The 72,089-nt window shown below is 40.3% G+C and overlaps 2 protein-coding genes and 1 pseudogene across 5 annotated transcripts; 1 reads left to right on the forward strand and 2 right to left on the reverse strand.

The window, feature by feature from the left end:
* Positions 1-7,745: 7,745 nt before the first annotated feature.
* LOC127764104 (galactoside 2-alpha-L-fucosyltransferase-like) lies at positions 7,746-12,482 on the forward strand (annotated as a pseudogene).
* Positions 12,483-16,709: 4,227 nt separating this feature from the next.
* LOC127761124 (probable tocopherol cyclase, chloroplastic) lies at positions 16,710-46,324 on the reverse strand. Of its 4 annotated transcripts, none has more exons than XM_052285351.1 (14): positions 46,072-46,322; positions 45,656-45,900; positions 44,385-44,464; positions 43,637-43,713; positions 42,051-42,220; positions 41,507-41,604; positions 40,633-40,737; positions 39,675-39,791; positions 39,221-39,370; positions 36,469-36,615; positions 36,270-36,389; positions 35,041-35,272; positions 20,729-20,845; positions 16,710-17,004 (listed from the first exon to the last, which is right to left on the reverse strand). In XM_052285351.1, exons 1-14 carry the CDS (start codon positions 46,266-46,268, stop codon positions 16,940-16,942), a joined length of 1,920 nt encoding a protein of 639 aa, XP_052141311.1. In that variant the 5' UTR covers positions 46,269-46,322; the 3' UTR covers positions 16,710-16,939. The 4 variants fall into 4 exon arrangements, with proteins under 4 accessions (XP_052141311.1, XP_052141308.1, XP_052141310.1 ...); XM_052285348.1 differs by lacking the exon at positions 35,041-35,272 and adding an exon at positions 21,123-21,354 and having other exon boundaries at positions 46,072-46,321; XM_052285350.1 differs by lacking the exons at positions 16,710-17,004; positions 20,729-20,845 and adding exons at positions 33,640-33,899; positions 34,589-34,705 and having other exon boundaries at positions 46,072-46,323.
* A 15,205-nt stretch (positions 46,325-61,529) lies between these two features.
* LOC127763421 (transcription factor bHLH133-like) lies at positions 61,530-69,122 on the reverse strand. The gene is made up of 9 exons (XM_052288119.1): positions 68,510-69,122; positions 67,975-68,329; positions 67,589-67,666; positions 67,309-67,374; positions 66,376-66,441; positions 65,107-65,202; positions 62,693-62,737; positions 62,348-62,392; positions 61,530-62,184 (listed from the first exon to the last, which is right to left on the reverse strand). Exons 1-9 carry the CDS (start codon positions 68,830-68,832, stop codon positions 62,032-62,034), a joined length of 1,227 nt encoding a protein of 408 aa, XP_052144079.1. The 5' UTR covers positions 68,833-69,122; the 3' UTR covers positions 61,530-62,031.
* Positions 69,123-72,089: the final 2,967 nt, after the last annotated feature.

Here is a 72,089-nt window from a genome sequence, read left to right on the forward strand (position 1 = left end):
TAATCCCATACCAACTGGATTAGAGCTATTACCTGTCAAGGGGCCTGAACCAGTATAATCCTTGTCTTTTGTTTGCTTGATGTCGTACTATGTAGATCATCGTTCCAACGGACCCCAACACCCTCTATATCCGGTCTGCGGGTATCCCCCGTCGACAGTGTTATTCAAGGCTGCATCAGTATATTCGTCCTCTTGGATTGCTCTGGTTCGGTTGATATTTTTTCCTACCAATTTATCATATGTCTTTATTAATCTAGTCTTAGCATATCGATTTAGCTCTATCGGTTGCTTCTCGCTTTAGGGTTTCTACCGGTATCGGCTAAATTGTATTGCTGGATTAGATTAGCTTAGACATCTACCACCCTGAAGATCAGTTCAGGGCTTGATCATCTAGATATTATATTTCTTTTTATACTTAGTGCTGCATCAGTTAAGTTTGATCTACTAAGTCGTACTTAGAATCATAATCTCTAGCCTGCTTCTTGACTGTCAGTAAGGGTTTCATCGGGGTTTCAGCTGATAAGTTATCTGGACGTTGCATTGGCTTACAAGGATTGCATACATATTGGATTTAGCCGATCGCAACAAAGATTTTACTCTCTTGTGGATTTAATGACATCGGACCTCCAACCGATGTATGCTTTAACCTTCGGGTCGACGCTTATTTATCATATCATTATTAGCCGATTGGTTTCTACTTGATTATATTGATATTTTATTATATCGTCATCAGCCGATTGTCTTTATATCATTATCAACATTGGACATATAGCAGATTGCTCAAAACCCTATCGCTATCGGTTGGTATCGGCATCGGCTGGAATTGCTCCATCAGCTTGTTAGCCGATCGGCTCATTGATCTGCTATTTGTATATCTTGTCAGTTGCAGGGTCAAACTAACTGGCACGCCCGCATCTCATCAATTTTTGGACCTGCACTAGAGCTAAGCAAATCTCCTAAGCTAGTGTGTGTTTTTCGCGTCAACATAAACGTATTTGAAAAATCAACAACGCCATATATTAAAAACCGAAAAGGTATTGTATACTTATTCACACGGAAAAATGGAAAGGACATATGGAAGCAGGAAGCTATAATAGTACTTAGTGTGCCAGAAATTTCAAAGTTGATTTTTTTGGAAGGAAAATTTCAACATTGTTCCGAAAGGAAGTATAATTGTTGATGCTGATCGGATCGTTATTACACGGGAAAATTGGAACCATGCCATTATAATTTTGCAAAATTTGAGATATCATGTGAGTCCTACATGTCATTGACTCATGTGGGTCTTACATGTCATTGAGATACCGATGGCATATCTCAAACTTTGTAAAAGTACAATGGCATGGTTCCAATTTACCTGGTTGGTGAAAACTGTTGGTGAAAAAGATAGTACACCTTGACTGAAACGAGAAAAAACACATTTTCATGTAATATAGTATTTACCATACAAGAAACAAATATGCAAGTTGTTTTAATAAATTTTCCCTTAGAGAATTACTTCTACCAGCTTCTGAGAGAAAATCTTGCGAGTTCAGTACACAAATCCCACAAATTGAGAAAATCTTGCGAGTTCAATACATCCCACAAACTGTCTATGAGTTGAACACATATAGGACAAATTAAACATGATATAATTGGAGAGATCAAATCTCTCCTCTATGCACTGAGTTTGTCGTAGTTTGATAATTTTCCTTTGATATTATCCATTTCTTAATATAACCGTTAAGTTTATTAATTGTTTTACAATATACAATTGGAATGAACTCTTTTTTAAAAAAATACCTAAAATTGGTATGCAGGTTTGATAATTGATTTAAAATATGAAAATTTTTTTATGTTGCCTCATTACACAACATGGCATATTATATCTAAGTTCCAATTTCTTTTTGGTAATTTTATTTTTTTTCAATAAAACTTATTTATATGTGGTATACGAGAGAGAAATTTTTCGTGCAAAAGATAACACCACAGAAATATTTTGTGTAGGACACGAAAGATGATTTACATTTAAACAAACAATAGCAAGAGTATTCTATATAAATTTCACAAAACTACATGTATTTTACACAATTTATCACAAAACTATAGATTTAAGAGCTTGTTTCACAAAACTACATATTTAGTGTCTACTTTTATCACAAAACTACATGTACTTTGTATAATCTATCACAAAACTACATATTTAAGAACTTGTTTCATAAAACTATAGATTTAGTGTATTCATTTATCCCATAACTACACATTTAGTGTCTTCTTTTATCCCAAAACTACATGTTTAGTGTCTTCATTATCACAAAACTACATTTCATTATCACAAAACTACAGGTTTTAACAATGCTAAAACATGTAGTTTTATGATAATGAAGACACTAAACTTATAGTTTTGTGATAAATGAAGATATTAAATATGTAGTTTTGTGAAACAAGTTCTTAAATCTGTAGTTTTGTGATGTATTGTGCAAAGTACCTTTAGTTTTGTGATAAACGTAGATACTAAATCTGTAGTTTTGTGAAATAAGTTCTTAAATCTGTAGTTTTGTGATAGAATGTGCAAAATATATGTAGTTTTATGAAATTTACTCTATATATAATGGATAACTTACAATAAAAAAAAAGTATTACATCCTGAGTGGTACGTGTTTCCCGCGTGCCTTAATTATGGAGACTTGATCTACCTGCCACGTGGCGTTATTTACTTATTTTCCCAAAAGTGTCAATTATTTAGCGGTAGCCTAGCAACAGGGAGCATCGGTGCTCCCGAATGCACGAACACGACATTCGGGAGTTTTCAACTTTCCCGTAGGAGAGTTCCCGAGTGCTACTTCCCGAGAGATGGCCTTCGGGAAGCTGTGTCCCGAGCTTTTTGATTATTTCCCGAGGGGTTTTGGCACTTGGGAGCTTCACAGATTCTGGTAGAAGAAGAAAAGAAGAAGAAGAAGAAGAAACGTTAATGCGTTTGGTTGATGGTCATGTATGGGTAGGATATGTTCATCCATATTTTGTTGGATATGATGATCCATTTTTTTTGTTTGTATAGATAGTATAACTAAATTTCTTGTTTGGTTGAACTGTTGAAGGGATATAGCATGGATGAGATAAGCCAAAAGTTAGTGGTTCCTATTTGTCATATTTATATTTTTATCAAAATATAATCATTTGAGATCTTTTTTAAAGATTTAATTATAACAAATATAATGGTATAATCAAATCATAAATTAGATAAATGGTTTAGGAGAAAAAAATCATTTGGAGCTTGCTAACAGAAAATCAAACCAACCATAGCTGATCAGAATATGACACATCACCCAGACCAAAACTGAATGGCTTCATCCAATCAAATTGGCCGGATGCACTCATCCAACTTATTGAGGGAATATTCCCTTTTCTGGACCGTCCCATTCATTCTGCCCTCCAACTAAACACCATAAAAAATCGGACGGCTATCACCCATCAAGACTCATCCACTCAATTACCAAACACACCTTAAAAGGATAAAAGAAACAGGGAGGACTACTATGTGCCTTATTATTATTTTTTTCACAAAATTAAGCTTCGACATTCTGTTCTGACTTGATGAAATAAAATTCCTAGTGATTTTAATGCAAATCTCTTGTGTTTTCTACGGGAGAAGAAAATGGCAATGGGTCAAATGTCGTTGAATAAAAAAAGATGCTGGGATAGGGAAAAAAAAAGGAGAAGAGAAACAACAAAACACATTGAAAAATTATAGAAATATTGAAGAAAAACAGGGGAGCTAGGGGCTATTGTATCGAAATAGAGTGATTAATTAAGAATTATATTCACTAACGAACTCCATGTGTTCACTTTTTTTTTTCAAAACCAGAACTGTCTAACCTACAGCTATCAAATATAACTATGGATCTCCCTAAAAAAATAACTATGGATCAATAGCCGCCAGCCGCCAAAACAGTTAAATAGACATTTTTCCGTAGATGGTCAAGTCAATCCGTTCGGCCAACCGCACATACAAGACCTGCAATGTGGCTGTCTTTTCTGAGCACCAACAATTAATTTTGAATTTTCGATGTAGGAGTATATTGTGCTACCTACATCCTTCAATATTTAATATCAGTTAATGCAATATAAAAAAAATACTCTATACCATCACTGAAGTTTATCCGAGTTCAATAATTTATCACTAACATTGTCTCTTTCTACAATATACCTTCAACAATATGTCACTGGATTGCGCTTTATTTTTAAAAATCCCAAAATACCCATATAGACATACAAACTTAACAATTCATTTATCTAATTAAAAATTTCAAAAAAATGAAAATTGTTTTATGGTATCCTTACACAACATGAAAGTTTGTATATAAGTTTCAAGTTTTCTTTTATTTTTTTTGAAAATATAGCCTATCTGTTATATGCAATATAAAATCTTTTTTATTGTTTTTTTAATGTAAACCATCTTTCATACGCTACGTAAGATATTTTTGTGCTATTTAGGTTTTTGGTGGCGGTGGCAGGTGGACCCACATATCAGCGACCTGCACCTCATCTCATCGCTATATCGACTGCAACTTGTGACATGTGCGATGGCGGTGGCCGTCGTCATCGCCATTGCCATCTACTTTCAGCCGCCACGGTAGACCCCTCCCCTTCCTTCAGCGGCGGCGACGCTAGGGGATGCATCAAGGTGTGGCAGTGCGGCTTGTGGCACATACAGATTGAAGAAGGAATGAGTGGGCTGACAACTGGGCCCCAATGTTTTTTATTTACATCCTATCACTTATATGTGGGACCTATTTCTATTTTCAATTGTTTTGATGACTGGGCTGCTACGTCAGTACACCAGCTTGGAGCAAGTCAAACTGTCACGTTAGAAAAAAAAGTTTTCAAAACCACCGAAGGAGTCAATTTGAATTGGTTGTTGAAGTTGGGGGAGGTGTTATACCCGATTTTACAGTTGAGGGATATGATTCGACTAAGGGCAAGAGATGAGGGAGGAAAAATAGACATATTCCAAGATTTGGGATATTCGATTAAGATTCGTCTTTTTTTTTTCACGTGCAAACCCACTTCTCTCCTCTCCCTTTTTCCATCCATTTGGGCCACCCTTATGTACTTCTCCTCCTCGTGATGAGGACACATCTAGCTCGGATATGACCATCACTATCTTACGTATTCATCAACCAAAGGTGTATATGTTCTATATTAAATTTACTTGTTATATATTTGAACAAACATTGCTACACAATGAGTTTCATTTGTTTTTGTTTGTAGAGAAACTTGCTTGGGTGAAAAAAAGAGACCGAACATGTATAAGGAATGCATGGATGGTCAAAGAAGTTGATTGGGGACCAAACCAAGACCTTCTCCAAGTCTACTTCTTTCTCAGCACGTCATTTTTAGTACATAGAAGACAAGAAATAAAGTTCTACACGTTTTGGATTCGGATTCGGATTCGGGCATCCGGATAACATCAACTTCAAATGGACCTAGGCTCTGATCTAGAAGAAATCTTGGGGCCTATGAGTACTTGATGGAAAGCTTATGTAGTTAATTTTCATATGGTTTTGGTCCAACGTCAAAATTCCCACCGAGCTATCATGATTTTGCAAAACAAGCCACATATCTCATCCAGTCCGAATCTAATTTGGGTCTTGGGCCTTATAATTGTGTCGTGTACTAAGCTCAAGGGAGTGTGCTCCCTAGGGCAACCCTAGGACGTCCCTAATCATATTTATTCAGTAGCCGTCATCGTTTAGAGTCGGGTTTTACTTAGATTATTTCTGCCATTGCAGTTTCGCTGCTAGATTGGTTTGTGGAACCCTAAATTCGAGTGCTTAATCATTCATATGCAATTGTGTTGTAATCTATCTTGTTTTTGTTTGTATTCTTCGATTTACATGTAGGGATTAGACTTCTCGGTAAGGTCAACCGGTCAGTGCATAATTGATAAACTAGAGGAGACGTGGTGCTACGATTGCACGGTTCGGATCGTGTTGATCGGAAGCCGGATCGTTTGTGTCAAGTTTTTACCAAATCCAGAGTTATCAATACCTATCAGAAGATCAGGACTATCCTCGTCACCTCGGCCCAACATATGCGTTCGACCCTTCAACGGTTTGCCTCCTCCCTTTCTCTGACTGGCACGTCGGGCCCACTGGCCCAGCTTTATCGTCTTCCTCCGGACCTGACCAGATTCCTTTCTCGCACAGTGCCGAAATCGATCCCATCTCAAATCCAGCTTCTCCACCGTTTCTCCTTTCAAATTGGATGCGAAATCAGAATCCCCTGGATCTCCTCTTCGTTTCCCCTCATCCAATTTTTGTCAAGCCCAACGAAATCGAAATCGATCCGGTGGATTTTGGTTCCCTTGTGATATCGCCGGGTAGGAATCGGAACCGGGCCGTGCGGGAACTGCGTTGCGTCACGGTCGTGTGAATCAAACTCACAGATGATGCAGACGGACGACTTGTGGGCTTGATCACTCTCGACCTGTTGCGTGGTGTATGCGTGCCGCGGAAACTGACCGCGCGAGGAAGACGGGGGAAGACACTCGCACGACACGGACGTACGCAAACGACGGACGAATCGAGATGTGTCGATCAAAAAGTTACGAATTTTTTAAGCAGTTAAGATTGATTGTTTAGCATATTTTAAGATTTGAAAAAAAATTATGGTGTCCCTTATTAAGGCCCTGTTTAATTCAGCTTAGAATTATTATAATCTGGATTATTAGAAGTAAGCTGAAACAAATAAGTAGATTATTATGCTAGATTATTATAATATATAAGCTAGATTAGTATAATCCAATAATATCCTCTAGAGGAGCTTTTTCCAGATTATTGAGTGGCTAAAGACCCACTACCCTTAGATGCCTCTAATAATCTAGAGAAATAAACAACTCGCAACTTATTCCATAGTCAGCTTATTATAATCCAGCTTAGAGTAATCTGATTTAATAATTTAGATTACAATAATATTAAGATGAAACAAACATGACCTAAATGGTGTATAGGTAAGAATGTGAAGGTGGTTGAGGGTAGAATAGGAAAAATTTTGAATGGGAAGTGGTTAATACTCTGTTGCGACAATTATTTTGAAACAAATTTAAATCCTAGAAATACAAAGTATTATGGGACAAAGGTAGTATATGAATATTAGGGTTAATTGGATCCATGCCACTCGAAATGTGGCAAATCAAAAAAATGCCACACCTATACTAGAATCCGGGTGCATGCCACTACTATTTCATCAAATTGGAACCGTGTCACAATATACGCCCCGCGCGGGCTTTGCCCCCGTTTTAGGGTACCGTATTTTCGTATGGACGTTTCTGCCCTCGTGTTCACGTGGGGATTGAATGGTGACCGAGGTGGTCGAGCCAAACCAGAGCTGGTGTAAGCACGTGAACACAAGGGCAGAAACGTCCATACGAAAATACGGTACCCTAAACGGTGGCAAAGCCCGCGCGGGACGTACATTGTGGCACGGTTCTAATTTGACGAAATAGTAGTGGCATGCACCTGGAATCTGGAATAGGTGTGGTATTTTTTTATTTGCCACATTTCGAGTGGCATGGATCCAATTAACCTATAATATTACCTGGAATACTTTGAACTGCTAGGAATATAGCACGGTCAATCTGCTACTTCTAGGAAGCTTCAGTAATTAAGATCGAACGTATACATCAAATAACCAAGCTGATCACACCTTAGCTAATACTCCTAAGCTCCTAGCTTTCTCTCAATACACCTATGCTATATATTTGATCGACGAAGAGGTAGCTCTTGCTGCCTAGCTCGCATGGACGCGGAGGACGGCGACGGCGGGCCGTCGTTCTCGCCGGCGTCGACGACGGAGGTCGCCGTGAAGGCGGCTCCGTGGTGGCGGCGGCGGCCTTTGTTGAGCGGCTGCGGGACGGGGAGGAAGGCCGTGAGGGCGGCGAGCGTGGCGGCGGCCGTGCTGATCGCCGCCGTCGTGCTCTCCTACTACGCCCGGGGCGACTACGACGAGATGCCGTCCTCCTTATTCACCACTACTACTGCCACCGGAGGTAATTATATACTATTAGCTAATTAATTCAAGTACGGTCGTCGCTAATAGCTAGATTCATTTTTAATTAACTCTAGCTATATCTTGCTCGATCTCTTTCTTCTAAGCTTTATTAGGGCTCCTGAAAGCTTAATTTCCAACATGTGCTTAATTATCTTAGAAAGTTTCCTTCTAAGTGTGTAAATATATGCTCATAACTCGTTACAAAAATTCTTTACTTTTGTTTTTCCCGGCCGATTTTTATTAAGATTTAAAAGCAAGGGGGGAAAGAATTAATCCACAAGTTCAAGTGCAGAACTGCTGATATATATACACATTCATACATACTTATCTTGTACAAATTAAAGTAATTAACTAGGACTATATATATCTAGCTAATAATTAACTATCTACTCAAAACGTACGCATACGTATACTGTGCATTTATTACCTCATCGATCAGACCAACATATATGCATGCAAATTTTCTTGAGCTAGCTAAGTCATCATGCACTGTTAGCAATCGTTGGTGTACATGACACTATTGCACATCCATAACTGACCATACAATGGATAGGAGACATACTGGCCGTACGAACCTGATAGAGTACGTATGGACCAGTAAAAAAATTCAGCCGTAGTAGTCATAACTCGTACTATATTCTCTTCGTTTAAGATTACTTATTGTAGTAAATCTCACACAAACAAAAGGAGTGGTAACTTAGATGCCAACTAGTAATTATAGGACCACAAAATCGTTAGCTCAGAAAAGCTATGCAAAACGTCTGGTAATAGTTAATGCCGTTAGCTAGCCGGCCGGAAGGGGTTGACTTGACCACAGCAAAACGACTTGCCATTATATTAACCGAATATGGATTTTCATCTCTTAAAGGAGATAAAAATATATCACTTCACATACATAAAATGAAAAATTCAACTTATATAATTTGTAAAAAAAAAGAACAAATTGCTAGTTATTATACACATTCGCAATTATATTTGTTATTTTTGTTACAATATGTAGGAGTTAAATTTTAACTTGCATGTTTATTGAATGAAATATTTTATGTTAATCTATCTTATCATTTTTTCTTTAAATTTTTTAATCACTATTCAGATAACATGCAAGCAACGAGGATATCCCCTCGAGAGATAAAAACACTTTCCCCATTAACCCACAACCAGCACACATATTTGGGTGGAATCACTGGCCATCGATCATTGACCGATTAGTATACGGATTTGATAGCTGGTGCACGTGAGACAGTTAATTAAGTTGGTTACTAGAGATGAATACTCATTTCTTGATCAATTACGGTAGTAGTTTGTCTGTTTTAGTTTTCCCTTTTTCAAGGTGTAATCCTTTAGATGATTAAAGTTAATTAATATCGTTTGACATGATTGTTTATCCAATTATAAGGAACTCCAGGCGTACATTTATGTATTATTTGACTAGCAAAGTATCCGTGTGTTACGATGAGCAGAAAATACGAGTAAGTTACCATTAAGAAACAACATTGTCTAAAATTTAAATACACACTACTAAAAAAATCATTTCTTTCATGCGGTTGAGTCACATGTTTGCACCAAAAAATCTGCGAAAATAGCGGTTTTAACATGCGGTGGCGAATCTGTATGCAAAAATCCGATTTACGCATGCGGTGCTTATATCGACCGCATGCAAACATAAAAAATAATAAAAAAGGAAATTAAATTCCAAAAAAAAACAAACCCTAGACCGTAGCTCCGGTGCCCCCCACTCTTTCACCGGCGCTAGCTGTCAGAGGCCGAGCCCGCCGTCGCCCACGCCAGATCCGCCGCCGCCTGGTGCTGTGCCTCCCGTTGTCGCCAGATCCGCTGCGCCGTTGCCGGATCCGCGCGGGAGCGAGGCGGTGGAGCCACCCAGCGGTGGAGGAGGTGGAACCCAGGGTCATCGAGCCGGCTGTTGCTCGCCACCGTGGTAGATCTGTCGTGCCGCAGCTAGATCCGCGCGCGTGGGAGGCGGAGCGGCGGCCGGAACCACGTGGGAAGGAGGCAGTGAAGGAGGAGGTGGAGTCGTCCGACGGTGGAGGAGGTGGCCGCGCCTCCCACTCGCCCGGTCCCGGCTGTCTCTTCGTCGACAGCGGCGCCACCCGAGGTCGCCGAGCCGGCTACTGGCGGTGGAGGAAGTGGGCTCCCAGGTACACCAAAGTTGCTCTATGGCAGTTGTACGATCTCCACTTGATGATAAAAAGGTAAGACTAGGGTTATTATCCTTTGAAAACCCGAACCTAAGTAAACCTTAGATCCCCATCACAGAACACAAGGTTCCTCATATTTGGACCTATTGGGCACCGCCCATTGACATATATATTTAACATTTATGTTATTGTGACTTTGTTTATTAAAGTTATTTTAGACATGACTTATATTTTTTTTTACGTATTTACACTAATTTTGTGAATAAAACGAATGAACTAAAGTTTTGTTCAAAGATCAATAACATCATATATTTAAAATTAGGGGGACTATATATAAATTTTGTGAAATTCCTATGTGCATCTGAGGAGACCCTAAGGTTTCTTTTGACTTTCGGAACCGGAAGCAGCTCCTCTGCCACAATGGCCGGTGCCATTGGACAATCGAGACAAACGTTTGGAACCTTTGAATTTTTCAGGTTCCAGTATCGAATTGATTATTGCGAAAATCGTATGGAAATCTTGAGAAATTCATGTGTTCCACAGTACAGAAAACTTGTGCATGGAGAAATTGGCCAAAAACATGTGGTATTACAATCTAAAAAAATGAAATAATTCATTCAACCAACGTTCAGCTTCTTCTGCTGATTATTCAGGTTTAGAGGACGCGCCTCCGTCGAACTCGAACCTCACCGGCGACCAGCTCCTCGGCGGCCTCCTCTCCGCCGCGTTCAGCTGGCAATCATGCCGGAGTCGGTACGAGTTCGCCGGCTACCACAAGAGGAAGCCGGCGCACAAGCCTTCGCCCTACCTCGTCGCCAAGCTCCGCAGCCACGAGGCGCTCCAGGTGCGGTGCGGCCCCGGCACGGCACGGCGCCGTACGACAAGGCGCTCCGGCAGCTCAAGTCCGGCGATGGCGCCGCCGCCGCTGATGGCGACGACGATGACTGCCGCTATGTCGTATCCATCGGCTACGACCGCGGGCTAGGTAACCGCGTCATCGCCATCGTCTCCGCCTTCCTCTACGCCGTCCTCACCGAGCGCGCGCTCCTCGTCGCGCCGTACAACGGCGACGTCGCCGCCCTCTTCTGCGAGCTCTTCCCGGGGACGACGTGGCTGCTCCCCGGCGGCCGGCGGTTCCCGCTCCGGCGCCTCCGGGAACTCGACGGTAAATCCAGGGAGAGCCTCGGAACCTTGCTGAAGAGCAACGCCGTCTCCGTCGACGCCGGCGGGAATGGCACGTCGTCGTGGTCGGGCCGGCCGCCGCCGTACGTGTACCTCCACCTCGACGGCAGCGCCGACTACCACGACAAGCTGTTCTACTGCGACGAGCAGCAGCGCCTCCTCCGCGGCGTGCCGTGGCTGCTGATGAAGACGGACAGCTACCTCGTCCCGGGGCTCTTCCTCGTGCCGTCGCTCCGTGGCGAGCTCGAGCGGATGTTCCCGGAGAAGGACGCCGTGTTCCACCACCTCAGCCGCTACCTCCTCCACCCGGCCAACGCCGTCTGGCACGCCATCACGGCCTACCACCGCGACCACCTCGCCGGCGCCGGCCACCTCGTCGGCATACAGATCCGCGTGTACCACGAGGAGACGCCGCCGGTGTCGCAGGTGGTGCTCGACCAGGTCCTCTCCTGCGCACGCAGGGAGAAGCTCATCCCGTTCCCAACCGCAGGGACGACGACGAACACGTCGTCGTCGGACCAGGCCGTGCTCGTGACGTCGCTGAACTCGTGGTACTCGGACAGGATCCGCGACGAGCTCGGCGGCGGCGGCGGCGTGCACCAGCCGAGCCACGAGGGGTGGCAGCGGATGGGCGAACGGCGCACGACATGAGGGCGCTGAGCGAGATGTACCTGCTCAGCACCTGCGACGCGCTGCTCACCACCGGCTTCTCCACCTTCGGCTACGTCGCGCAGGGGCTCGCCGGGGAGCGGCCGTGGCTCATGCCGAGGCGGCCTGTGTGGGACAAGGAGCCCGCGACGGAGGTGCCGGAGCCGCCGTGCGCGCGGGCGGCGTCGCCGGAGCCGTGCTTCCACTCGCCGTCGTACTACGACTGCGCGGCGAGGAGGAACTACGAGGACATAGGCAAGGCGGTGCCGTACATCCGGCGCTGCGAGGATGTGAGCTGGGGCATCCAGCTCGTCAATGGAAGCAGCCACTGGTAGTTTACTCAACTGTTGGTCGGTGTCCTTTGTCAAATAACGAATTGGTTAATTGATTTGGAGTAAAATACATATTGCCAGTCCTTAAAAGTTATGGGGTGGTATCACTTAGAGCCATAAACTTAAAAATACACGTTTAGATCTATAAACTTGGCTTAATGTACCACCGTCAGTCTAATCGGCTCTTGACCGCGTCTAACCGCTAACGTGCCGCGCTACGTAGGTATCATTTTTGAGCACGGCTGCCTCCACATCACCGTGTTTTGAAATATTACATATTCCCCATCCATGCCATTGTAGCTGGCCAAATCCCCAAAATCACCAAATTGGCTAGGGTTAGGACGGTAGCCGGCGAGGCCCATGGCGGGAGGCAGCCAAAGTGTGGTGGCGAGGGCACGGTGGGAGGCAACCAAGTGCAGGTCGCAGTCCCATGGCTTCTTTTAGCTAGGCCTCCTCCTGTAGTCGTCGAAAGAGGGTACCGTTAATCTTGTGCCCTTATACGAGAAGAAAATTGTCGGGAAGCACATATCGAGGACCATCGCTAACCTGAACCGTATTATCTACGCTTGTCCTGAGCATGAGATGAGTTATGAGTAATAATTGATTGTGTTTGGTGTGGTGTTGAGTTCGGTCTGAGCTGACATTGGTTCTTAATGGTGTAGAAAGATGGATCTAGGTATAACTTTTGGTAATGGGAAGAAGGATATATGAATTATTTGAAGAATAATAACTTGATTGATAGAGATGAGGCTGTAGATGTGAAGGTGCAGGTTTGAAGATTGCAGCAAAATTGGATAAAGCTGTAGCTATGAGGAAAGATGATGAAGTAAAGCAGATGGTGATTGCTCTAGTGGCCATTGGAAGAAATAGTAGTGGTACTGAAGAGCATGCTAGTACTGGGTTGGTTGGTTAGGTGTTTATGTTTTAGTTTGTACGTTGGCTGTTTTAGCATCTTCGGTCCGGTTCTTTTCTCCAACAATTTTGTTGGATAAATTTTTAGATTCTCGTGGCACGCTTTTCAAACTGCTAAACGGTGTGTTTCGTGTGAAAACTTTCTATATAAAAGTTGTTCTAAAATATCGGATTAATCTATTTTTTAAGTTTGTAATAATTAAAACTCAATTAATCATATATTATTACCACCTCGTTTTACGTGAAACACTTAATATTCATCTTCATCTTCACGAGATTCAAACACCATCGAAGTGATGATAAAAATGGAACAACGATGTAATTAAACCCTCCTTTCAATATTTTTTATTTTTAAATTATGAATTTTAGTTATTTCTAAATTGTACTTTTATATCGACTGATCTAGACTCTTCTTTAAATATTTCTATTTTAATTCGAATTTCAATCAATTCTAGTTGTATTTCTATATGGACTCAAACTCATCTTTCAATATTCATTTTCTGTTATTCCGAATTTGAGTTATTTCTAAATTGTATTTATATGTAGACTCTAAACTCCACTTTTAATTTTATTATTTTTATTCTGAATTTCAATTAATTCTTTATTCCTATATGGACTCTAGACTATCTGTACAAACTCTAAAATTTTTTTAACTAGAAAAAATGCCCATGCGTTGTAACGGGTGAAGTCTATTTTAATCTTATTATTATTATATGGTTTAGTTAAGATGAAATTCACTGTGGGAGTTCGCCAGGATATATATATATATAGTAAATTTGTTTGGTGTATATATATATAAAATCATAAGCTGCAGTTAGGAGTCCGATCGTCTCAAGTTAGCATGCGAGTTTTCATAAACAGATTTCTTATGTGATTCCTTTTGTATTATCAAAAGTGAACGATCTTAAAAACCGACTCAATTACGGATATGTATTTTCAAAAGCAAACGAATTTAAAAATCGACTCATACACGGATGACGTACCAAAATACCGGCAAAAACATCTTCAATTTTTATAATAGTAGAGAAGAGATATAGATTAAACCAAAACATAAAATTAAAACCAACTCAAACACGGATGACGAACCGCGAAAACATCTTCAATTATTATAACCGACTCAAACAAGGATGACGGATCGTGGAAACATCTTCAATTTTTATAATAGTATAGATATTCTAATTCCAAATTTTAATTATAAATTATACTTTTATATGGACTCTGACCTGTGCTTTCATTTTCCTTATTTTTTATTTGAGAATTTCAATTAGTTTTAAATTATATGCTAGTATGGACTCTAGTCTTCTCTTCCAATATACCTTACTTTTAATTTTGAATTTCAGCTATTTTTAAATTATATTTCTACGTGGACTCTATTTTTTTCTTCGACTAATATGACAATTTTTAGGCTGGGTGAGAGAAACGTGGAGGGTTTTTTCTATTACTTTAATAAGTTTATATATTTAGTGTGATTATAAAAAATATAAGTCATGTTTAAAGTACCATTTTTTTTTGCGGGGATGTTTAAAGTACCATTAACACTAACACAAACCAAGTCATAAGAAAACAAATGATATTTATAAAAACATAATAACACAATTGGTGACAATCAATTGCGTTAAATATTTATAACACGAGGGGAATGAGAGGAATATGCAATAGTACATAAAACCTCATCACCGTTGGAAAAGGCATCATTGCCAGTTAAACTGGCAGTACGCAGGCGGCAGTGTTGCTACTGGGTAGCCGGTTAATTTTCATTTCAGAAAAAAGAAATTGTCACATTTGGATGACATTTCACCATAATAAAATCAGATTTTTTTTCCCTGCCCCATATCTCCATTGTGAAGAAATATTTTCACAGAAACAAACCGGTCATTAGTGAGGAGAATTTATCACTATTTATGAATATAACAATTGTTCTTATATGTAGCAATTTCCTCCGCGGACCGTGGGGCCAGAACCCACCCCTAGGGGGCAGGGGCAGGTGAAGTTTTCGTCCCGCGGGGCTTCGAGGCCAAGGCCATGGTCTTGGGTGGGTGCGGGGATGAGAGAAGCACTACTAGAAAAACGATTTTTCATAGCGTTATCCTATAATTTTCGCTGGCGGCCATACATAAGAACCGTCAGCAAAAATATAACGAGGGGAGGGGGGTTACAAACCGCCAGCGAAAACCGATTTTCGCTGGCGGCCATGCTAAGAGGTCCGCCATAAAAAATAACTCTATTTTTTGAGGCGGCCTCTTAAGTGTCCGCTATCAAAAATCGCGTTTTCGTTGGCGGTAGGTAAAGGGGACCACTGGGAAAAAAAGTTTTGAGGCAAATATATAAACCTACCGCACCTAGCCACCTACCACCGCCACCTTAGTCTCCTCCTCTCCTCCCCCGCGTTCTCTCCTTCTCCCTCTCCGTCCTCCACCGCCGTCACCACCGCCGCCGCGGGCTGCCGTCACCTCTTCTCCGCGAGCTTGGGGCTGGATCCGTCCGCCGCGTCGACGGGGAAGGCCGGATCCGCTGCCGTGACGACGGGGGTGGCCGGATCCGCCGCTATGATGATGGGGGTGGCCAGATCCGCAGCCATGTCGACGGGGGAGGCCGGAGCCGTCGCCACGACAACGGGGGTGGCCGGATCCGACGCCGCGACAACTGGGGAGGCTGGATCTGTTGCCCCGACGACTGGGGAGGCCGGATCTGCCGACGAGACCTTGGCAGCAGCGCGGGGAAGGGGGCGGCGGTGGCAGCGGCTCTCATCGTCAGCAGTGCGGGGGAGGGGGAGGCGGGGAGTGGATCCGGCCCCTCCTCCCTCCCCACCGGCAGTGGTGAAGTGGTGACGAAGAGAGACCGGCGGCAGCACGGATCTGACGAGCTCGACTAGGATTTTTTTTTTGGTATGTTTCCAGATTATCCAGATGATGCAAATGTTTAGTGCATGTTGTGATGTTTGATCTGTTTACATGATGTTTGATCTGTGCTAATGATGATTTTGTATTTTGTGTTTGAATTTGGAAATGAGCAGCCATATGCATATGAATTGGATTTGAATTTTGAAAATGAATTAATAGGCTTTTCTCCAAATCTTCGCTAGCGGCTGGGCAGCTGCATGCATATTTTTTTGGCCCAAAATAGATTTTCGCTGGCGGCCGATTTAACACAGCCGCCAGCCAAAATGAATTTTTGCTCGCGGCTGGTGTAAGACAACCGCGAGCAAAGATCCATTTTTGCTAGCGGCTGGCTTAAGACGACTGCCAGCGAAAATGAATTATCGCTTTGCTTTGTGGTGGCTCCAAATTTTGCCAGCGAAAACCTAAAATGGCCGCAACGAAAAATGGTTTTAATAGTAGCGAGGGAATCACTTATTTTATATATATTTATATATATATATATATATATATATATATATATATATATATATATATATATATATATATATATGTATATGTATATGTATATATAAAACCAGAAATAACCACATTTAGTACTCACCACATTAAACACAGTTATACAAGGTTCATATATATATAATTATAATGACGCATATGGAGGTAATTTAAACAAGTAACAATATTGGCGACTTCTACAAGTCCAGTCGCTGTTGCTGATGATGCATCCAGGAAGGTGGTGGTCTTGCGTATATATGTAGCAAGTTTCCTGTAATAACACGAGCAGTACGTAACAGCAAGTTCAACGTCTCCATTCCTCCAAGGTTGGTGTTTCCACTCCGATATTCTTCATATCTATCATGTTTGCTGTTTAACATAAAGTAGTGCTCAATTACTAAGTAATTAATCAGAGAGTACATAATCAACACATGTACACAAGGTCCAGTTTCAGTTATATTTACACTTAAAATGAATCCTATCCGTTAAGGCCTTGTTTGGATGGGCCTCAATGATGGCCCATTATGAAAAGAAAAAAGAAGTCCATTTACTCCCCCAAACTAATCCATTGGATCACTTAACCCCTTAAACTTTTTTTTTCACATTTTGCACTTTAAACTATTGAAAAAGGTTCACTTTACTCTAATATTTCTCTCTTTTATGTTACATTTTATACAAGTTGTATTCTAAGCTGAAAATTTTAGAGCCATAGATGAATTCATATCTAAATTCAAAAATATTTTTAATTTTTTTTCATAAATATTTGCTTGAACTTTATAATATTGATGTTTCGATTGGTTTTAGATGTGTTCCAGCCTACGTAAACAGTGAGAAAAAATCTAAAAAAAAATGTTGAGATGTAAATTATAATGCATATATCATCATATCAAACTTTCAGTGAAAATATGAGTTATATAAAGAGAATGAAAAGGAGAAATAGTGTTGGGCGTAAACTGAACCATTTTCAATAATTCGGAGGTGTAAAATAAGCAAAATAGTTTAGCATTCCGGTGAAATAGTTCGGGGGAGTAAATGAACTTTTTCCTTTTTAAAAAACAATTTATGTATACTTGCAATTTAGAAGCCATGCATGCCAAAATATGACACACACATATGTACACACATGTCATGAAGTCAATTAACAAGTTCTTGCAAATGTGTGTTGAATTCCTTCCTTTTGAAATATGTCTTTATTTGTGTTAAGTAGGGTTTTCCATGTTTTGTGGGACTTCAATTTCTCCTCATGTAACACCTTGAAATGAGGTTAACAATTTCCAATTGTAGGCAACTCATTTGTCGCCAAAAACTTTGAGTGGGCACAACTATCTAGCTTGCATGGTTTGCGCCCAAAGGATGTTGCGCTAAGACTCTACACTATCTCCAGAAAAAATGGAACATTGAAGAAGGCCATTGAACAGGACACGTGATACAAGATGTCAACCCCCTATAGAACACAATGCAAGAAGTACATTTCCTTAACGACGAATAGGATGGAATCACTTGAAAGCTCATAAGACATGGAGAACACATGGCAGTATCCACTTACAAAGTGTAGTTCTTTGGCTCCATCAACACGAATTACGAGATGATTATCTCGATGCCCTAAGCGCCGAAGAAATGCAAGATCTTTCCTTGGCAATAGGTGGTCTTTACCGACAGATGAGCTATTGTAGCTTTCAGGTCATGGTGTAGTGAATGTGGATGTCTAATATACTAGCAACCTATGGCTGACCAAACAGTACCTACTACTCACTCTATCGGCACACCCAAAGACACCCTCCAACTTCCTAGCAAAATATAGATATACAGAGGGAATATGGGACATGCTATCAACATGGATCTTGCTCGAGCAAATCAAACCGACAATATGGAGCATAGCTTCAATAGTTCATGAGTGGTGGACGATGCTGACTGCAAGCAAGGGGCGACCGAAAAAAGGAGTTTGCACCATCATGCTACTAATGGCTTGAAATATTTGAAAGGAGAAACCAAAAAATGTCCCAACACAGAGAACTTTCTGCGATAGCCCTAGTGGCGAAAGTTGAGGAGGCCAAAATTTAGACTCTACCAGAAGCAAAACGACTTTTAGAGCTTATCCCTTAGCTTTACTTTTTTTTTTCTTTGAACTATTCTCACAATACCTTTTACTCTTACATTCAATGAAATTGGCATACTCTAATTGCCGTGTGACATCCTGGCCTAATTAGGATTTGGCCTATGTGGCACATGAGAGCTGTGTGCGCATGTTTAGTACCACCTTACTACTTTAGCAATGTTGTAACAAACTTATAAGACTTTGTTCCTCCAACCATATCACTTCTGGGTTAACCATTTTACATGAAGCGAGTACGAAAGTGTAAATGAGATGGTCTATGTAAGTAGGCCAGCCTGTCGGTTGGGCTGGGCTGCGTTTTCTGGAGGACAGACTGTTATAAATGATATCTGAGCCGACCCTCGCGGTTGCGCGTACGGGTCAGTTTGTGGGCATATGGCACATGTGGGTTTTGTGTGAGGCATATGGTGCTAGCACTGGACGTGCGGGCGTGGGTAGCATTTGTCTAAGGCTAGCCAATAAAAAAAATTTATTTTCTTGTGAAAAATCTCGTCGGTGTCGGGTCGCAAAAGAAAGGAGTTATCGATGAGATACACATTTTTCCCGTGTGTAATTTCCAAGCTTCCACAAATGGTCATCCGTAACGGGCGCTAAAACACCCCATCAAAGGTGACAACCGTCACTTTTGTCAGGTGAAAGTTGAAGCCCGTCATTGATGACACATTTGTGATGGGCTTTTAGAAGTGTGGCGTTTTAGGAAAACCTTATCGATGATGGGTGGAAGTTGGGCCCGATAAAGAAATCTATCATCAGTGATGGCTACTCGCCTGTCATAGAGAGGTTTTTCACATTATTGATCACTTAACAGTGACCACACACACTTTGCCGCAATGATGAGAGTTCCAATCCATTATGGATGATTCATTCTATTGTCGTGAGATGTTTTGGTTTTGAAAGTTATTGTCATGCCCCAATTTCCGTTTGGGATTAAAAATTGGGTGCATGGTTTTGCTGGTCACACCCATGGCAAATAAGGACCGGTTCACGGAAACATTGGAATACTTACCACGCTTACCACAAGCAAGAATGGGTAACTGCTGGACTTGTATAACTTTCCCCTTTCCGACATTCCCAGGCAAGGATGGGTGTGGTGGAGTTTGGATGGGCCCTGCGATGGCCTATGTGGCTTCCGGATTCACCTAGATACGAGGGGGTTGCCCACCTTTATTTTAAAGGTGGGGGCAAAACCTGCGGTGTGGTGCGCATGGTCAGGGGGAGTTATGCGAAGCGTTTTGTCACAATCATTCGACATGTTTACGTGTTTGGCCGGACACGGTGACATGCCGATGGATTGTGTATTGTGTGTACAGTTGTACACCTCTGGCTAGCGTAAAACTATTCGAATAGCCGTGTTTGTGGTTATGGTCGATCAACCTGATTCACCGTGATTAGTCCCACATTATTGATAACTTGACATAATGAACTGGTGTAGTTCAGGTGGTTTGGTTGGGCCTATTCAACATGGTGTAGCGTTGGACATTTAATCTTGCCTTAATTAATCAACTGTTTTACTGTTTTACTGTTTTAGACTAGTTATAAAATGTTTACAACCGCCTCTATGTAAATTGCCGCAAACCCTTCTTTGTCTCCCCATGCACGCCTGCATCATTGGTGTGTGCTTGCTAAGTACGACGGTTGTACTCAGTCTCGCTATTATTTCAACTTTTGTAGAAGCGTAGTGCTCCTGAGTTGAAGACGGAGTTAGAGGATAAAGGCTTATATCCTAGTTGAGTTTTACCTATGGAGTGGAGCTGAAGCCTCGCTAGGATTGCCTTTTTTTCATTGCTGCTACTTTCTTTTCGGTGTAAGGATCACTAAGTGTCTTTTGTAAGTATTTACATTTTATTTACGTTTGGATCTTTATATTAATTTGTCATTTTATGTACCCTGATTTGATTAGAAACAAAATAATCTATAAATTTGGCTAAATTTTTGGACGTGACAGATACATAGAAGGTGAAGTGTGAAAAGTGTACTTACATAAATGGATCTCCGGCTTAGCAGCAGCTGTTGCATCAATAATGACAGCAACTTTGTCGTAGTCCAGTGCTACAGCATCAAAGACTGTCTGTCGAATGCAATTTGGTGTTTGAACCCCTGAAATTCAAAAGCAAATTAATAAATATATAAGCTGTAACGTTAGTGATGTGCAATGTGGTACTGAAGTACTGAACTCTCAAGCACAAAAGAAATGCAAGGTATGATATATGATTTGTTCAAGATATGGTTTTCCCATGGATACATATGTGTGTATATATATTTTAATAATAGAATTTATTTCTGGCCTTTGCTACAGCCAATTATTATAGGTTGCAGGACAAATGACCGCAAATTACAAAATCATAGCTTGATTAAATATATATTTTGTGCTTACCAACAATAACCAAGTTCTTTATTCCAGAGGTCTTGAGGACAGAATCAAGGTGCGTTGCAAAGAAAGCACTGAACCTAGTCTTCACCAACTTGTAATCCCCATCTTTGATAGTAAGCCCATCAGCGAGCTCAGCACCTTTGGAACCTTCCACCCCTAGGCCCTTGCCACTAGAATAGAAGTGCCTGCGAAAAAGTTCAACGTCTCTCCCAGAAGGGTCATGCTCTCTGACCACCTGCATATATGCAGTTCATCTTCATCAATCAGTTCATCAGTCCAACATTCATGGCATGGCAGCATCTCAAAATGAGAACTTTAGAGCCCCTAATTTATAGAGCATATACAAGGAAAAGGAAACAGAGGTTATTTCACACCTTGTACTTTTGCTGAAGGCAAAAATCAACTATAATTCTTTAAACTTCTAAACCAGACAAACTTTACATGACATTTGATCTACATCCCTTCATCTAAATCGGACAATTTTGGTCTATGTGATATTTAATTGGCAATCTAATCAACTAAAAAAAAGGTGGTGAGCTCCACATGTGTCATTCTCCCTGCTATTTGTCATATTCCAATATGCCTTCTGTAAATGTTTTTTTTGTTATACATCTTTCCCTACCTTTTGGCACGGTGCTTCTCCTCTTTTGCTTTATTTATTCTCTCTCCAATTTTGAATCTTATCCCCAGGTTGTGTGTGCATGAGTTCAGCCTTTTTTTTATGGAATTAATAAGAAGTGCATTGTCATCTCCCTTTCATTGTTGATTGCAACCTTTTTTTTTTCTTTTTGTGATGACACAAGTGCAACATGTTGTTCTCCTGTCCCTTTCGTTTAACTGTTCTTCATGTGGTTTGGTTTTGTCTGTCATCTGGTACATGTTTCCTAGCTCAGTGGTCACTGCTAAACATGTTCATTTTTGTCTGTTTTCTCCCTTAGTTTCTTGTAACTTGTAGATCAGAAGATCCAAAAGGGAGGCAATCAAGCAGATAGATGTATGGTGGCAGCCTATGGCCTCTCTGTGACTTGAACTGGTGGCTGAAAAGTGAACAAACTGAGGAATTAACCACCATCTGAAGCTGAACTGTTGATAAGTGTTGCAAACCCAAATAATGGTTGTTCTGATTCGAGCAAGTTCAGAAGCGACTTTGCAGAGGACGGTTTTAGAGATGCATTGGAGAAAGGAAAAAAATAATATGGCGCCCCTCATTAGTTGAGTAGTGTGTTGGGAATGGTTGGATAGGTGGAGGTAATAAGGTGGGGACAAATTTAGGTCACCTTATAATCAAAGGATTTGTGAAAAATTTCACAGGATTCAAATCCTATAGGAAATTTTTCTATTTGATATATACAAAGGAGTTGAGCTTAAATCTTATGAAATTTCTATGGAATGGCTAATTGTATGTAAATTTTAGAGGAAACTTTAGAAAAGCTCCAACCACTTGAAAAATTTTCTTTGAGTCTATCTTTCTTATCTGAATCCTGTGTTTTTCTTCCTGCCTAACCAAATGACAATTCCTATGTATTTTCGGTATTTTGTAATCCTCTGATTTACACTTCTATTCTTATCAAAACCTAATGTTTTTTCTATTCCTCCATTTTTTAAATTATGCATTTCGAAATGCCCAAAATGTGGAGTTGTTTTTGGAGGGAAAAGTAGGACTACTCAATCCCTTATATTTGGCATAAAATTCGATTAATATTCCAATCATTATATTATGCTATGCGAAGGAGATAGTAATTCTGAAATGAACGAGATGACCTTTTGGTAGTTGGCACAAGAACATATAATCTAGTTCTATCCTGCTATACAAACGTTTCACACTAGTTATAGAAAATAGGTTTTTGCAAGCAGTCAAAATAGATTTTTCTAGGCAGCCATCCACCCCACATGCAAGTAAAGGTCTACAAAAATATACAATTTTTACAAGTGGGCATCAGCTCCGCCTGCGAAATCTGCAGGCGGTATAACCACCTACCTGCCAAAATATACTCCGTGAACAAAAAAAAATCCCCCATTCGACCGTGCTGCCGCTGTCGCCAGTTGCCTGGCGCCACACCGCCGCCACCGCCCCTTCCCCTCTAGTGAACCACTGTCACTCCTGCCGCTCGTCAGAGCCGCCACCCCAGCCGCTCTTCCCGCCACCGACACCGCTCCTCGTCGTTGAGACCCTCGCCAAGACTATTCCTCCTCGGAGCTGCCGCCACTGCCCGCTCCTCCTCGTTAGAGCCGTAGCTGACGCCACTCGTCAGAGCCGTCGCTGACGCGGGCCCCTACCCCAGGCGCTCCTCCTCGGAGCCGCCGCCGACACTACTCCTCTGGTTGGAGCCGCCAATGCGTGATGTAGCGCGCGTGAGAGACAGAGAGGAGGGGGAGGGAAATGAGTGATGGAGAGGATAAGAATGGTTCTTAGACACCACTCCTCTGGTTGGAGCTGCAGGTATGATTTTTGTAGGCAGACCACATTAGACGTTTGCCTGCGATTATCGCAGGTGGCACCTTATGTCGTCCGCCTGAAAAATCAATCTTCGCAAGCGGACGACGGTCTCGTTCCCTGTTGCTATTTTCGTAGACAGGCATTTGGCTCCGAGAGGCCTACCCGCCTGGAAAAAAATACCATTATCTGAGAAAATGGTTTTCTTATAGTGTGTCATAAGACCTTTTGGGAGACCTTTTGGGAGAGTGAACTAAATTTTAACACGGTATAAGATTCCTCTTGGATTGGATTTATAAAACGATCAGTATAGCTTGTTACATATAAGTGATAAATCATTCAACCACCACAACTATAAATCATAGGGGGGAAAATGAGATGCATATGAAGGACGATAATATTGGTATACAATTGTAACAATATGTGTACATTAAGTTAAAATACACCGCTTGCTCAAGTTCAATAAAAACATGCAACATGTGGTAGCTCATAATTAATAGAACCCATCGGTTAATAAACAATGCATTTCTATGCGTGCAAACATACAAACATGCTGCTGGCATGCTTAAAGTACTTTCGATGATGGATCTAGTGATATTTTTTTTTACTTCACTTAACTGAACAATTTAATAAATATGTTGCTTAAAGTTTAAGAAAAAAAAAGTCAATTGCTTCATATATTTGTGTTATATTTGTATTGATGCCCACAAGAGATTTGTTTTTTAAACATTTATTTTCTAAAACTACAAATATATAATACAGATCACACTCAAGTAAGCATAGGCTACCCAGCTCTAGCAATGCAAATTTATAGCGCTAGTGACGGCTAGCTAAAAAATAAGGGCATGTTTAAGGAAACTCGTAATTAAGGTCCCTACCTTCTTTAGCTAGTCCTAAAATCCACGATCTACCTCAAACTGATCAAATTGTTCAATAATATGTATAAGCTTGTTAAGAAAAATAAACTATATGTAGGCTATTATCTGAGCATAGCAGCTAGCTTCCCACGAGATTCTAAGGAAGGACCTGTTAAATTTTTTGAGTGGTACGGTAATAATCACCCACCATATGCTACATGCTAGACTCAATCCCAAGTTAGAGGAACTAACCCAGACGATGAAGATACCACGCTGCCTCGCGACGGCGACTGCTTCGGTGACAGTGGGTCGAATGGCCTCACCGGCCAATAGCGCGGCGCTGCTCGTCGCCGGATCCACGAAATCCTTCTGCATTAGACCACCAATGCAACTCGAGCAGAAAAACCATTAGATTTCAACCGCATAGCATATGACATATCTCTCTACTATTATTATGAAAGTGCAGCCATCCTAGCTTCTCTCCGTGTCTCTATTAGGAAAAAAGAACCATTCTACCAAAAACGGTACACCCCAAAACTGGCAAACCGAGAAAAAAATGGACAGAAAAATTGAACCCCACTTAAAACTATTAACCCGTCTTTTCACACACCATGTTGTAATTCCACAATAGTAATATCAGCTAATTGACATGTATACCCTTGATCGCGTGAGTAGGTGTATATATACCTGCATATCGATGACGAGCATGGCCGTCTCACTCCACTCGTCGCCGGAGCCGGCCACCGGCGCCATGGATATCACCAAGATTCGCACGGCCGGACAGATCGATCTACTCGATCGGGATTATATCAATCCTCTTGCGATGTAGTGTGTGACTGTGTGTACTAGCTAGCATATATAGCACTGCCTGATCATGGAGAGAAGAAAATGGCAGCACTGGCTGGGTCCTTTTTATGGTTGGAGAGGAGCATTTCTATAGGTATAGCAGCAGCAGACATGACATGACATGGACGGTGATCGGCAGCGACCCTAGAGGTGCGTGATCGACGGTAGGTACGTCTAATCCTCGTACGCTGGAGGACTAGTCTCATGGTGGCGACACGTACGTACGCCCTCCTCTAATTACTTTTCCACACTCCATCGCGTCGATCGTCTCATCTATCGATCCCCGGTAGTCAATCAGGGGCAGGGCGCATTGCCAACCCAAGCTACAACGTGCCGAAATTTTTTTAAAAAATGATCTTTCTAAAAAACTTATTTAAAGCATGGACATAACGAAAACTTAATTATATGTTTAAAGAATGCCAAACTTCACACAGTTATAACGTCCCGGTGTTTTTTCCTTTAATTTTCCCCTCTCTTCTCGTTTTCTTTTCTTTTCTCTCTCTTTCTTTATCTTTCTTTTTCTTTTCTCGTGTCTCGTAATATTATTTTTAAATTGATATGTTTTATTTGCAAAGTTTGTTTTATTTTGAATGATATGGAAAATTTAGGAACTTAAATTATATATTAGGTTACTAGCTATCTACAAATCGATGTCCTTGATGAAAGTTTGAAACGAGCGTAATAATATACTTCTTTCATATTGGCACTCGAAATCAAATTCAAAATAAAAAAAATTACAAACGAAACAGATCATTATGTAAAAGAATAAGAGTGAGTAGTCAACAGAAAAAAAAACTTTTTTCTCTTACTCTCCTAATATTATATAGAAATTCATATAAACTAATCTAAATATTATATAATTTAAGTTTTCAAATCTGCAATATAATATGCTTCATTTCATATTTTTCAAGTTCAAAATAAAAAAAAATTACAAATAAAAAAATATTATTTTTTAAAGTATCCTATCTTACTGTAAATTTACAATTCATTAAATTCTAAAGTACAACATGCAAAGATACCATATCATTATCCAATAACAATTATTACATCTTAAACATCATACAAAGTATGCTATAATTCTATAATTTATTAAATTTTAGAGCTATAGAAATACAAAAATATTAAATCATCATCCACATAATTCACATAATATGTCAACATATCTCTCCATCATTTTTTATTCCTCACTTAATTAATGTTATTTTTCTCTTCTCTCATAAGTCGTATCAAATTAATTGGTTTTAGCCTTTAGATGAGTAATCTTTAATCCAAATTATCTCCCTCATTTTTTTCTTTCATTAAGCCATATCACCTCAACTGGTTTTAGCTCTTAGATGATTAATTTATAGTCCAAATTATCTTCCTATAGTTCATCCTCGCTTAGTTAATGTTATTTCTCTCTTTTCTTATTAAGCTGTATCAAATTGATTGTTTTTAGCCCTTAGATGATTAATCTATGATCCAAATTATTTGCCTTCTTTTCTTCTCTCATTAAGCCATATCATCTCAATTGTTTTTAGCTCTTAGATAATTAATCTATGGTGTAAATTATCTTCCTATAGTTAATCATCACTTAGTTAATATTCTTTCTCTCTTTTCGCATTAAGCCATATCATATCAATTGTGTTTAGCCCTTAGAATTAATCTACGGTTCAAATTATCTTCCTCATTTTCTTCTCTCATTAAGCTGTATCACATCAACTGTTTTTTAGACCTTAGATGATTAATTAGTGGTCAAAATTAATTATCTCTCTCCTTTTCTTCTCTCGTTAAGCCATATCATCTCAACTATTTTAGCCCTTAGTGATTAATCTAGGGTTCAAATTATTTCCCTCCTTTTCTTATCCCATAAAGCCACAACACTTTACTTTTACATTTGAATCATCATTATTCCATATACTATTTAAATTATCATAAATCATATCAACTTATATAAGCTGATTCCACCTAGTTATCCATTATTTACTATAGTCTCACAGCAACGCGCAGGTTTCACCTAGTATTAGGAGAAAGAGAAAAGGAAAAAAAACCAAAAAAATGGACAGGATGGACACCCAAGGGCTTATAACTGAAGAATTTAACCACCACACTATTGCGGTTCTGATCAAAGAATATGCCTGTGCTACTATTTAATCCGTGGAGATCTCAACGCCAAGTCATTTCACACTAAGCTATGATGACTTGGCAAAGTCACAACACCTCGGACGAGAGCTCAGCACCAATATTGATGGCACTAAGACATTATAGCTTGATCAGCGTTATCTAGGTTAGCACTAAGCCAACGGTTCATTTTTCAATAAGATTTTTTTCACGGTTCATTCTTCGAATAAGTTTTCTAAAATTATCATTTTTTTCAAAATTTCGGGTACAACGTGGCCGGTAGCCCCCACTGCTACGAAAACCATTTCTAGATAAACAGCTAAAATGTGTTTGGAAAGGTGGTGCAGATGATGGCCTCTAATAAAAAGCATGTGAAAAATGATGCAAAGGACAACGTGCCGCCACAGACGGCAGGCAACCTTAAAGCGGCCGTTGTTGGAAGTCGATTTTTAGAGATGATCAGCTAAGATCACCAGCTAGGAAAATAGGGATAGGCGGTCAACTTTAACTGACCGTTTCTAGCCTCTAGAAATATGTTTCCACATACAGCCGGTGACACAGGCCCCAGAGCTAGCATATACTGCACGGGTAAATTCCCTTATGAGCCGTGCACCTGTGCATTGTAGGGGAACATCATCAAAAGTCGTCTTTATTAGTGCCCAAACTCCATGCCGTTGGAGCAAGATAGCTGCTCTTAACAAATCAAAAGTACTCTAGCTAAAGCAGGGAGAAGAGGACAGCACCCAAAAAAGATACTTTGGTGCCGGTTGGAAACCGGTCATAGGTGTCGGATTTTTCAACTGACCCAGCAGACGACACTAACGACTTTGATTATCGTCGCTGTAGACATACATGTGTCGGTTTTTAGATAAAAACCGAAACCTATATGTTATTCGATATTATAGGTGCTAGTTCTAAACTAAAGTGTCATGTGACTGTTTATATAGGTGCCGGTTCTTTAAAACTATAAATAGCATATATATGTCGGTTGTTGACCAGTCTAGACACGTGGCAAAGACTATAGGTGTCGGTTTTTAATAAAACCAGAACTTTATAGTTGGCAAGAAAAAAAAATGGCAGAACCTACCAATTTCACATACAAATCATACAATCACAAAAATTCCAATAAATTCACATCCATTCATCAACATACACACAATATAGCACTCCGGGATTTAGATGGCGAGCTCTTCGGCTCTAGGAGGCGACCCCCCATGGTGATCTCTCGTAGCCGGCGATGGTCACACCTGCGCCTTTGAGAGGATGGGATTTCTCCCTGGGGGATTCCATCCGTGATGAGGCGTGGCGGTGTTTTGGTTCTCCGGTGCATTTCTCTTCTCACTTCAGTTCTTCTCCGTTTCGTTTGGTGGTGGATGTTCCAAGATCTACTTTTCGGTTGACACCGTCTTCGGTGGCGCTTTACCTGAGGGCCACTATTCGTGGTTCTCCATTGGGTTTTCAAGTTCAATCTCTAACTGATTGGAGTTTCTCGTTTGTGGTGATGGGATGGAGGAGAGTGGTAGGAGCTCGGGGAGAAGGGAGTGGGAGGTGGGGCCCGCTCAGCCGCCGCACATTCCTCCCCACCTCATGTCAACTCCGTCCTCCCCGAGCAGACACCAGCGAGGACAGCCCCACGCTTTCCCCCGCTGAGGACGTGCTCGAGCGCGCCAAGCTCGCCCAGGTTCCACTCGCTTCTTCAGGCTTCGGCTAAGTAGAGCAGTAATGGTGAGGATGTGTGATGTGATGTGCCCTTGTGCTTGCTGGTGGTCTGTATTGTGATGTCAATAAGTGATGATGAAGTTGATTCATTTCATTTATACTAAAATTTGCTTTTTTTTTTGTTTTGATAGAACTGATGAAGATGACAATGATGAAATATAAACACCGGCGACAGAAGTAATATGTGTAGCTGCAGTGAGTAGCAACTGTGGGGTTGATGAGAAAGGTATTTATTTTCATCTATAACATTCATCTGTTTTGTGGGAAAATCTTGCCACAATTAATTATGATGAAAGTTGCCTTCACTTATTTTTCTCCCTGGTAGAGTTAGAAGTTTCAATCTGAATGGTATTTGTGGAAGATTGTGTGTTATTTTTCTAAGTTATTATTTGTGTTGTAATGCTTCAATGCGGTGAATAAAATACGGGCATCCCCACATTTTATTAACTGAAAAACTGCTCAAGTTACAGTGTTGAGTCACATATTGACAGTCTGACAGATCTAATTATAGTTTATCGATTGAGCAACTAGTCTTAGTTTCCATTGCTATGTTTTGCTTCAATTGTACAACCTTTTCATGTCTTTGCCTATTTGTTTCTTATAACTTTATCATAATTGCAAGTATATTCAAGTATCAACTCTAGGCTCTGTACCATCAATCAACTAAATAAGCTGTCGCTAGTTCTTGTCTTAGTGCTTTGAGTATTGCTTTAATTGACATAAACCATGGACTGCTTGTATGCTAATTAATCTTAACCTATGTTTACTGAAATATACACTTGTTCTTTTTATTGTGTTGTATGGTTTGTATTGCATTAGAGATAAATGTATGGGACGTGATGTAGGGCTTGCTGATGATTTATATATATTGTGATGGAAAAAGGGGTAAAGGAATTACAGGTAGTAAAAAAAAGATATAACCAGTGTATACTTACTGGGTAAAAAAAAATATAACCATCCTATATGCGCTTTTCACGTGAACTCAAGGGAAGTCCACACAGTAAATTGGTGAAGCTCCTATGTCACCGTTACCGTGAGCTGGCACTTGGTAACGCTGTTATCGTGCGTTTTTGACCTGTTCCTGTGTGACCCTGGGGCACACGGGAGCCTTCCGGTCTCTATTAGTGCCTTAGTAATGGTCGATGGGATAAGTAGCATTCTAGAAATCATTATATTTGTGGATAAATTTTACCGTTAAGGATGCTAATGTCTGTGGGCATCCACCGCTCCATATTTGGTTGGCACGGTCGGCACTAGATGTGATGCCATGGACTTGTGACTTAAGTTGTGTGCTTTGTTCAGTTAACTCTATCGAGGACCTGCTTCATCTCTTCTTTCAATGTTCTTTTGCACAGAGCTACTGGAATGCTCTTGTTTTTCTAGGATACTTCTCTGAGCATGGATAGTATGATGATTCATGCAAAATCTCACTATCAGGGATAGTGTTTTATGGAAAAGTTTGTGTATGCTGCATGGAATATCTGGAAGCAGAGGAATGGCTTCATTTTTGAACAAAAATTCTTTCCTTGTCTTCCTAGAGGCAACTCTTAAAGGGTGACCTCCTCCTCTTGTTGTTTAGAATAAGTGAGAGAGATAAGGATGTAATCTTAAATTAGATTAGTTTGTTGTAATCTTTCTCATTATACCTTTCATTAATAAAGTTCTTTAACAGCGGGGACCTCCCTTGCTGTATTTCTTTCAAAAAAACACACAATATGATAGCCGCATTCACATTCATCCAAATACACATCCAATTCACATCCATTCATCAACAAACACACAATATGATAGTCACATTCATCAGATTCATAGCCACATCCAAATTGACATCAATTTCACATCCACATCCATATCCCTCCCCCCCCCCCCCCCACACACACACACATATTGGCTGAGTTCTTTCTCCAACTTTCCCAACTCACCTACCTCGTGTTCCGCGCGCACGCTTTTCAAACTACTAAATGGTGTGTTTTTTTTTTGCAAAAAGTTTCTATACAAAAGTTGCTTAAAAAATCATATTGATCCAATTTTGAAAAAAAAAATAGCTAATACAGTACTTAATTAATCATGCGCTAATAGACTGCTCTGATTTTTCCATGCACAAATGGGTTCCCAACACACACAAACGAACCCAACTATACAAGAGTTGGAATTTTACACCTAGGTGAATATGCACCAGCAATCTACACCATTCATTTGCATGTGCGGATCTCAAAGTTATGTACGCTTAGCCTCGGTAAAATGTACTAATCTAGCTTTGTCCCCTTATAGTAAAAGTAGAGGATGATACATAATGCATTTTTTTATGACTGAAATGTCCTTCAAGTAGTACTACAGTGCAATTCAATGTGTAGTTTTTGAATTTCTTTTTTGTTTCTGCATGATTAATTCATTTCACATGGATGCTCAGATCCTGCAAGCAGTACGTCAATACACAATGATAGATGTATCTTCCCTTGTTAAAAAATGATGGTATATATCTTCTTGCTAAAAAAATGACAGGAGTATTATTATTTTGAGGGAAGGTCAGAATTTACAGCAATATATGGTTACCTTTCTAAACACGAAATTCAAACTTTTCTGCCATGTGGAGATTATGATCTGAGTATAGTGTGATGTATCTTTTGTATAACGACACCTGTGATATAAACTATTACTGTAGTTTGGGATATATATGGTGTGGAATTGATCGATGAAGAAAAAATTGTGTACCTTTGTTGGCATCAAAATTCGGAATGTCATGAGTTAACGGGTTTTAGAGATATATAAAACTTTTAGTGTTTAGTTCCATATTATGTTCTTAATGATGTTTAGTGATACATCATTTACAAACCTATCATTAAGATTTATAACTTTTGTTCATTTTAAGATAAAAAAACTTGCTAGGAGATATATAATTTGCAAATGTCATTGTATATCTTGAAAATGTAGAGAAATTTTGCTATTCCATTTGCAGGGGAATTCTTATTTTTGTTTTGGGTCATACCACAGGGTCTTTCTTGTGTGTACCTTCAGAGCGCTTTGTAATTTATAGCACGATAAAGTCCCAACGCAATTGTGTTTCTTTTTCCTCTAATCTTCATCTCTGGTTTATTCCAGTGAACTGTGAATTGGGACCGTATAAACCACAGTCCACATTATTCTCTATAGATTTTAATAAAATTAAATTTTAGCATGTTGGCAATTAGAAAGGATGTCCTATATGTACGTATGAGTTTTACCTATATATTTTTATCGCTAGTGTTTTTTGCAAGTTACATAGACAAGCCACACCTGCAAAATTAGATTTTTAGCATGTAGGAGCAGTGAAGAAAATCTAGATAGCATATGAAGTGAAAAAATCAGGTAAGAGGGGCTAGCTGAGGGGCAAACCTGGAAGGCTAAAAATTGATGGATGATCGCATGGTGAGGCTGAGTGAGAGGTTGAAAGAATAAAATGTCACTTCAAGAATACCAGTAGCATTATTAGCACTTGATCTCTCTGTATGTATGCACTATGCACGCATCTTATGATGAAATGAACAAAAAAACAAATTCCTATGAAATGCACGCATCTTATCATTTTAATGGCCCATGGTACGTTTGACTAATCCTCATGCATACACGTGATTTTGGACAAGGCTAATGGAGTAGGCGAGCAACTGTTTTCACATTGGGCCATGCTAACGACATCTCAACAATATAATTTGTCCTAGCTCTATGTACTTCATTTATTTACTCTTTTGGAACACATGATTTGCACCAAAAAAAAAAGTAGGATTCAAGTGGCTTAGCACTTCAAATACTAAGGTGGGGAAAAAAAAACTTTGGAAAATTGCATGAATGATCATTTAGGGTTCCTTTGAAAAAAAAATAGAGGATTTTTGGAGAATTAAAATCCGTTGGAAAGTTTTCCTACATGGGACTTTGGAAAAAAAGGAATGTCCCTCCCCCCAAATGCTTTAAAATCCGTATGGAATAGTTCATTTCATAGGAATTTTGGAGGAAAACTAACATGAGGAAAGACGGTCACAAAACTACAATTCACTCTTTTATTTATTTCAATAAGCTAAGGCACAGCTGCATGAATACACTATGCGTGGTAAACGGCAGATAACTTTACTGGAAACTGTTTGGCTTATTAGGAAATAAAAATAAATTTGTAGATAAAACTTTTATAAATGTGTTCTTCGTGACTTAAAAGCCAATGTTGAAAAAGAAACTACGTTGAAAATATCTCAAAATTAAGTTTGAAAATTCAAAATTTGGCTTTTTCTTTGGCTGATTAGGCCATCCGATGAGGGCCTTAGATTTTCATCTTACAATTTCAAAAATCAATCGTCAACGTAGAGATCAAAATCCACCAGGAGATTTACTTTTTCTCCAAAAAATAAAAGGTGTCCCAAAAAAGAAAAAAAAAGGGCTTTTCATCACACAACTTTCATCTAGATATCAAGAACTTTCTATCAGGACAGTTTCAAAAGACTTGTAAAAAGAAGGTTTTTCTGTCTCACAACTTTCTTCTGTCTAGAACAAATCATCTGCAATTCTGTGTGCCCCATGACTCTAAAACACATAAAACTGATAGCAGTAATCCCAATATGATCAATTTTATATAGGAATGGTTAGGAGTTGTACAGTTGAATATATATAAACAGTATCTGCTGTTGGTCTACCTGACATAAGGTTAATATAATTACACCCACTGAGATGGAAAGGAACAGGGATGTCTCCAATACTTTGGAGTTGAGCATGTAGTATATCACTAGAAACAGCAATTTTATCGTCGCCATTCTTCCAAGGTTGGTGTTTCCACTCCGATATTCTTCATATCTCTTATATTTGCTGGTTAACATAAATTAGTAACCTTCAGTCACCAGTAATCTCAGAGAACAGAATAAAGACAGGAAACAAACTCCAGATTCTTTTCGTCAGCTGACAAAGCAGGAAGAATTATAGTTGCCAACAAGAGCTGTGGCTGATTATTAACTTATTGTAACCTAATACTTGCAACTTCGATGCTAAATTATTGCACATTGTGAATATATCACATATTGAAACTATATATTTATTCGTATTGAATAGGATTTTACAAGTTTCCCTACCCTTTGATTCCTACATTTGTAACGCATTCAAACTGTACTAATATTTATAGAAATAAAAGGCTAAATCACCTGTTGTCCAACATAGCATGCGATCTGACAAGCAGCTCTAGAGAACGAATCAAGTCACTATGCAATAAGAATTTGATGGAACCATAACATATAAAGAGTCTATCATTAAATGAGCTTAGCTCTCTAGGCCTACGTGCTATTCCAGAATTTCAGTGTTTACCCAGTAACATTTACATCACCGAAGACAAAATCAGGTCGTGAACAAAATCTGGTATCTTAAAATAGAGCACTTAATTGGCATGGAAAAGTTGTCTTTTAGTTTGAAAAGGTGCATGTACCATTAATCTAAAGTCTAAACATGTCATGTCCATGTCAAATCACCAAGATCAAGAAGAGGAAGTGAGAAAAATGATTACTCACACAGATGGATCTCTGGCCTAGCAGCAGCTGTTGCATCAATAATGACTGTCACTTTCTCATAGTCCAATGCTACAGCATCAAAGACCGTCTGCCGGATGCAATTTGGTGTTTGAACCCCTAAAAAATCATAAACACTTAAGTAATGTGATTCTGAGCAATGCGGTAGAGATCCTCAGGCACAAAAGAAAAGTATCAATATTTGTCTATAATGTACTAGACTACAAAACAGTACTGTGCAAGCATTCAATTTCGGGACTTTTCACCACTTCATATGATAGTTTTTACTGCCATTATATGTCCACTTAGAACATAAGGATGTTGAAAATTGCAAAGTGAATAAAGCGAAAAAGAATTGCTACCCTTAAAGAACAAACACAAAACAACAAGAATTTATTGTCAAGCTAAGAAAACAATGTTCACCTCTGTCTCGATAGATGGATATCAGTGCTTACCAACGATAACCAAATTCTTTATTCCTGAGGTTTTGAGGACAGAATCAAGGGGTGTCGCAAAGAAAGCACTGAACCTTGTCTTCACCAACTTGTATTCCCCTTCTTTGATAACAAGCCCATCAGCTAGATCAGCACCTTTCAAACCTTTCACTGTTGGGCCCTTCCCACCAGAATAATAGCGTCTCCGAAAAATTTCAACATCTGCTCCAGAAGGGTCATGCTCTCTGACCACCTACATGCAGTCATCATCAACCAAGGTCTCAGAACTCAAAACTATGACCACATGTAAATCTATTGGCATTAAAATCCCTACCTGGTGAAGCAAAATGCTTTGCATAGGAAGGGGGAAATGTAGATCACATTAATACAGGTTAGCTGCTAGTTTTGCAACACGTCCAATGATTATCATAATAGCATGTTTAGTAAAATTCAAAATTACATGTAATGAACCATGAACATGTATAAGTTGCAGAAGCCAATTCAAAAGAACCAAATTTTAGTTTCATAGTGGAAACCGCACCTAGCAAATTATTCGCTTTGTAGATTTTAGAATAATGTCGTGCAGCGCCAAACATTAAACAACACACCTACCTTCTGCTATTTAGAGATGAAATAGAGGGAGTCAGTCACCTAATCCAGCAAAGCAGCGACCCTCCAATATGAAAATTGGTTTTCATCAGATAAAAACAAATGTGTGTCTACTATACCACATAAACTCTGTTCTTTGCATACACTCATGCAGAAAATAATGCATAATATCTGGTTTGTTGCCTAGAATATGGTTCTAAATGACCTGACAGAACAAGAAATCAAAAGGTAACTTCTATTCGTCAATCAGTCTACAGAGTGAGGAAATGTGAGCAACCATTGCAATTCCACGCCATTAAACGTTGAAATGCTGGCAGATGCTGCACCTGCAAACCGAAACGACGAGCAGGATGGTCAAAAACCAAAGGAAATCCACCCACGAATTTTGATCCCACACTGCTGCACATACATTGCACTGAACCAAGAAATCTGTGGCACTTGCTTAGAGCACCACAGGCTACACAAGATTCCTCCTGAATCCGACCACGAAATTCGCAGTCCTCGTCGCATTCAACCAAACCAAGCAACCGAGACTAAACAAATTATTACACGAGGACGAAATGGAGCTTCACTAATCAACAAGAACCGAGCCACCCCGCGAGAGGAGAGAGAGAGAGAAGGGAAGGAAGCAAGAAGTGTACCCAGACGACGTAGATGCCGCGCTCCCTCGCGACGGCGACCGCCTCGGCGACGGTGGGGACCACCGCCTGGCCGCCGTCCACCAGCATCGGGCTCCGCATCGCCGGGTCAACGAAATCCTTCTGCAAATCCCACATCAACCATCACCAACCCAACATCTCCAAAAGAAACCAAGAAATTTCCCTACACACACACACATACCTGCATGTCGATGACGAGCATGGCCGTCTCGCTCCACTTGGCGCCACCGCCGCCCGCCGCCGCCGCCGCCATGGATCGCCGCGATTTGGACGGGGAAGTCGAGATCCTCGGGGAGAGCCAGCGCTTCTTGAGGTAGTGGAGGAGGAACTTGTCGAGGGAGAGGAGCAGCACCAGCAGGCACGACATCAACGCCAGATGTGATGTCATAAATCAATCCCAACAACAAAAAAAGAAAAAGAAAAATATGATGCCGATGCGATGCTGCAGATAATATGACTTTGTTTTCATCCCAAAGCTCACTGTTTGAAAAAGAAAAGGAACGAATTTGTCAAAAAATTGGATTTTCGGAATGCTGTGGTGGCTCCTGCAGAATTGTGAATCTGGGATTCTGGATGGGTTTGAAGTGAGTGAGATTCAGAGGATTGTGGTGGTTTGGTTGGGAGGAGTTGGTGTGTGGTAGTCTTTGGAGGTTGGACCTTGACGACCAGGACTTGAGGAGTAAGGTTTTGACTTTTGACGTTTGTAGTGAAAAAAGGATATTCTTTTGGAATTTGGTGTATTATGGTTTGAGATTTGTTTGGAATGTATGAGTTGTTTTTGGTTGGTGATAACAAATTTTCTTTAAAGAATTTACATGTTACCAAAATTCGGTCATCAGATTTGTTTGTCCATTAATGTGCCAAGTTATTGCTTATTGTCTTTGTATTGAGCTTTTTTGTATATGTGTGCAGCCGCTTTGACAACTTTGGATTATATTTCAAAGCTAAATTTGTTTTTTGAAGAATAATTTTACAAAAAAGTGACGAAGAAACCCCTAAATAAATACTAGATACAAATTTTAAAATTTAAAATCAGCTTTGTAATACTATAATCCAATGTTATGCCAACAGGCTAGAACTTCCGTCATGTGCTGTTAGGCCCACTGGTATCCTTGTTAGTAGAATGATAATTGCTGTTAGGCCCACTGGTATCCTTGTTAGTAGAATGATAATTGCTGTTAGGCCCACTGGTATCCTTGTTAGTACAATGATAATTGAAAACACACGTCTTTGTCTGTCAGTACCTCTGAAAGATTTACCATATGAAGTGTGCTAACAACAATTATGTTTCCAGCCAATTCTGACCAGAAAGACCTCCACAATTGCAGATGCAGACCCGGGCATCCAGCTATCACTTCTTTATGATACTTCAGAAGTTCAGATGAGCACAAAAGGATGGAACTGCCTAAGATGAATTATACTTATTTTCTTGAATTACAGAATCCATTCCTGATCAGTAAAAATTTGTGCAACATGATTTCACCCGAAAGGCGCCTTTCTCTAACCCAACGAGAATAAACTCCATGCTAATTGGTTTACTGTTTCTGTAGTTCTCTGGCTGAAAACATGATGCTAAGTGAGGAACAGATCAAGACTCAAGGTGTGACAAGATTGGAGGGCCTATTCATCTCTACCTATCGATGGCTCGACCTGAACAATGCTACAGACCAGGGGGCTTGAGAAATGGGATAGGGAAGAGGCTCTCCACATCGACCTGGGTACCAACAACGTTGTTCACAATCTCGTTTGAAACAGTCGTGCCTTTCCAACCATTGAACCAAGGGCCTCCACCAACTTCTAGTGCCGCCATGTTGCTTGTTGCGTCGAGTATCATCTGAAAACAACTAGGAATTTTTATACATTGTAGCCTTGTTGGTAATGCACCATATAATCTTGTTACAGTTTTTTAGAGTAAATAAGAAGAGTTTTCTTGATTTGGATCATGGTTACATGCCTTGATGACTATCAATGAAGTCAGTCACTATATTCTGTTCAATAAAAGTGTCTATACTGAACAGTGACCATGTATGTGCAGAATCAGAAATTGATCCCACAATGTGCTTAGGTAAAGGCTAAAGAGTGTTATTTAAATATTTTCTAGTATTTGAATATGGAGAGCATGACAGGACAGATAGTATCATGCATATATTATCATATATGAATTAATAAATTTTCAGTTGCTCCGGGGGCAGATAACTATAGAGGCCATCAATCCATCAGAGTTCATTGTGTCCTTAACTTTCAATATTTCCTAAGGCAAAATAGTGGCATTAGGTTGTTTGGATCCAGGGACTAAACTTGAGTCCCTGTCACATCGGATGTTTGGACACTAATTTAGAGTATTAAACATAGACTACTTACAAAACTAATTACATAAATGAGAGCTAATTCGTGAGACAATTTTTTTAAGCCTAGTTAATCCATAATTAGCACATGTTTACTGTAGCATCACATAGGCTAATCATGGATTAATTAGGGCTAATAGATTCGTCTCACGAATTAGTCCAGGATTATGAAATGGGTTTTTTCATTAGTCTACGTTTAATATACTTCTAATTAGTGTCCAAACATCCGATATGACAGAGACTAAAAATTTTAGTCCCATCCAAACAGCCCCAAGCTAATCTAGAAAAAAATAGTATTACTACTTCCGTCCCAAAAGAGTTTGTTTTCTCTACACCTATCTAGACAAGTGCTTGTCCAAATTCATGTATAAACTCTTTTTGGAACGAAGGTAGTAGTAGACTTTTGGGCCGCATACTGATTTGCATATTATATGCTACACCTGGCCCTCCTTGTGAATTGCATAATAAAGTTCAATTTTCGAGGCAGCTAACCCAACTGGCACCTTAGATTTTGCAACAAGAGTAATAGTGCAATAATACATCAGCTATCTGAAAAATTCTGATGGCCTTATTATCATGCATGCATACCTTTCCCTTGCCACCATCATTTCTCTTTTCCCACATTTGCAGCCTCAGATCACCATAGCAGGTGTCTTTGCATGCTGGCACTAGTCCAGCCTCCATGGTTGGAGCTCGCAAAGCAGTGCCTGGTTCTTTTGTGGTTGCTTCTATTTCAACCTGTAGAAAAGTAGCAATGCATGTTAAGGGTCGCATTCACCAGGTGCTAGGCACTAGTCCGGTGATAGATCAGCTCCTGGCACTTAATTGGATACTAGGCCAGCAGGCTGCCTAGCACCTAGATAATCTGCTTTTAGAACATTGAATGCTAATCAAGGAACATAGAACCACATAAGTAACCTTACAACCTAAGAGAATCTATAATACAAGTAAGAAAGCTAAGTGGGAATCTTGCTCGAATGTGAACAGTAGCCAACTAGCACAGGCACTGCATTACATTTTCAGCACGCTGGATGATAATTACCAGATGATTTTTGTTCTCGCCGGACAACTTCCAGTGACCCCAAGGGGCAATGTCCCAGCTTACTGTCCCGGTCCAAGGCACAAATTCATAGAATTTTCCCTCATAATGAATTCCAATCTGCAGGGAACAAACAGAACTGTTATGTATGTGCATAGTTAAATTCGTAAATCTTCTGTCTGATCATTGTATGCTTCCTCTTATGAAAGTTAATATGCAGGGCACAAAGCAAACAAGCATCTTATTGAAATTACTGGCTAAAGAAAATATATCTATTACCTGGTCTCAATAAATACATGGTTTTGTTGATGTGGATGTGAGTACAAAAGCAAAGCAAGAAAGTGGATAAGAATGACGTTGGACCTTCTATAAAAGAGGAAGAAACCATAATAACATCACAGAAACACCACAGGACATTTAAAGGAAACAAAGCATGCTGCACTTCTTTTTGGAACAAGAGATTATTCCAACCCTGTCTCAGGCTGCACACAAGCTTATGCTGCCAATGCTTTTTACTCACCCTGGTGGCTTTTCTCTATGTTGGTTGTTTCGACTGTCAGAGGTCTAGATGTAGTGGTTCTGTGGGATGAAAAGTCGCCTAGATACATACAATTAGTGGAACTTTCATGATACATACACAAAAAAGATCTAAACTTAAAACCACTGCGGTAAAGGGGATTCTAATTTGTGGCATAACCATCACCAGAAATACATTTATCCACTAAATCCATAAAATGTTGTATCAATGACCAGTCCTGAAATGAAAATAAACCCATACTTCGGAAATGGATAAGATTTTGTCAGTCAAAATTTTTAGGCCAACTGGTTGATCAATAATATTCCCTTTTGCCTTACTGGCAGTCTGGCAGACATCCAGCAATCAAGCTTGCATGATGAGCTAAGTTGCAGAACAAATTAGAAGTATGCATCAGATTAAAAGCTGAAAGTATCAGGACTCTACCAGTGAAGGACTTTCATAGGTTTCGCCCAATCCAATTTTCCTTAATCCGCCAGCAGCCGTTAATGCAACTTCACCAGATGCGCCTGAGAAGACATTGCATTGGACCTGTATGAGCAAAGGTGTTCAATCAGTTAGTTTGGTCATTCATGTGAAGTTTTGAGTCAAACTAAAACATACTCTCTCCATTCACGTTAACTTGTCACTTTTAACCATGGCACATAAATTTGTGTAATCATTTGTTTTCATGTTAAATGACCATATTGCCCTCCACAACTAACTAGATAATTAATATGGATAAAATTGGAAAATGTGCATTACGAAACGTGAAGCGACAATTATTTGTAAACTAGCTATATCATGAATATTTAAAAGTGCATAACCTCTATAACTATGACTAAATGTACCAGTAAAATTGACTACTTTCAACCGACCACACTATGTTTAAAGAAGGTATTTTTTATAATGACGCACTACAACCATCATATTGCATGCCATTCTTGAAACCTTCATGCATATTGGGTTTGTTCAGAACATTCACCCAGCTTCCTTTGATAAAGAGATGCAGGATGAGATGCAAGCCAAACATTGCCCTGTGAGCAAGGAACTAACAATATCCTTGCTCAATGAGGTGAGATTGCCAGGCAAAGCAAGCATTTTTGTTGTTACTGGAGGCCTAAACTCTCAAATCCAGGTGAGGCAAGGGATCTAAACAGCCCAAAAGCTACTACGGGTGAAAATTACTGGCAACACAAAACACAGAATTACAGCAAGAAACAGCATATTTTCTATCTGTAAATGAAGCAAAACTTATTCAGTATTCCAGTGTATCCATTACATCAGGATTAATGGTCAGAAAGAAGATAGAAAAACGCACCCAATACCACTTCCTCGGAAAACCTGCACCCCAGTTCTTTTCTGAATAAGAAGGAGCATTTTCAAATTCAAACCGCTCTCCGTCCCATTCAATCCATCCTGAGTAGTTAAGTTGCAGAAGTTAGTATTGAACTATTAACTTAATATTATTATAACCTTCCTAACACTATATCATATCACCTCAATCAATCGTGCGCTACTACAGGACTGAACTGGAGAAATCATACTGAATGGAATAAAAGGATTGGACATATAGATAGGACTAGCCACATTTCCTGGTATTTTTTAGTGCAATTTGGATTCCTACAGAAATATTAAAGAAAAAATTTGAAATAAAGCTTCATCAATGGAAAACCAATTTTCACATTTTAGGCTAAGAAATACAACTCCATCGTACATGATAGTTTTACACATGAGAGATGAATGTATCATTCAGTAAATTACTCAGTGGCACATGTGCCATCTACCTAGAATGAAAACCAGTAGGTAAAAAGAAAAATTAAATATCTCTCTGTTCAGTTTATCAAATACAAAGAAATACAAACCTGTGGATAAGCCACCAGCCATGCATATTTGCCAATGAGGTTCAAAGAAAGGAAAAGCAGCAAGCCAACCAGCAGTTGATTTCTGCTTTGACGTGACATCACCCCAGCCATATACTGGTCGAGTGCTGTACTCCCACCTAGCTGTTTGGACATTTGGCACATACTTTGACCTGACAGGGGAGCAACAGGTAATTTAAATTTTAATTGTTCATTTAATAGCAATAAAGTGTAAACTCTCTTTTCTACTCAATCCCCATTTACATTTTGAAGGGAAACATTAATTACGGTATTGTATCCAGTCCTGACATAAACTGCTAGGAGTTGTTCTCTAGGATTTGCATGTAATATAAGCATCATCATAGTAGTAATAAACACATTGCATAACATTACTAAATAAATCTAAAAGCATTGTCAAGGTCTTTTTTTTTCTTATAATATGTAACATTCGATACAATCAAACCATCCAGAGCAATTTTCTTAATTACCTGCAATCGTGGTTACACACGAACTACTGTTTTTTCCTAAAAAAAATTTATATTAAGTTAAGTGCAATGTATGAGCAAAGATGGTGTCGCATCACCTTTCCTCTCTACAGTTGAATTTGCTATTAGAAATGTGTTTGGGCACAATATATAGTTCAAGAAATTTGGAGCACCTAAAGGATAGAAACTTCTATATCCCTCTCTGACAAGGCAATAAGCATATCAAGTGTGTTGTCTTTCATGAACTTCAAAAGTGACAGCGAAAGAGCTATGTTCATTTTATCATTTTACGGTAAATTTCACAAAACAGCAATTATATGGTTAAAACTATCACTTTGCTGCAACTTTAGCAACATATTTCACAAAATTGCAACAATAGCAAACGATTTTATCAGAAAGCTACAACTTTATCCCCCTATGTGTTTATGACATGTGGGCCCAACTTGCAGGAGCATGAGTATGGTATATGTGTATAGCATGTTGGTCCAAACTTGTCAAGCAAATAAAGTTGTAGTTCTATGATAAAATCATAAAATGTAGTTGCAGTTCTCTGAAATGCCTAGCTAAAGTTGTAGCAAATTAATAGTTTTGACAAATAGTTTTAGTTTTCTAAAATTTACTCATCATTTTGTCTTGTCATATTTTCAATTGCATAAATGCATAATTCCATTTTACAGATTAGGAAATCCATCTGCCTGATTTCAAAATTCAGATTGGCAGAAAATCCTGCCATCATGGTATTCGAAGGATACTAATATCTATTATCCTTTTGTACAAACAAGCAAACCTTCCTCTCCAAATAGTTTCGTACTAAGCAGATATTTCAAATTTTGTACATGATTCTACAATATTATATTTTGATTGACCAGAATACAATTCTCAGGTTATTTCATTTAGCATTGTGTTGATGAGCTAAAAATAAATAAATTCTCAACATGCAGATCCAACTATTCTTTATAGTTCAGCTATGGAAAGAAGCATTTCGCACTAAATTGGCAAAAAAAAAAAGCTCAGTAAGTAAACTGTAATGACTTTTCAATAAAACATAGAAACATAATAATAGTTACAAGAATAGATCTTAGATAAACATCAAGATGCACATGCCTTCCATCATCACGTATAAAGCCTTGATGCCAAATCGGTGTCACTTGGAAGCCTTCCAAAACTCGACTAGAAAATTCCTAATGAAACATAATAACCGTTGATTACTTGAAGAAAGCCATTGGCATGTAAAGCAATGTAGAGAGTGATAAGTTACAAATCAGAGGAAATATCAGGGTAAACAGAATAATAGATAAGACATCTCATTATTTAGTAAAAAACTTGCACGCTGAGAAAGGATCAAAGCTTACAAGAATGTATACTGCGAATCTCCCTTACAGGCACACCAGTTACTAAATAAACATTTTTTTACTTGAATTCTTTAATACAGAAGCACTGCACAGTATGGACAAGGAACGTTCACAATAAGCAGCACCCCTAAACAACTAGATGATGTTAAGTATATGCATTTTAGTACATACATTAATATTTATTATTAATATTGCTAGGTGAAATTTAATCTTGTTATTGAAAAGAAAAATCATGCACATTAGGTAGTTGGTGAAATAATCATATATAATTCTAATGCATAAAGAACCAACCATGCTAGATATGAAAGGTAGTCAGTTATAACCACAAATTAAACAAGAAAACTAAGATTTTTTAATGAATTCACTGGATATCAAATAGATGTGGAGTAGCTCAGGGAATGGCATTTAAAATATGTTAATAGGAAAAAATGTTAAGTCGAGAATAGTTGCAGATCATTATATGAGTTTTTGCAATTCATAAGAATCCATAAAGAATCTACCTGAGGGGGAACCTCCCCTTCTGGGGGTGTTGAACCATTATTGGGAATGAAAGTGTTTCCGAGCATTAGTTCATGCCTACCTATCGAAATGCAGCTTATTAATTTGGAAATCAACATACTGTGATGCACTACTAAAGTTCCATATGAACAGGAAAAACAATACCAACTACAAATAACAGAAGCATGAAGTAATCAATATCTGCACTGCATCTTAGTTTGCATTGTTCTGACTTTTGATCTGCAGTTTTGTTTACTACTTTTTACCTTTATAGATGCATGGAATGCACACTACATCCAAAACAAATAAGACTCCTAAGAATATATGCACTTGAACTGTTTGGGAAGATGTAGGATGAGTATGAAAGTACAAGTATGTCCGTCAAAAGAACAACATGATTTCAAATTAGTTCTGATCTTATTAGGTTTTGCGAATATAAACCAATAGGAATTGTTGTCAAATTGACATCTTAGTTAACTTTGATAATGACAGAAGGCTGTAAAGTAGTAATTGTTAGGTATCCCTAACTAATAACCACTTGTTAAGCACATTAACTAGATTCGGCAGCACAACACTACTATCAAGACTGGAACCAACTTATTGGTCAGAACAGGTTTGTGATGAGCTACACAGGTACACATCTATATCTTTTTCGAGAACTAGACCACAAGGTCTTTCTAATATAAGCCCCTGTTGTTATCAACATATTTTTCACAATATAATTCCCTGTTGTTATCAACATATTTTTTTCACAAATTTATTTCCTCAAATCAATCTCTAATATGAAGAAAGCTTGCTTTTACAAAATAGTTGATTAGGTCTCATCTCAAAAAGGCTGATTAGAAATTCTAAAGGTGCGTGAAAGAGGACATGTTGCATACTTGCATCGTACTAAGCAACCTCTTCCGTTGCAAATTCAGGTGATGGTTCAGAATAAAGCTCTGTGACAAGCTTCTTTTCATCAATCTGCACCAGACAAGAAGGATGGAAGGGAAATGCAACAAGTTCGTTGAGTTCAGTTAACCATGAAAAAGCGGCTATGATTTCAGGCGTTTGGTTGGTATTGTTTTGTACTAGTTGTTAATAACCTTCTTCTATTCTTGCTTTATTAAATATCTCACAGTCAGCTCGTTAGGATTTTGCGCAGAACAGAGAGCTGATTGTTAGGGCGAATATGTATTCCTTTCACCATTGAATGGAAATAAAAATATCCTAGATGAAATGTCTTTGAGGGTGAATGTGAAAAAGACTGGATCTAGAAAAAGTAGCTTACTTCCCCAAAAGTTATTGGATTTCTCGGTGAACTGGCATATGTACTTATCATCGGCACCGAGAATCTGCGCCCCGACGCCAGTGAAGCGCGAACCATGTATGACCCGATCCAGATCACTCATCCCATCTCGGAACAACGGGTTCTCGACAGAGTACATGAAGCAGAAGCTCTGCCTGCACTCGGGAATGGACACCTTGAAGTACCATCCCTCAAAGAAGGGCCTCGCCGTGCCGTCATAGTGATACCTGACAGCATCATCCCATCACATCATTTCAATTAGGCATACTGAATCTCAAACATGCATGATGTTAAAAGGATTGCCGAAGAATCCGAGCTAAAGCAGGAATCCAAACTGAATCCTACATTTCTGAATCAGAATCGAGGGTATAATGATCAGTCTCCGGGCGACGGCTTACCCGCTGTGCGGCGTCCGCAGGGCCCGGTCCCGCGGCGTGGGGGCGTAGACGGGCGCCGCCACCGCCGTGGAGGGGGAGGGGGAGGAGGAGGCCGCGCGCGGAGCGAGGGCGCGGCGGTGGCGGCGTGGGGCGCAGCGGCGCGGCGGGGGAGCAGGGCGTGGGAAGGAGACGGCCACGGCGGCGGCGGCGAGGTCCATGCTGATGCTGCGGGCGGGCAGCAGCTGACGCGAAGTGTGCGGGCAGGGGACCTCGATCGATCGGTGTGGGCTGTGGAGGTAGCGAGGTAGTGGGGGCCCACCAATCAGGGCAGTTGTGCTGCTTACGTGGCGGGCCGTGGTCCATGTGATTGGGATGGGACTTGGGGGTTGAGGGCTCCACGTCTCTAATGTTTGCCGCCGGCCCGCCGCCCTGTTGGCTGGATCTCACGTCGTCACCTGTCACCGAGCTACAAACGGCAGATAAGGCTGTGTTTAGTGTCACGTTAAAATTAGAAGTTTAAAAAAATTAGAACAATATAACGGAAAAGTTCGAAGTTTGTGTGTAGTAAAGTTTGATGTGATAGAAAAGTTGAAGGTTTGAAGAAAAAAGTTGAAATCTAAACAGGGCCCAGGGCTGATTTTGCTACTACCTCCGATCCGTCCCAAAATGTACGACGAATCTAGACCCTCCGTTATGTACTCCCTCTGTCCTAGAATATAGCAGTTTAAGATGCGATAAGTCTCATTCTAGGACGATGTATCTGGATATGATCTTATCCCATACAAAGTTGTTATATTATGGAACGGAGGTAGTATATTCATTGTTTAAAAATAAGTCAAATCTTATCGTACTTAGCAACATTCTTTAGAGATATTAACAATTTATTTAAAACAACCCACATAAAACAGTGCAAGACTTTGTATTGATATAACCAAAAAAAAATTACAAGATCATACTCCCGAGAGACTACGTAAGGGAAAAAAACAAGCCAAGCCACGTCACGCGTCTACAACAAGCCATCACTGTTGAGGAGTAGGCCACAACACCCCCCCCCCCCCCCCACAATCCCATAACCATCCACGCCTTTGTGTTGAAGGGGAAAACAGTGAGAGAAAAGATGGAATCTTCTCCCCCTCACCACCCCATCTAGCATGGCCAACTTGTACTAACTAGGCGTCACCGCAAGAGACAAATTGTCTGGAAAATAGCTTAGAAGAAAATGGGTATCCAAACAATGTCTCCAGGGAGGTTAAGACACCGAGGATGCCTACGTCACCCTTCCCGAGAAATTAGGATGTAGTTTTCACCCGAAAGATTCCATCAGGAAGAGGAGGGAAGAAACCACGACAACAACCCCAGAAGGGTTGTGACGCCTAGCAGTGCCGCTGTTGCCGGCCTCGAATATGTTGGGCTTTCACCGGGACTCTTCCTATCTTCTCTATCAAGGTGTACATGTCACTAGTAGCTACCACCATCTAAACACCTTCAACACGTAGCCACCACACCGGTGCTCATTGTCGGTCGGCCAATAGGTAGGAGCTCGACATTCCGATATGCTCCACTTCTTCCACGTCTTTGAGTTGCAGAAGTAGAGGGTGAGAGAGAAGAGTGGATCCGCTCTTCCCAGTATAAGCCTGCCAACGTGGCCATCTTGTAGTGGCTAGCCGTTGCCTCAAGAGGGCACGTGTCTGGAGAAGAGTTTGCCTCATGCCACCTAACGCCCACCTCTGCACACCATCATCATTGTCGTCATCTCAAGTAGCCTGCCCTCGTCATCGCAATCTCAGGAGTCAGGCCGTCGGCCAAAGCCACGACCACCTCACCAATGCGCCACCGTCTACCCCATCTCTATCTACTACAACATAGGGCGACGCACCATTGTGTGTCCTCCACTACGACCCAAGCTGTTGCGATCACACCTACCAGCGTCATCGAATGCCAGGCCAGCCAAGCCCGTTGTCGACCCGCTTGCCATCGAGCAACCCACGCCCATGGCCGTGCATCCAACACCAGGCTGGCATAGCCCACTTGCCACCAACAACGCTGATTGCCACATTGTCACTGCCATAGTCCGCTGCCCAAGGGTTCAACAAGCCACCGCGACCCTCCAATCTAATCCCTCTTCAGAGTGACAGTAGATCTAGGCAGGAGGATCATGTTGGATCTAGCCAATGCCACATCTAGTCATCCCTGAACCGCCGGAGCAATAGAAGCCGCCATCACTGCACCTCCACCCAACCTAGCCGCAGCGGTTGTTGTTGAGGTACAGTGTCCATGCTAGCTCCGCTTCTACGGCCACCAACACTGCTTGCATGTCATCGTCACCGCAACCTCCATGGACTTCAAAGAGGAGGAAGAAGACCCCACCGTCACCATCCTTATAGCCACACCTCCACTACTACGAAAACCATCTTTCGTGGCGGCCATTTTGGGTTTTCGCTGGCGGAATTGGGAGCCGCCACAAAGCAAAGGCCAGTGAAAATCAAGATCTTCACTAGCGGTTATCGACCGCTAGCGAAAAAACATTTTCGATGGCGGTTGTCTTAAGCCAGCCGCCAGCAAAGATCCATTTTCGCTGGCGGCTAGTTTAAGATGGCCGGCAGCGAAAATGTTTTTTCGCTGGCGGTTACACTATACCAGCCGCCAGAGAAAATACTAACCAAGTTTAAAAAAACGACGGACGGAGCGAACGCTCTGTCCGCCTCCGCCTCCGTCAACGGTCCATCCACCCAAGCATGAGCATCACAAAAATCAACTTAACAAAAATTTGAATCATCAGCGCGCGGCTGCAGTATGGCATCAACCACCCTAATCCATTCACACATCACAAATTCACCCCAAATCTCATAATACATTCAACAGATTCATTCACAAATCACAAATTCACCACAAAGTAACACATCCATTCACAAATCACAATAAAATACCAAAAAAATCCATCCACTATTCTCTACAAAAAAATCCACTTGCCTCAAGGATGGCAGCCACGTCGAGCCATGAAGAGGACGATGACGGGGAGGATGCCACCACCTCCGCCTCGCCGCCGCCACTACAGTGCCGTGCCGTAGCCTCCATCATGGCCCGTGCGCCAAATCTGAGAGAGGGAGAGGGAGTGGTGGCGGCGGGGGAAGGGGAGGGAGGAGTGGGGGAGAGAGACCTGGGGAGGCGGGCCACCTCGATCCGCATGCTCCTCCGCTCCGGATGTGGTCCCGTCGCCAGATCCACCGCGAGCTGCTCGGGCGCCACCGCCTCGGGCGCCGCCGCCACGCGCCGCCACGATCCCGCCGCCGGTCGTCTTCCCGCTCCCCCCGCCGCCACCGGAGCTGCTGCTGCAGGGCTCGCCACCACTGCTAGTGGGGAGTGAAGGGGAGGAGACGGAGAGGTGGGTGGAGAGGACAGAGGAAGCGGTGGGTGGAGAGAAGACATGAAGTGGTTTTAAAATCATATGGCAAGGGTAAAAAACGCCTGAAAAACTTTTTTTTTCTGGCAGAGATGTTTAGTAGCCGCCAGCGAAAACACGATTTTTCCAAGAGGACGCTTAAGAGGTCCGCCTCAAAAAATAGAGTTTTTTTTATGGCGGATCTCTTAGCGTGGCCGCCAGCGAAAATACATTTTTGCTGGCAGTTCGTAGCCCCCATCCATCGTTACATTTTTGCTGGTGGTTTTTGCGTATGGCCGCCAGCGAAAATTATAGGGTGACGCCATGAAAAATCGTTTTTCTAGTAGTGCTTTCTCTGGCGAGCTACTCAGGCGGCAGTGAGGTAGGGAAAGGGTTAATGTGTGGTGGCGGCGCGGTGTCTTGGTTGCTGCTCGAGCCATCCCCTTGGAGTGACGCAGGGGCAGAGCTCGCTGAACTACAGAACTATGGGTGTATAAGTCTTGCTGTAAATTTATTTAATAATGAATATGAATCTTGCCTCTATCCACACATAGCTAAAAGTTACACATATTACTCCAGTATTTTAGACTCCACATCTTACAATCATGAACATCAAAATACAAAGAGAAAAACTACTCGTTTTGTTCAGAAAAAATCAACCCGTAGAAGCCCAAAGTAAATTTAGTACTAGTAACAAAGGACCAAAATATCGTCGGTTAAAGTATATCCAATCATTAGTACTTTTTTCAATAAGACTTACTACGGGACACTAAAAAAGTGCAGTCTTTACTTCCAGACAATATAAGAATATGAATTTTCCTAAGGACACTTAAAAAATGTGGTAATTTACCACAGAACACAGGTACATTATAATACAACATCCACCCAATTGAAGACAGAAAAACCACGAAATATATCGATGTTTTCTTTATCTTCTTCTCCCTTCTCTAATCTTCCGAAAACGGATACCATCATGGTGGAGCTATCGTGGGCCTCTACGTCATGAATCATGACTAAGTGGCCCTTAGTCGGTGATGACGAAGCACCCAAGACATAGCAGCCAGGAGTCACCACTACACTGTTGTGGCCCTTGGGATTGCGACAAAGTACTTCGAGCGCAACAGTTGGCGGTCATCACCATACCATCACAGGCGATTTGGCCTATCCCTCGGCCAGATCAGCCATCATCGGATCCACTGTTACCCATTCTTCTCCTACCAGGATCTAGCATAGTTCATCCTCCTCATCGTCCTCCAACACACGTCATCGTCAGCAGTCGATTGAGTGAGCTTCCCTAAACCCGGCAGCTTGGTAACGACTAACAACATATCATCTTAGCTAGTTGGTTGTAATTATTCTATTTACTATGCCCTTCATCCTAAAATAAGTTTATTTTTCACCCATACCATACATGCCAATATAAAACCAAGAGGACTGGAATACCCCAACTTTATCAAATCTCAAAGTACTTATTCCTCTCTTTATCTATTCTCAATATATTTATTCCTTTACTTTCACAAACTCTGATGAAGTGATTGCTAAGGGCCATTCGAGACGCAGGATTGAGAAAAGATAGGAAAAGAAAAACATATGAATATGATGTCATACTCATTGGATTCCAACAGGATTTTGAAACACATGAAACTTTTAAAATATTATTTGAAGAGCACATAGGAAAACACATAGTAATTTTATACATACAAAGAGGAAAACATGAGGTGAGACCTCATGCTTATTTTCCTTTAAACTTGTTCTAGAATGATCCATTCCATAGTAATTTCAAAGGAACGGGAATGAAACAATCATTTGTTTCAAAAGATTTCATAGGATTATTTCCCATAGGATAAAATCCTCTAGAATTTATATGCTTTTCTTTGTTTTAAAGAGATCCTAAAATAATTTATTTTTAGACAAACAAAGATGAAAAAATTGTCAATCGTTTGTTCCAGCTTGCTATGCTTGTTGAGAAAGAGTCGCAGGAATACCAACAAAAGAACTAGATCAGTATTGGCAACTCCCTCATGTCAAGAACATCGACCACGACTGGACAAGCTAAGTTGTCAACAAGCTTTCATACCGTGCATCCACCAGCGAGCACACGACCTTCTTCCACCGCTGGAGCAATGCTATCACCGCCACCTACTACACGAGTTTTGGATTCTAGTACTAACATTTTGTAGATATCTGTGGATGACCAAGGTAATATGGAAGAGAAGAAAGGCGCGCAAAAAGTAGGTCTACTCGTTGCTCCATGCATGCTTCAAGAAAGTTTAGTTGAGCAAGCGTCTACAATTTCTGAACATGAAAACAAAGGTAATGATAATGGTGCTACATTTACTCAAGGTATGCATAGATATGATGCGCCAAATATGTCCACTACTTATACTAGATTAGAGAAACCCATATGGAAATAATTACTCAAGACATGATGCAGATATGAAAATAGTTAAATTTTTATGTGCTAACGGCATTCCATTTAATGTATTGAGAAGCCCACAATTTGCTGGAATGGTCACAGCCATTAACAAAGCTCCTAGTGGATACAAAGGTCCATCCTCTGAGAAGGCAAGGACAACTTAGCTAGATGCATGCAAAAGAAGCGTAGAACATGATTTGGCAATAGTCAAAAGTACATGGTAATTTTCAGTTGCTAACCTTTTTCATCCTTGTACAGGTGCAAATTTGTTAAACTTTTAACTGAATATTGAGTTATTGACTATCACTTCTCTTATTTTTGCATCAAGCAGGTGCACACAAGGTGTTTCTGTTGTGTCTGATGGATAGACTGATATAAAGAACAAGCCACTGATCAATGTGATTGCATCTAATACCCGAGGTTCATGCTTTCTATATGCAGAAGATTTCTCTAGAGTTGAAAAAAATAGGGGAAGCTATTGCAGAGTTCTTATTGAAGGCTATTGATGAAATTGGACCAAGAAATGTCCTTCAAGTAGTAACAGACAACGCATCTAACAAATATAGGAACACGTTCCTCTAGCATGGTATACCGTTTGTTGGTATTTCTTAATGACATTACTAGAAATATAATTCTCAGCAATAGCGCAAAAATACTTCTGATATATTATGGTTACAGAGTTCATCCGCAAGCGCACGGATATACCATTGTAGCATTTCACTCGAGAGTATTCTAAGGGTACCGTATTTGCTTAATCCCGTGGGAAGATTATAATAGAGAGAATCGTACTAATAATTTGTATATTACTTGTAATAACCAAAGTCTAGGCAGTGGTTAATATAATTCAAAGGGTAGAGTGACACTAAGCAGAAGCATTTATACTCATTCATAATTATCTAAGCTAAGTGGAAAGAAAATAGAAAAATTCTATTCCTATACTTCTAGTACACATATGTGGTGTTTGAATCTCCTGAAGATGAAGATTAAGTGTTTCACGCAAAATAAAGTGGTAATAGCGTGTGATTAATTGAGTTTTAATTATTATAAACTTGAAAAATGGATTAATCTGATATTTTAGAACAATTTTCATATAGAAAATTTCACACGAAACGAACCAATTAGCAGTTTGAAAAGTGTGCCACTTTAATCCAAAAATTAATCACACTTTCCAGGACATTCGAATGGGGCCAAATATATACATCATAGTTATATGATTACTTAGCTAATACCCTCTTTCCGATATCTTCCTGGTGCTTCGAGAAGCCACTCCTGATTGCCGAGTTCCTTATGACAATCCGTCATGACCATCCAACTGGGGCTAAATACGGAGGAGTACCCTCCCCAGGAAATTAACTTTGGACTACATATACGCGCGGAGGAATACCCGTACTGAGCTCTCACCATCAGCGGCCCACCTCGCTTACGCAGCATATAACCCCAACTAATGATATCCAGTAATCTAAACACCACGCTTAAACTACCGAATACTACTCTAATATCATCATGATGACATAGAGTCATCGTAAATACGATCATTATACCCACACCATTGCATCTCCCAGATAAGCTAGCATCATAATAAATATAACTTGGATATATAATAAAGTTGGTATTCGTATACTTGAAAAGTAATACAATACCAAAGTAGTATAAAGAAGAATATTCCAAATAAAGTACAAGACTTACAAAAGAAGGAAAAGCTACTAGAGCCATACCCGAATTCGTCCGAAGACTCCGAGGACTGAAGATTCTATTCTATTTCTATTCCACTATACTATAGAGACTATACTAAACTTGAGAGATGAATGAAGCTTCTTGCTTGAGGTGTGTCTTGAAATGGAGAAAGAGAGCTCCTTTTATAGCCTCCCAATGACGGTTGTGACGGTTGGAATGGTCAGAAATACCCTCCAACCGTCATTGGGAGCTAATCTACACCGCCCAGGCAAAGCCCTGGATCAAACGGCTGCGAGGGGGGTTCGGCCGAACCAGGTTTTGGCTGGTGGCCTCCTCTCTTGCTCCCATATGCAGACTTGTGAATTTTGGCCCAATTGGTCGTGTCATTTCTGAGTTCTTGGCCTATTCATTGATAAATCTGATTCTCGACATCGTCCGATTGATTGATCGTCTATTTTGATGTTGATTCTCCTTTATTTTATGTTCATTCTCTGCAAGAGGTTAGTAATCCTAGTGCTAGTGGAATATTTATTAATTAAACACAAATATGCATTGCAAGCATGGCTAGTTCTCTTTTATTTGGATAGTATTGACGGGCAAAACTGATCGCTAACGACCGTCAACACCGTTCCGAACAACCATGGAACACGTTCCATCTATGGTTCCGTAGAGTTCCAGATTGTCGTTCCAAAAAATTAAGCTAGGAACACGTTCCACCTATAGTTTCGAAATTTTGGAAGAGGTATACTCCTCTAGTTCCATGCTTTTGGAAAATGGCATCCCACGTTCCACGTTCCAGTTCCTCGTTCCAGTTCCTCGTTCCATCGACCCATGAACTTTTGTGACTTAGGTTTAGCCAAAATTTGGATGAAACAAACTTGTAATGCTGATTATTCAACCTAGTAGTCATGCTGCCTATTGGGACCATACCTTGACCAAATATGCTCTACCGAATCTTTCTTCAAAGCGTAGTGCGTACCTCGATCTTGTACACGTTGATCATGTTGGAGGACTGATGTCGGATGGGGTCCCGATCTTCTGATAGGTAATTTATCTTCCCATAACCAGAAAAAAAATCATTCATCCTTTGAGTATGTTTTCAGAGTGCAAAGTTGTGCATTGATTCATATCTAGTCCTTACTATTGTCGGGTGCTTGCTTGAGCTAGAGTTGAGTCTAGGCTAGGCCAGCACATTGACTAGTACTTTGAACTATTATTCAATTTTGCATTTTTTGATTAGCACAATTATGTTCCTCTGCTAATATATATTGTGCCTCCCAAGCTCCACATATATACTTCTGGTGAGCACCACTTTGATCCTTGCAATTGCCACATCACGTCCTTCAAGGTGTCACGAACCAGTCACCAGTTGTACCGTCCATAGCACTGCTGGTAAGGCACTTGTAAGAGCTTGATAAGGTGCTCCATTTGGCTGAGTTGTTGAGAGGCACCACTACACCACGTAGCAGATTATTAGGGATAACCTTCACTGTTTGTTGTTGTTTTTGTGTTTGCAATGACATGTATGGGTGGCGCTCAAAATCAACGATACCAACAAGGTGACAATAATCACGTGCCCGATGATCCTTATTCTAAGGTTAAGTTTAAAATACCATCCTTTTCGAGTTATTATGATGCTGAGAAATACTTTGATTGGGAGATGACAGTAGAGCAAAAGTTTAGTGCCCACCTTGTGCCTGAGCAACATAGAGTTCGATAAGCCAGTAGTGAGTTCAAAGAGTTTGCTTATATTTGGTGGTCTGGGTTTGCTGTAGAGAGAGCTTTACCTACTACTTGGAAAGAACTTAAGGTAGCTATACGTGATAGATTTGTTCCACCATCTTATCTTAGAGAATTAAGCAAGAAACTGATGTGTTTAGAAGAAGGGAATAAATCTGTACAGGATTACTATGGTGAGCTACAAAAAGGATTGATGCGACGTAGCATAGTGGATGGAACTGAGGATTCCATTTGTCGCTTTTACATGGGATTGAGGCGCGAGATTCAGGACATAGTAGATAATAAGGAATTTAACACTGTCAACCAGTTGTTTCAGTTTGCTATGCTTGCAGAGAAGGAATTGCAGGGGCGTAATCAACAGGTCAAGAACAAGGCGAGCACGTACACGCTGCGGGCGAAGCCATCTTCGGGGCTGCCCAAGCCCATCTCTTTCTGGGTGACCCCACCAGCGAGCAAGCGACCAATTGCGCCCGGAGTTTCTGCAGCACCAAAACCACCTCACCCACGACCTGCAGATTCAGGTAAAGGTTCTTCGCAGGTATCCACCAAGAGTGCCTCATCTGTCGCTTCGACGGGACGCACGCCCAGGATTCAGTGCCACCGCTACCATGGATTTTGCCATGTGTAGAAGGTTTGCCTAAGTCAACGGGCATACGTTGCTACGGAAGATGGCTACATCAACACCTCCGACGTTGAAGATGATGAGGAGGAAGAGAAGAAAGATGAAGAGAAAAAAACCTATCTATAGCTCCATGCATGCTTGAAGAATGTTCAATTGGACAAGCACCTATAATTTGTGAAGATGAGAATAAATGTAATGATAATGGTGCTACAACTAATCAAGGTATGCATATTTATCATGTACCAACTATGTCCAGTACTTGTGCTACATTAGAGCAACCCATAGTGGAAACGATTGTTGAAATACCTTTGTCACAAAACAATTTGCTTGATGTTTCTTGTGATAAAGAAGAGTTGTGCGATGCTTCACTTATATCCATGCCACAACTAGTGAATGAACATGTTGGTTCTATAGTAAAGCCACCATGTGTTGAGTTTAAACATGTTATTCATATTGCTAGCGAGAATGAAGAGCTTAAATTGCTATCTTCTTTGAATACTTGGGGTTATATTCAATTTGATGATCTTTGTCCACTCAACTGTTTAGAGAAGAAATTATTTGCTAGATTTGAATTGCCATGTCCTTCTTATGTGATTTTTCATATTATAGGCAATTATGATAGTAAAGGAGAATTAAATGTGCATCGAGTATATATTTGTTTGAATTTGACTATACCTCCTTTTCATGATAAAATGTATTGTCTAGAGGACCACATGCGTATAAGTAATTCTCTTTCTAGTTCCTCTAGTTGTTTAAATGAGTTACAAGTTAATTTGCAAGAAGGGGAGTGTTGGGGTTTTTCGACTACAAAGATTTTAGAATCCAACCATATGGCCATCAAGAAATGTTCCTCACCGGATGTTGTGATAGATAAAGATAAGTTCAATACGCTCCATGACAAGGTGAAACCGAGGACGGTTTCCAATCAAGAAGGGGAGGATGATGAGGACACAACAAGCTCGGATATAACCATGACTAACTTATGTATTAATCAACCAAAGGTGCATATGTTTTATATTAGATTTACTTGTTATATATTTGAACAAATGTTTCTACACAATGAGTTTTGTGTGTTTTAGGTTTGCAAAGTTACTTGCTTGGGCGAAAGAAAAGAGACCGAGCGTAAGGAATGCATGGATGATTGAAGAAGTTGATTGGGGACCAAACCAAGACCTTCTCTAAGTTTTCTTTCATCTCACCACGTCACTTTTGGTCTATAGAAGACAAGAGATAAAGTCCTACAGGTTTTGAATTCGGATTCGGGCCTCCTGACAGCATCAACTTCAAACGGACCTAGCCGCTTATCTAGAAGGAATTTCAGGGCCCATGAGTACTTGTTGGAAATCTTATGGAATCTACTTTCAGATGGTTTTGGTCTCACGTCAAAATTCCTACCGAGCTGCCGGGAATCTGCAAAAAAAGACACGTATCTCATCTAGTCCGAATCTGATTTAGGTTTTGGGCCTTGTAATTGTGTCGTAGGCTTAGCCCAAGGGGGTGTGTGCCCTAGAGCAACCCTAGGACGTCCCTAATCATACTTAATCAGTAGCCGTCATCGTTTAGAGTCGGGTTTAGCTTAGATTAAACTGTAACAGTTTTGACGCTAGATCAGTTTGTGGAACCCCAAATTCGAGTGTTTAATCATTCATATGCAATTGTGTTGCAATCTATCTTGTTCATACTTGTGTTCTTCGATTCGCATGCAGGGATTAGCCTTCTCGGCGAGGTCAACCGGGTTTCGGCACGGTTGATAACCAGAGGAGACGTGGTGCTGCAATTGCAGGGCTCAATAGCGTGTTCGTTCAGAAGCCGGATCGAGTTGTGCCGCGACTCCGCCCAAATCGATTGTTTATCTATACCTATCGGAAGATCGGGACCACGCATTCCTCTTGTCTCTTGTCTCTTGTCTTCTATGGACCAAAAGTAACGTGCTGAGATGAAAGAAGACTTGGAGAAGGTCTTGGTTTGGTCCCCAATCAACTTCTTCAATCATCCATGCATTCCTTACGTTCGGTCTCTCTTCTTTCGCCCAAGCAAGTACCTCTGGAAACGAAAACACACAAAACTCATTGTGTAGCAACATTTGTTCAAATATATAACAAGTAAATCTAATATAGAACATATGCACCTTTTGGTTGATTAATACATAAGGTAGTCATGCTTATATCCGAGCTAGTTGTGTCCTCATCAAGGACAGCCTCAAATTCATCCAGTGCACCTTAATTATACTCGGGTTCGTCAACCTCGAACTCTCCATTGTTGTCGTTATGATCAAAGGGTGGGAGATCTCTCTTATCTTCAAGAATCATGTTCTGCAATATGATACAAGCCGTCATGATCAATCCAATGCCACCTATTTCCCATAATCGACAAGGCACAACAACCACCCTAAAACACGCCTTCAGGATGTTGAAGGCACACTCAATGTATTTTCTTATTGACTCTTGGTGAGCTGCAAACAACTGGTCTTTGCGACTTTGCGGTAACTTATACCCATTTTCTAATATACAAAAGATACAATAGAGCCTCTTGTAATTCAGCTCAAAGTTGTGTGTGTTGTGAAGTGAAGTGAGCTCCTCCTTTTATAGCCTCCATATGATGGTTACAACTATGGGAATTGTCCAAAACACCCTCCAACCGTCATTGGGAATAAATCAGGAGCATACACATGGAAGATGGCGATCAACGGCCTCAGAACAGGTTCGGCCGAACCCAAAAACCCACATTCTGGCCACTCCTTTGGCTGGGAGGTTGCTTAATGGGCCCCCAACATCATGTACTATGATTTGGCCCAATTATAAGTGGTTTTGATTGACATATGGGCCCTCCAATCCATGTAAATGTGTCCTGATTGTCCGGAGGTGTATTTTGTCGTATGACGGACGTGTTTTCTCCTTAATATACCTGCATTCAAATATTTCACCAACACTAGTGGAAATGATTAGGAATAATCCCTACCACTAAGTTGGATACCATATTTTATTTCATTATATGCAAGTATTGACGGTCAGATATTATGATTTAAGAATTGTCAACAGTATAACATTTCCTTCCATTGCCCTCAATGGGATCAGTGGAATTGTTGAGCCAAGCACTAACCAACAATTCAATGTAGTGGGGTAAACATACTAGTTTCACTCACCTTAATATCATCTTCATTTAAATAAAATGGAACAAATGTAATCTCACAAGAAACTCAATAGCACATAAATTGCATAAACCCTTTTACAGAAGTTTCGGCACCCTAAATAAGTAACTAAATTTAAAACCAATCAATACTCACAGTTAACAATTCTATAAAAATAACCCAACTCACTAACATCATCATATCAAACTAATCCATCTCAGTACCATCATCATATCTATCATCTACAAACTCCAAAAATCATCATCATTGAAGTAATCCAACTAACTCACTAACAAATAAACCAATGATACTCATCCACCACATGTACAACATTCACAAATAACTGACTTAACCAACCAATTATTCACCCATCACAGCAGTAGCATCATCAATACATAAACCAAAATAAATAGGATGAAACAAAAATTCTCACCAGCCTTAGGTCCTCATCATATGTGTAGTAGAGTTTGACCCTCCCGTCATCACCAGCTTGCGGTGGGGGATCTGGAATTGGCAGCTAGGGATTTGGCACTTGGGGTTGGGAATTTGCTGAAACCCTATGGTGCTGGCAAGATCTTGAGCCCCTTGTGCTGCTGCCCGTGAATCCACTACTAGAGGTGGAGGGGGTTGAGTGTAAAATGCAGGAAACTGTGAATGAGCATAGGGGAACATGAACTGGGGATGGACAAAGGCAGGTTGGCTCGAAGATTTGCCAAGATTGGCGACCAGATCTAGGTCATTGAACATGTTGGGGAAGCCAGTGGGAGGATTCGGATCCATGTCGACCTGCAAACAGATTGTTCTTAGAACTGCAAAGGAAAACCAAATCGACAAACAAAAATGGGGGTGGTGACTAGGGTGTACAGACCTAGGGTTCAGGATAAAAAGAACTAACCTTTTTGGGGGTTTTCTCCGATGGGGCTCGACGAGGCTCGCCGCGACCTACGGGAATGCCTGCGAATGATGGCCGACGATGACCGAGGTAGAAGGAGAGGGGCAAACCGGGCGAGCGAATGGCGAGAGGGGCGAGAGCGACAAGCTTGTACCCCTGTGGATTGAGAGAGGGGGGACCGCTCCAACAACGCGAGGAATCGACCTACACAACGCGGTGCCCAGACCCAAACCTTTGCCTCGCACCAACTCCCCGCGCAGAGGTGCGCGCACGTGCAGAAGGTCCACGCCTCCCTACGGGCGCGTGCTCCTCGACGCTTTTTGGCGGATGGTCTGATGTGGAGGGCTGGGGGTGCGGTCCATGTCCCCGTGTTGGCCATGCCCTAACAGGCTCAATGACAAGATGAAACCGATGACGGTTTCTAATCAAGAAAGGGAGGATGATAAGGACAACACTAGCTCGGATATGACCATAGCTACCTTATGTATTCATCAAGCAAAGGTGCATGCTTTCTATGTGAGATTTACGCGTTACATATTGCACTATGAGTTTTGTGTGTTCTCGTTTGTAAAGGTACTTGCTTGGGTAAAGGGAAAGAGACCGAGCACAAGGAATAAATGAACGATCATAGAGGTTGATTGGGAACCAAACCAAGACCTTCCACAAGTCTACTCCAATATTACCAGATCACTTTTGCTCCATAGAAGTCAAGAGACGAAGTTCATGCATATCTTAGATTCGGATTCGGGTCACCCGGCAGCATCAACTTCAAACGGACATAGCAGCTGATCCAGAAGGATTCTCAAGGTACATGAGTACTTATTAGAAATTTTATGGAATCTACTTTCACATGGTTTTTGTCTCACGACAAAATTCCTTCTTTGCTGTCGAAAATCTACAAAACAAGCCATGTACACCATCCAATTCGAGTCTAATTTGGGTATTGTGCCTTATAATTATGTCATGAGCTAAACCCAAAGAGTTGTGCGCCTTAGGGCAACCCTAAGAATATTTATTCAGTAGCTATCATAGTTTAGAATAAGATTTTGCTTAGATTATTTCTATCATTGCAGTTTCGTTGCTAGTTCGATTTGTGTAATGCCAACTTTGAGATCTTAACTATTCATCTTCAGATTGAGTTATAATCTACCTTGTTCTTGCTTATGTTCTTCAATTCGCGTGCAAGGATTAGTCTTTTCGGTAAGGTCAATGTTTCGACACGGTTGATAACCAGAGGAGAAATGGTGTTATGGTTGCAAGGCAGGATCGTGTTTGTCAAGTTTCCGCTAAATTAAGAGTTATCAATACCTATCGAAAAATCGGGACCTAGTTCCTCAAATGGGGAGGAAGGAGAAAAGGGTATATGTATCTATGAATTGAGGAGCATCACTGTATATTACAGGAAAAGCACATACCGGAGTGGCGATTTTTCGGCAACTACACAACAAATTTCCAGTAGTGTATTTCTAAAAAAGATGAGAGCAGAGTTTAATAAATTGGAATTTTATCAAATTTTTTTCCTGAAAAGGGAACGGGCCAGTCTCGCAAGATGAAACCATTTAGACTTTATTACAGCAAGCAATAAATTAAAACGTAGATACACATGCATGCATTACACATTCATGACCATTATTTTCGTGAACAAGCAAGGTGACATGCATGCATTCACCAAGATAAAAGACTTAAATTACAAGGGTGTTACTGATGTTTGATGATCAACACCAAGCTATAGCAAGCATAGGTGTGCTCTGGCAGCTGTCTACAACTTAACCCTTCTTCATTCTTCCAGTGCATAATAATCCATTAATCCACCCAAAGAGATCAATCTCTAGCTAGACAAGAGCCACACACACACACACACACACTACCAGTTATATACTCTGTTGCTGCACCCATCAAACCATGAGCATACACGTGCATAGCATCAAGAGGAACCAGCCTTTTCAGCAGGATGGCTGCTCCTGATGTTATGCAGCTAATTAACCCAAATGCAAGCATGTATGCATGTGATGTAATATGTAAGATATGATCTCTATATCTCCATTGATTCTTCAGCTAGCTTAATTAGCCAGCCGAGCCAGCCATTTCATTGGCCATGGCGCCCACAGAGATCACCGGACCATGCATCGATCTAGCGGCCGAACCCTATGCCGAAAGCCGGCGGCGCCGCCCAGTAGTCCGCCGGGCCGGCGTCGACGCCGACGTCCACCGTGCAGCTCACCGGAACCAGGCACAGGCCCCTGCTCCTCAGATCCATCGTCTTCGCTTCCTCACAGCTTTCATCCTGATTAATTAATTAATTAATAGAGTTAATTATTGTCACACAAAATTATCGTAGGCACCATTTAGTATTTTACAATTATTTTGCTAAATTATGTATACTTGTAATTTACATGAAATTTAAATCGATGAGAGTACATGTATCGTTCTAAGGGATGAGGGCTCACTTGATCAGGCTGTCCTCTCTTTTTCACGGCATTGTCATGTAGGAGCTGCTCGTACAATGGAACCACACATAAAGAGGGTGTTGTATTAGTTATTAAGTGATTAATCAAAGCTAAGTTTTCAGTGATAGTTATTAAAGGTGTAAAGCTAGAGACAAAGTACTGGCCCCATGATTAACTTTCCAGGATGCTTTTATGGACCAATTAAAGCAAAGCTTTAGACAAACTAAAAGCCCCTTTGGGAACAAAAGGATCATCTTTTGTGCTTTACTTAACTGATCAGCTGGGTATAGATCCCATAAAGGAAAAATGACTAATTGATCGAATAATTCATTAGTTACTTAATACCTGGCCAGGGTCTTCTGGAAATATGCTGTTCCTTTCTCCTTGCACCTATAAAATTAAACAGCAATTAAAGGGAATCAAACAGCTAGCTTTTTTATCGACCAGCATATATATACACATTTGGTTCGTCAGGCATAAAGTTTCTGTCAATACTTTTATCGAAAGATCTCACAGAGATACGATGCTCTGAATAAAATCATAAGCACAAGCTTTTTATTCTTGATTATTGTGTGCAAAGTTTGTTCTGCCATTACGTAACCTAATCTAAACTAATCTAGCTAACCCATGCATATGGTAGTTTTGTTGTTCTTTTTGCAGTGTGCAGAGATCAGTGCATGTGTCAATCCATGGATCGGAAGAATAGTCTATTGAGACCAGTACAATAAAATTGCAATGATTAGATTAATTAATTATAGCAAATGTACTCCCTGTTCTGCAGTGTGCAGACTCAATGCATGTGTCAATGTGGATCAGAATAATATTATATTGAGCAGTACATGAAGAAGTAACGTAACCCTACAATTAACAAAATGTACTGACGCAACACCTGTGCAGGCAACATAGTTTGGAATAAAGCCATAATTTTAGATAAAATATTTCAAGTGTATGTGATACATGAAAATAGTTGTGAGGTTGAAGTTGTGGGTACATTTTATAAACTTATACTAGCTAAAATTTGTGAGGTTGAAGTTTGGTCTAAAATTTGTGTATGACCGTCTAATGTAGCCTTTTCCTAAAAGAGAATTCTTGTTGGAAAAAAAATAAAAGGTTTTATGCGTGGTGTGTGGTTATTTAATTACAAAACAACCTACTATATGTACGAATATGTTTTTTCTATCAGTATATATTTTTCCCAACAACTTAGCCTAGCTGCCAAAAACATACAACAAATATGTGCGCACCACTGTACTATAGTTGACATATGAACAGATAGATGCATGCTAGATAGTAATTGACAACGTACTTGGAACACAATCACTTGACATTACCCTTTGTCTTTATTGTGGACAAGCTCTGTGAGGGGATTTCAATATTATTTGTGTGTACTACGGGTCATGCTTCCTAAATAAAGTTAACTAGAATAAATTGCAGTAGTACTAATAGAATTATATTTTGTGCACGTAAAAAAGGTAGAGATACTTTATTAATCGTGAGGTGGTTGCAGGAAACCAACAATTTTTCATCGGTTTCAACCGACCAAATCATTGTCGTGTTTCTGTCATGACAAAGCCTTATGTCACCTACTGTTGTACATAGCTGGAGGACTAAATGTTTTTGTTAATCCTCTACAAAGTGGCTAGTGTTAATAACCAATATATATAGAGAGTGTGTTTTTTTTTTCGAATATAAAGTGAATTGTCTGCTTTTTCTAATCAGTTGTGGCTTTTAGTTTAAATTGATTGGTGCACAACTTAATATGCAATCAGATCCAAAGATCTCGAGATCAAATCCTGGTTAGCGCTCTATTCCACGCTAAAGGCTTGAGGAGGCCTCGCGTAAGGGTGCATGCAACTCAATATTCCACTATAGTAGTCTCCAATGACATTTTATGTGTTTTACCCCCATCATTATGCATTCCCTACTCCCCATGCATTGTACGTGTGCCGGCTTAATTTGAATGTGTCTATTTTTCACATGATAATTATTTAAAAACCATTGAAATGATATGATTTAAAAACAACAAGAAACAAACGATAGACTGCACCATATGGTAAAATAATGTATTTGGGCTTTATTTGAAGTGTGATCGATCTGAGTTCGATCGACGACCCCCCCACGTACCAACAACCATATATATCGATATATATGAGCCAGAAAATAATGCTACAACAACTAAGTAAGGACGAAAACGGTTTTCCTATATATATGGACCGCGGTTACGTTTGGACCACGCCAACAAAGTAACAACAACGACCAACGACCATTCATTCCGATGATCTACTTACTCCTATCTATCAGCCGCCACCCAATAATGAAGCTGCCTGCATCTGCATCTGCATGCCTTGCCCACGGTAAAAAAGACCAGGCTGCTGCTATTGCAGATTTGCAGCAGCAGCAGCAGCAGATGCAACGACGACCCAATGCAAATTAAACCTGGATATTTTCTGCCAATATTTACGCTCCCTTTCACCCTTGTTGACCCAGCTAGCTGCCAATTCAAAGCCATTCCAAACGCAAAAGGATACAGATGCGATGCGATGTGATGCGATGCGAACCGCGGATGGAAGGCGTGCAGATGGATATGGCACGCACGGTGATGATGAGGAAAAAAAAAAAAACCCTGCTGCTGCTGCTGCTGCAGCCAACGTCGGGAATTGTGCACATCGATCTCTCGCGCGTGGGGGGGCGTTTGCAGTGCAGGCATGCATGCACAGTGGCTATAAGCTACAGTAGATATTGTATAGCTATATACTCACCCTGCTGGCTTCTGGCTGATGCTGGAGCTTGCTGTTGGAGCCACCTCCACCATTGCTGCTGCTGCCGCCATTGCCAAGGTACGGCGAGCTCAGAGCCTGGAGATCCATGACCATGAGATGGGTCGTCAGAGATTATATATATTAACTAGAGTGAGAAATTTCGTTAATTAGGTTTAATGTAAGTGTGTAGTTATATGGTAGTAGTATTAGGTGGTACTCTCCTCCGTTCCAAAAAACCTTGACCTCGTATTACGATGTGACGCATCCTACTAATACAACGAATCTAGACATAAAGATTTTAGTACTAGGTTGATTTTTTTTTAACTGAAGCTAATTAAGAGGGGCAAAAAAAAGAAAAAGAAAAGAAAAGAAAAGGTGTGTGATGGCTTGTGGCAGCACAGGGGAGGACAACGTGTGGCTGCTTTTGCGAAAAGGCAAAGCAAGCGTGAGCAAGCACTGTTTACATGAGATGAGCAGCAGGCAGGCTAAAAAGATTGCATCCTGGCTCTCTCTCTCTCTCTCTCTCTCTGACCATCTGCATGCATGCATATGCTGCTGCATCGATCAGATCGACAAGCCAGTATAAACATAAACACACATGCACGGATGGACCGGGATTATATAGGTCTAGCTATGGCAACGCATGCACATATACTACATATGCAGCTTTAGTATCTGTAATATGCAAGAGAGAGCATGCATTGGTGCATAGTAGAGCCCTGCCTCTTTTTGTTTCAACCTGTCTAGCTCCTTCTTTGGCACATCAAATCACTGTATAATATTATTTACTCTATCAATGTACTATGCATCATTTCATGGAGCTAAGCTAAGCTCTGCAAGCTTGTAACCCTAGCTATGAAATGTTTCAATTAAGATGTTATTATGTCAAAGTATGTATACTTGCAATTAATGGAGCTGTCTCCAGAAAGTATGTATATATGTTGTGTCAAAAGTGAACAACGACCTGCCGCATGTACGAATGACAATAACCAAGAAACAAACACTTTATGATTCATGGATACTACTTCCTCCGTTTTACAATGTAAGTCATTCTAGCATTTTTCACATTCATAATAATGTTAATGAATCTAAAATAATTAGATTCATTAACATTATTATGAATGTGAAAAATGCTAGAATGACTTACATTGTAAATCGGAGGAAGTAGCATTATTTGAGAGAACTAGCTGCTCTGCAGGTATGGGCACGCATGCATGGAGGAGAGAGAGATGATGGAGAGAAATGAGAGGGAGAGAGAAAGAGCTGGACCTCAATTTGACCGTGTAGGAATCTGATGTACCCAATGGCTTCAAGGAGTACAGACGCGGTGTCAGTCTGGCATAAAAGAGAGGTTAGCCCATGTCAGGATCTCTTTTTTGTATTTTTCTCTGGAATATTGGATCTTCTTTTACTACTACATGACTGGTCATCACCCATCAGGGGTTAAAAACAAAGATACAAAAGTACTACTATCACCACAAGATACTCCTATTCTATAGAGAGTTTCATTCATTCCCCTATATATATTGATATATATAACTTCCTTCTTCGGTAAAGTAGCTAAAGATAACTAATTAGGAGTATATATGATCATCAACGCATCAGATAATTCTCAGTAGAGTTTTCCCTCAAATTTCATTAACTTCTATTTTGTCTTTTCCTTTTGTTTCACTGAAATATATATTTGTAATTTTATGAACAAAATAAATGAGACTTAATTATATATGTAGGAACAGATCTTACTACTTAGAAATAAGAATAATTTACATTAATCTAAATTTATATATACATTGATGTATTGGACTATAGTAATAATTAAGCCGGTGTGCCATACTCATGGGCACATACGTACTCTTTCCGTTTTCATATCCATTAGGTACAAGGTCTAATCATTCTCCGGATAATTACAGCTCATCTCAGAAGAGGCTAAATGAGGAACTACTTGACATTGTATATATGTGGTCATAGCACCTTATAATATTGTCTTATCCATTGTCTTTCCAACTGGTTTTTCTTGTATATATTCCTTACAGAAATAACCATCTGTTCGTTGAACACTTAGCATTTGTATAATTAAGAAACTTTACCAGATCAACGAACTCAGTTGTTATATTCTACTAGCCTAGTGACAATTATTCTCTTCCCATTGCTGAAATATAAAAGCTAAAGACTAATAACATGCATGTAGTGATATATATGTACCTTCCCAAATGGGGAGACAAGCTGGTGAAGGGCAGTTATTCTATCACCTAGCTTCTCCTTCCTCACCTGAAGAAAAAGCACAAGCAAAACATACTAATTAAGAACGCCATCATTTCCATCTCCAACCCCATCTCACCTTATCTCTTAACCTACAATGATTCCATGCCTGTCCGTTTCAGCAAGCAAACTATTGCTTCAGTGCTAGCTTAGATTGCTCTGATTGATTGGGCCATACTCATTGAGAGATCTAGAGAGAGAGAGAGAGAGAGAGAGAGAGTACCTTAACTGTAGCTTGAGCCGGAGAGGGTTCTTGGGTCCTGGCCTTCTTGAAAGCTGCTCCAGATGCTGTGCTGATGCACTAGGAGAAACACAAAAGGATGGAGAGCAAAGTTACAAAACTTTCATACATAACTAATTAATTATCAACATGGCTCCCTATCTTAACTGCTTCCAGGAGGAGTGAAACTTTCATGCATGGTTATCTACCCACACAAAGCTATTAGTATTGAATCTCTCTTTCTAACCATCCAAAAGGTGATGATGAGCTTCCTCAAAGAAAGACTTTTTCACCCACCCTCACTCCTCAGTAAATGATAAGCACCTAAAATAATCTATACACAAACAAAAATTACCAGACTGATTATCTTGAATGATGATTGTCCCTACCTCACGTGGTGAAGTGTTGTTTGAGAACTCCAGCACGCCGTTGCTTCCAAGGGAGGTGGTAGAGGTGATGCAAGAAGACCTAGGGGAGGAAGCTTGCTGCTGCAAGGCGTTGTGGTGGGGGTGATGGCCATGGATGCCACCCCATGGAGAAGACGACGGCCTTGCAGCCACTGCCAATTGGGAAGCATCATCACTCGTGCTGCTCCCATGGCTAGTCGTGGTGGTGCTGTAGATGTTGTTGTAGCTGTTGCTCCCATGATCAGCTTCTGCAGCAGCTGCAGCTGGTGTAGTTGGTAACAGCACCTGGCCTTCCCAGTTCTTGTTGTACCCCTCTTCACCACTAGCCAATCCACCACTGGATGATCACAATATATATGACCATGTAAAGAGGGAGAGATGAGGTTTTTAGCACAATATTATTTCATGTAGCTGTTCAGAAGAATTCTAGAAACAGACCATTTCCAAGAACAATATCAAGTTAATCAATTACAAACATATAAATAAAAAAAAGAGAGAATGTGTGTGTGTGAATTACAGTAAGATATGGTTCCATGAGTCCTGGAGATGTTGGCCGTGGCGGCTGCCGGTGTCGTGCCAAGGCGCGGCGGCGGTGCTTGTCGTCGCAGTAGAAGGAAGAGGATAGTGATTCGAGAGCAGCAGGGAGGAGAAGGAATGGAGGGGAGAGGAGGAGGAGGAGGGAGTAGTGGAGGTGGTGGTGGAGGATGGCAAGAAAAGAGAAGCCGGATTGTGAAGCTGCTCAACAAAGGGGGGCCTCAAATTATTCACACTCCACCATCCATGGCCTTCCCCCATCTCCCCCACTAGAGCTGATGATTTGTGGAGGACTCCCCTATCCATATTCCCTCTCCCTTGATATGCTGATATGATCTTCCACCCAAGCAAGCTAGCTATACTAGCAACCAAGCAACAAGGTAGCACTCACTTGATCTCTCTTTCTCTCACTCACTCTCTCTCTCTAGCTTTTGCTCACTCTCTCCACAGGCTCTCTCTCTCAGCTAGCTAGTGATCTCCTTTTACACCTTGAGGTCAACCTTTAGAGAGAGAGAGAGAGAGAGGGGAGGAAGAAAGCATATGAGCCTTTGGAGGGAAGGGAATCTCTCATGGGCATAAGAACTTATTAGTGGAGGAGTGGAAGAAGCTTGAAAGAAGTCATGTGTTTTATTTTGCCTCCCTCCCTGTCCATCTCCACCTTTACTAGTTATCTTTTCCTTGGCTGCCCTTTTTTTTTCTGCTGCTCTCCCTGGCATCCCTTTTGTTTTTTTGGGCCTACTTTTGCTTTTGTGAAGAAATGGGTCAGTGAAAGGTGTGGAATTGCATCCAGGCTTTAAAGAATAGCCTTAACTAAAGGAAGATATGGAGGGTTTAAGCTTTTGGTTTTTGATTGGAGAGAGTACTATAACAAAGGCTGCAATAATAAGCAATATATATACATGGATGGGCCAACAAGGTCTGATTGATAGAGAAATTCTTGTTCATAAGTTAGGGCCTATTTAGATCCATTTGGAATGGCAAATAGCAAATGGCAAAGTTTTGATGGCAAAAGTTTTGGCATTGCAAAAGTACTAGTTGGTGTTTAGATGCATGTTAAAGTTTTGCCATTCTAGCACTAAAGTGAGAGAGAGAGAGGGAGTGGTCCCAAAGCACTTTTTGGCACAATTTGCTACTATGGACTAGCAAATGCCAAATGCCAAATTGCCAACTTTTGCTACTAGTGTTTAGATCCAAAATGGCAAAAAGTGCTACAAAATGGCAAAACTTTTGCTATTTTGGAGGATCTAAACAGGGCCTTATTGTATGAGTACTGCATCTAACATAAAGTTTGTGATTTCCTAAAACTAGACACAGGCCTTGGTTGGTCAGTTTTTTTACACCATTTTTTGGAGCGGGTTTTTTATATGTGGGATTAGGATGGAAAGAGGAGAATGAATGTGTTTTTAAGATAGTAGAGAAAAACATAAAATTTGATATCAATTTCTTTTGACACACAAAGTTCGGTCCTCATCTTGTTCTTATGATATATCTTGTGAAATTATGTTAGTGTATCTAAAAAGCCTCATGTTTAGTCCACGGACCAACTATTCTAAAAAAAAAAGACTAGCTAGGGAGGGACATTCTTAACTTTTAAGTTGTGCTCTAAAAAATTAGCTATCAATGTGGACTATACCTAACACACCTTAATATATGCCTCAGATTTTTCTGCTCATAAAAATAAATATATTACTCAAGCTTTACAACACATCTAATAATGAAGCTTTAAGAATTCCAGCATTTTTGTATGGTTTTTAAAATTAATCTGGGCAGTATATATGTCCATGCATGGGAACAAAATTGACCTAAATCCTAGCTAGAATCACACTCGATATACGTACTACTACTATATTCTATATGTATTACTCTTAATCGGCAATTCGATCGGCACCCGTTTAACCCATGTCTAAATTGTAGTACTCTGAAGTTCACCTCGTGATTAATTACTCCGAAGTTTCTTCGAGGCTAAGTTTAACCTGGCTGACATATCCATTCCTAGCTAACTAGCTAGCTCTACAGAGTTCAGACGGCCTGAACTTATCATCTTTTCTCGTCTTTCATGCACAACTGTTCTTTATATGGCTTTGTGCTTTCTTCCTAGCATTCCTCTCTTTTCTGCAGCTTAGGGATGCATAAACTAAAGGCCTCAAACACCGAGCCAATTTCTTGCGGATTTTAGGGATGGAATTACCACATAGCTTTGTTGTTGATGATGATGATGAATGAGATTGAGACAGTACCAAATCTTTGTCTAGCCTGCCTTGTCCTTCATATTACAAACTCTTCTGGATAGGTGTAGCATAGTAGTATAGTACTACCAGTACTGTCCTTGCCCTAGCATGGAAAGAATCATATGTGTAAAGTGCTACTAGTGTGCATGAGTCATCAATCAAATTAAAGATGGCATATGTATAGGTGTGTGTCTCACATCAGATAAATGTAGGAGATTATTAAAAGTCTATGTAAAGGTTATTAAGGGAAAAAAAACAGCTACGGACAATGCATACATATTTATAGGCTTATAGCTACTAGCTCCTCATGTTTGTGAGTTAATTTGTCAAACCTCTCAATATATACTTCCTAACTTTCGTTTTCTATGATTATATTGTGTTCATGAACACATCGCAATGCAGTTATTTTGTCCTGTTAGTCTGTCAGACATACAGGAGGATGCATTTATAGTTTTGTCTCTGATGGGGTTTTCGGAGATCACCAAATTATTTTCTGTCCTATGTGATGTTGCGTTAGGGCCGGAGAGTGACCGCACAAAGATATAGTACCCACCTAAAGTACAAAAATAATTGTTCAAGGAGAAATTAGCTGTAGTCCATGTGATTCATGTGGGCTATTCACCAAACAAATAATTATCTAATTTGAATATTACAATATGTAGACTGTATATAATAATCCGGCTGTTAACTAATTAATTATATAGTACTTAGTTATGCATGCCCAGGTTCTAAGGCCCCTGCTTAATTTTGGGATAGCTATCTCAAAATTAGAGAAAAAAATGTTAGTTATTCCATAAGTTTTTTTTAGGAAAAATACTGCAAAATGTGAACTTAGAAACTTTCAATATACTTACTTCGTCCCAAAATATAAACATTTTCAAGCTAGGTTGGCACGGGTATTAAGAAAATATGTAAGAATGATTAGAGAAAGTGTGTGATTGGTTAAAAAGAAAGTAGGTGAAGGAGAATGATTGTGATTGGTTGAGAGGAGGAGGTAGGTAGAGAAATAATTTCATTTTGGGACAAGGTATTATATTAGAAATAGCTACATTTTAAGATGGAGATAATATTTTCCGTGTTACCGTACGAATATATGCAGCCTTTTAAATTGAGAACTTACTCCCTCAAATAACCCAGTCTGAAATTCGTTCCTATAAAGATTTGAATTCAGAACCTTGGGATGCTACTCAGTTCACTGCAACCACTAGATTATATGCTGGCCCTTCTGCAGTTGACATGCTACATGGCTTCCGTTATGGACAAAACTAAACTAGACATAATTTGTAAAAGGTGTAGGAGTACATGGATAGCTAGCTTATGAATAGTGAATGCCTA

Source organism: Oryza glaberrima, chromosome 2 (assembly GCF_000147395.1).
Source record: "Oryza glaberrima chromosome 2, OglaRS2, whole genome shotgun sequence".
NCBI classification, from domain to species: Eukaryota; Viridiplantae; Streptophyta; class Magnoliopsida; order Poales; family Poaceae; genus Oryza; species Oryza glaberrima.

What these genes read in the sequence shown, in the direction of transcription:
- LOC127761124 (XM_052285351.1), bottom strand. Translation starts at nt 46,268, where the DNA reads ATGGACCTCGCCGCCGCCGCCGTGGCCGTCTCCTTCCCACGCCCTGCT. An exon ending in CTGCGGACGCCGCACAGCGG is followed by an intron (nt 45,901 to 46,071) that starts GTAAGCCGTCGC and finishes TGATGCTGTCAG; the next exon opens with GTATCACTATGACGGCACGG. An exon ending in TTTATACGTGATGATGGAAG is followed by an intron (nt 42,221 to 43,636) that starts GCATGTGCATCT and finishes CTCCCCTGTCAG; the next exon opens with GTCAAAGTATGTGCCAAATG.
- LOC127763421 (XM_052288119.1), bottom strand. Translation starts at nt 68,832, where the DNA reads ATGGATAGGGGAGTCCTCCACAAATCATCAGCTCTAGTGGGGGAGATG. An exon ending in CGGCTCAAGCTACAGTTAAG is followed by an intron (nt 67,375 to 67,588) that starts GTACTCTCTCTC and finishes CTTTTTCTTCAG; the next exon opens with GTGAGGAAGGAGAAGCTAGG. An exon ending in ATCAGCCAGAAGCCAGCAGG is followed by an intron (nt 62,738 to 65,106) that starts GTGAGTATATAG and finishes TTAATTTTATAG; the next exon opens with GTGCAAGGAGAAAGGAACAG.